Below are 72,089 nucleotides of genomic sequence, written 5' to 3'. Positions count from 1 at the left end.
TCGTATTTAAAATAAAAGATGGCTTATTTCCCTGAAGCTGCATTTTGGTCTGATGATCCTTCTCTCCTCTCCTCGTCCGAGGATGAGGAGAGCGACAGCCGTTACAGAATCACCCACCAAATTAGGACCAAGCGGCAAGGGAAAGCTCGACAGGGCAACAAGGACTTCTGGACTTGGGAGCAGATAATGAATGGAGAAGGTCCCTGGGCTAAGGCAGGAGAGAATCGCCGCTCTCAGGAAGAGAGGGAGGCAGCTAAAGCCCAGGAGCTGTGGTTTGAGGAAGCAGCAAGGAGACGTGGCTGGAAGCCCGAAAAGCCATGGGAACAGCTGGAGGCACTGAGGAGAGCAGAGGCTACCGGAGAGTGGAACCGGAGCTGTGAGGGAACGCGTCTGGCACGGAAGCCCAAAAAGCCCGTAAGTAATTCCCAAAAATTTCTTGGGGGGGGGGCTAGGAGGTAGTGGGCCAAGGGCAGGTAGGAGACCTGCGCCCACTTCCCAGGCTTACCGTGGAGAGCGGGAGTACGGGCAGGCGCCGTGTTACGCAGTAGAGCGCACGGTGTCTCCTGTACGGGTTATTCCACCTCCCCGCACTGGTAGGGCTAGATTGGGTATTGAGCCAGGTGTCATGAGGCCGGCTCAACGCGTCTGGTCTCCAGTGCGTCTCCTCGGGCCGGCATACATGGCACCTGCCTTACGCATGGTTTCCCCGGTTCGCCTACATAGCCCGGTGCGGGTTATTCCACCTCCCCGCACTGGTCGGGCAACCGGGAGCATTCAACCAGGTAAGGTTGGGCAGGCTCAATGCTCAAGAGTGCCAGTACGTCTCCACGGTCCGGTATTTCCGGCACCACCTCCCCGCCCCAGCCTAGTACCTACAGTGCCTACACTACGCACTAGGCTACCAGTGCGTATCCTGAGCCCTGTTCCTCCTCCACGCACTCTCTCTGTAGTGCGTGTATCTAGCCCGGTGCCTCCAGTTCCGGCACCACGCACTAAGCCACCTGTGCGTATCCAGAGCCCTGAACACACTGTATCTTCTCCCCCTACTAATCCTGATGTGCTTGTCCTCAGCCCGGTGTCACCAGTGCCGGTACCTCGCATCAGGTATAGAGTGGGCTTTGAGAATACAGTGTGCCCTGTTCCTGCTCCCCGCACTAGCCCTGAGATGCGTGTCCTCAGCCCGGTGCCACCAGTCCCGGCACCACGCACCAGGCCTACAGTGCGCCTCAGCCGGCATGAGTCTGCCGTCTGCACAGCGATGCCTGAACTGCCCATCTGCCAAGCGCCATCTGAGCCATCCGTCTCCCCAGCGCCATCTGAGCCATCCGTCTCCCCAGCGCCATCTGAGCCATCCGTCTCCCCAGCGCCGTCTGAGCCATCCGTCTGCCATGAGCCTGCAAAGCCGCCCGTCTGCCATTGAGCCTGCAAAGCCGCCCGTCTGCCATGAGCCTACAGAGCCATCCGCCAGACAGGAGCCGCTAGAGCCGTCAGCCAGACAGGAGCCGCTAGAGCTGCCCGCCAGACAGGATCTGCCAGAGCCGCCCGCCAGACAGGATCTGCCAGAGCCGCCCGCCAGACAGGATCTGCCAGAGCCGCCAACCAGACAGGATCTGCCAGAGCCGCCAGCGAGCCTTGAGCAGCCAGAGCCGTCAGAGAGCCATGAGCAGCCAGAGCCGTCAGAGAGCCATGAGCTGCCAGAGCCGTCAGAGAGCCATGAGCAGCCAGAGCCGTCAGAGAGCCATGAGCGTCGAGAGCCGTCAGAGCGCCATGAGCGTCGAGAGCCGTCAGCCTGCCATGAGCGTCGAGAGCCGTCAGCCTGCCATGAGCGTCGAGAGCCGTCAGCCTGCCATGAGCGTCGAGAGCCGTCAGCCTGCCATGAGCGTCGAGAGCCGTCAGCCTGCCATGAGCGTCGAGAGCCGTCAGCCTGCCATGAGCGTCGAGAGCCGTAAGCCTGCCATGAGCGTCGAGAGCCGTCAGCCTGCATAGACCTGCCAGAGTCCCTCAGCCAGGATCTGCCAGAGTATATCAGCCGGGACCTGCCCCTTGTCCCGGTGTTGCCCCTTGTCCCGGTGTTGCCCCTTGTCCCGGTGTTGCCCCTTGTCCCGGTGCTGCCCCTTGTCCCGGTGCTGCCCCTTGTCCCGGTGCTGCCCCTTGTCCCGGTGCTGCCCCTTGTCCCGGTGCTGCCCCTTGTCCCGGTGCTGGTCTTTATCCCGGTGCTGCCCCTTGTCCCGGTGCTGCCCCTTGTCCCGGTGCTGCCCCTTGTCCCGGTGCTGCCCCTTGTCCCGGTGCTGCCCCTTGTCCCGGTGCTGCCCCTTGTCCCGGTGCTGCCCCTTGTCCCGGTGCTGCCCCTTGTCCCGGTGCTGCCCCTTCTCCTGGTGCTGGCCGTTTATTTAGGGGATGTGAGTTTTAGGGTGGTCATTGGGAGGGGTAGACAGAAGCGTTGGGTGACTATGGTGGTGTGGGGACAGCGTCCAGAGCCGGAGCCACCACCGTGGTCAACTGCCCACCCAGACCCTCTCCTGGACTTTGTGCTGGTGCGCCCGGCGTTCGCACCTTGAGGGGGGGGTTCTGTAACGGTCCTGACCTGTTTTATGTTGTTTTTGTATGTGTTTAGGTCAGGGCATGTGTTTTGGGTGGGCAGTCTATGTTATCTGTTTCTATGTTGGTTTTGGGTTGCCTGGTATGGCTCTTAATTAGAGGCAGGTGGTTTGCGTTTTCCTCTAATTAAGAGTCATATTTAGGTAGGGTGTTCTCACTGTTTGTTTGTGGGTGATTGTCTCCTGTGTCGTGTAATGTATGTACCATACGGGACTGTTTGGCTGTTCGTTTCGTTTCGATGTCGTCTGTTTCCTGTCCGTGAGTTTATGTTTAGTTATGTAAGTTTATGTTCAGGTTTCGTCAACGTCGTTTTCTTGTTTTGTAAATTTGAAAGTGTTTTGTGTTTCGTGTTGCCATCGTCGTATTTAAAATAAAAGATGGCTTATTTCCCTGAAGCTGCATTTTGGTCTGATGATCCTTCTCTCCTCTCCTCGTCCGAGGATGAGGAGAGTGACAGCCGTTACACGACTAGGTGAAAAAATCTGTCGATGTGCCCTTGAACAAGGCACTTAACCCTAATTGCTCTGGATAAAAGTGTCTGCAAATGACAAAAAATGTCAAATATAAATTGGATTTACAGTACCAGTCAAAAGTTTGGACACACCTACTCATTCCAGGGTTTTTATTTATTTTTGCTATTTTCTACATTGTAGAATAATAGTGAAGACATCTTAACTATAAAATAACACATATGGAATTATGTAGTAAGCAAAAAAGTGTTAAACAATATATTTTATATTTGAGATTCTTCAAAGTGGCCACCCTTTGCCTTGCTGACAGTTTTACACACTCTTGGCATTCTCTCAAACAGCTTCCTGAGGTATTCACCTGAAATTCATTTTAATTAACAGGTGTGCCTTGTTAGTTAGTTTATGGATTTTTTTTCCTTCTTAATGCATTTGAGCCAATCAGTTCTGTTGTGACAAGGTAGGGGTGGAATACAGAAGATAGTCCTATTTGGTAAAATACCAAGTCCATATAATCGCAAGAACAGCTCAAATAAGCAAAGAGAAACGACAGTCCATCATCGCTTTAAGACATGAAGGTCAGTTAATAACAATATGGAACATTTTCTAAGACTTTGAAAGTTTCTACAACTGCTGTATCAAAAACCATCAAGTGCTATGAGGAAACTGGCTCTCATGAGGACCGGCAGAGGAAAGGACGACCCAGAGGGACCTCTGCTGCATAGGATAAGTTCATTAGAGTTAACTGCACCTCAGATTGCAGCCCAAATAAATTATTCACAGAGTTCAAGTAACAGACACATCTCAACATCAACTGTTCAGAGGAGACTGTGTGAATCAGGCATTCATGGTCGAATTGCTGCAAAGAAATCACTACTAAAGGACACCAATAATAAGAAGATAATTTATTGGGCCAGGAAACATGAGCAATGGACATTATACCAGTGGAAATATGTGCTTTGGTTTGATGAGACCAAATTTTAGATTTTTTGTTCTACCGGCGTGTCTTTATGAGACGCAGAGGTGAACAGATGATCACCGCATGTGTGGTTCCCACCGTGAAGCATGGAGGAGGATGTGTGATGGTGTGTGCGTGCTTTGATGGTGACACTGTCAGTCATTTATTTAGAATTCAAGGCACACTTAACCTGCATACCTACCACAACATTCTGCAGCGATACTTCGTCCTATCTGGTTTGCGTTTAGTGGTTGAGAAAATGCCAAGAGCAAAGCTATCATCAGGGCGAAGGGTGGCTACTTTGAAGATTCTAAAATCCTAAATATTTTGGGATTTGTTTAACACTTTTTTGTTTACTACATGATTCCATATGTGTAATTTCATAGTGTTGATGTCTTCACAATTATTCTACAATGTAGAAAAAAAGTAAAGTAAAAATAAAAATAAAATTCCTTGAATGAGTAGGTGTGTCCAAACTTTTGACTATTACTGTAGTCTGTTTGGTCACTCTGAGCTGCTGTTGACCTGCCGATGGATAAGCACAGGTCCGTCTCCAGACTTCCAGCAAGCAATAACCTCCATGAATAGACCTAGGTAGCGTTGACATGCTATACCCAACTAGGAGATCATTCCTTACCCACTTCCCTACCCTCGGTGAGCAACAAAACGATTGTTTTGGCTGCAGTGAATTGGACTCTGGTTGTAGTAGACCTATTTTTAATGCAACTCTTTTTAGGCCAACTGAGAGGAGCTAACACTGGTGTAAGGAGTCTGTCTGAGATGAGGTTCTGAGAATGGCCTAGGGTTAACAATATTTTGTGTTTAATTAAAATGTTAATTAGACAATATCCCTGAAGCCAGAGTATGAGTAAAAAAAAAAAAAAATGTAGGTCACACAGTCTTGTCTCTGTTGGACACTGCCAATGTGGAGAAACAGCAGGGAACCCAACTTTAATGTCCTACCATATCTTAGGATAATTCTATTACTGTAGGAGAGGGTGAAGCCTCTTGATAAGAGAGCAATGTTACTGTAGGCTACAGCATTTTAGAAGATTTAGAGAGTTTGGAGGCGTATTACCTTAAACAGTCATTAATTGATGAATATATGGTGGTATACAAATGCTTTTTTTTGGGGGGGGATTAATTTGTAGATTTTTTAAATGATTTGCATAATTATTCATTAGATACAATTTATCAATTTGATTTGCATTATTATTCATGAGATACAATTTATCAATTTGATTTGCACTTATAAAATCAAACACACAGGGTAATTTGTAGTATTTTCGAGCAAATGTATATGAAATAATAGGTTAATAAAATTAGCTATTGGGTTTTAATAAACATACAATCATTACATAATCGTTGCATAATGACTGTGCCAATGTCAATAACTGTCATTTCATAATTACGCTCAGAGGTTAGTCATTTCATTTGACTGATTTGCACATTGTTCATTTTCTGCAGTTGATGGCTTCATGTGCTGTATATTATATCGGGAAAGCTAACTAGAGCTAACTAGAGGAGGCCTGACTAAATGGCTTCATAATACATGTTATAACTCAGCCCTGCAGAGGAATGTGAATGAACCGCCAACAATATATTACTCTCTATCAGCTCTTATTACTTGGGCTGTGCCCCGTCTTGGCACATGCCATATAACTACAATGCAAGGCTGGGAAGATTGAGCAGAATACAATGAAAAGTCCTTAGCAATCATATCTTTAAAATAAATGAATGATCAAAAGAGAAGACTAGGCCATATGTGTGACTGAAAAAGAAGAAGCTTTGACATGAATTAATTTGCTTCGTAACCAGGAAGTGAACCCTTAGTTATGTCTAGGCATTGTGTAGTCTCATTGTATTCCATTTATAATGAAGTACACTAGGCAGTACGTCAGGATCAAAACGAATTCACTTGCAACATTGACCATATACTGTATCCTTTAATTGGCCTTTGTAACGGGTGACGCTCTCCTCATCCTCGGACGAAGTGAGGAGAGAGGGATCTGAAGACCAAAACGCAGGCTTTGGGAAATAAGCCATCTTTATTAACACAACGATAAAGATGGCAACACGAAACGAAACAAACACTTGCAAAACTACAAAATAACAAAACGACGTTGACGAGACCTGAACATAAACTTACATAACTAAACATAAACTTACGTACAGGTAACAGACGACATCGAAACGAAAACGAAACAAACAAACGCTACAGTCCTATGTGGTACGAACATAACATACGGACACAGGAGACAATCACCCACAAACAAACAGTGAGAATGCCCTACCTAAATATGACTCTTAATTAGAGGCAAACGCAAACCACCTGCCTCCAATCAAGAGCCATACCAGGCAAACCGAAACCAACATAGAAACAGATAACATAGAATGCCCACCCAACCTCACGTCCTGACCAACTAACACACAAAAACTAACATAAATAGGTCAGGAACGTGACAGTACCCCCCCCACAAGGTGCGAACTCCGGACGCACCAGCACAAAGTCTAGGGGAGGGTCTGGGTGGGCATCTAACCACGGTGGTGGCTCAGGCTCCGGGCGCGGTTCCCACCCCACCATAATCCATCCTAGCCCCCTCCCTTCAAGAATGTCCACCCTCTTACTTCCCCCACAAAATCCTCCTAATAACATATCTAATAATGACAATACCGGGACAGAGAGATAAACCAAGACAGAGGGATAGATAAGACTATAGAGGGAGATCAGGATAGAGGGGCAACTCCGGACTGAAAGGCAGCTCCGGACAGAGAGACAGCTCTGGACTGATGGGCAGTTCTGGGTATCTAGCCTTTTCAGGCTTAAGGGCAGCTCATGGCTGACTGACGACTCTCGATGCTCATGGCTGGCTGACGGCTCTCGACGCTCATGGCAGGCTGACGGCTCTCGACGCTCATGGCAGGCTGACGGCTCTCGACGCTCATGGCAGGCTGACGGCTCTCGACGCTCATGGCAGGCTGACGGCTCTCGACGCTCATGGCAGGCTGACGGCTCTCGACGCTCATGGCAGGCTGACGGCTCTCGACGCTCATGGCAGGCTGACGGCTCTCGACGCTCATGGCGCTCTGACGGCTCTGGCTGCTCATGGCGCTCTGACGGCTCTGGCTGCTCATGGCTCTCTGACGGCTCTGGCTGCTCATGGCTCTCTGACGGCTCTGGCTGCTCATGGCTCTCTGACGGCTCTGGCTGCTCATGGCTCTCTGACGGCTCTGGCTGCTCATGGCTCTCTGACGGCTCTGGCAGATCCTGTCTGGTTGGCGGCTCTGGCAGATCCTGTCTGGTTGGCGGCTCTGGCAGATCCTGTCTGGTTGGCGGCTCTGGCAGATCCTGTCTGGTTGGCGGCTCTGGCAGATCCTGTCTGGTTGGCGGCTCTGGCAGATCCTGTCTGGCTGACGGCTCTAGCGGCTCCTGTCTGGCTGATGGCTCTAGCGGCTCCTGTCTGGCTGACGGCTCTGTAGGCTCATGGCAGACGGGCGGCTTTGCAGGCTCATGGCAGACGGGCGGCTTTGCAGGCTCCTGGCAGACGGATGGCTCAGACGGCGCTGGGGAGAGGGATGGCTCAGATGGCGCTGGGGAGACGGATGGCTCAGATGGCGCTGGGGAGACGGATGGCTCAGATGGCGCTGGGGAGACGGATGGCTCAGATGGCGCTGGGGAGACGGATGGCTCAGATGGCGCTGGTGAGACGGATGGCTCTGGCCGGATACGGCGCACTGTAGACCTGGTGCGTGGTGCCGGAACTGGAGGCACCGTGCTAATGATAAGCACCTTCCTACTAGTGCGGGGAGCAGGGACAGGGCACACTGTATTCTCAAAGCCTACTCTATCCCTGATGCGTGGTACCGGCACTGATGACACCGGGCTGAGGACAAGCACATCAGGATTAGTAGGGGGAGAAGATACAGTGGGTTCAGGGCTCTGGAGACGCACAGGTAGCTTAGTGCGTGGACCCGGAACTGGAGGCACCGGGCTAGATACACGCACTACAGGGAGAGTGCGTGGAGGAGGAACAGGGCTCAGGATACGCACTGGTAGCCTAGTGCGTAGTGTATACACTGTAGGTACTAGGCTGGGGCGGGGAGGTGGTGCCGGAAATACCGGACCGTGGAGGCGTACTGGCACTCTTGAGCATTGAACCTGCCCAACCTTACCTGGTTGAATGCTCCCGGTTGCCCGACCAGTGCGAGGAGGTGGAATAACCCGCACTGGGCTATGCACTCGTACAGGAGACACCGTGCGCTCTACTGCGTAACACGGCGCCTGCCCGTACTCCCGCTCTCCACGGTAAGCCTGGGAAGTGGGCGCAGGTCTCCTACCTGCCCTTGGCCCACTATCTCCTAGCCCCCCCCCAAGAAATTTTTGGGAATTACTTACGGGCTTTTTCGGCTTCCGTGCCAGACGCGTTCCCTCATAGCTCCGGTTCCTCTCCCAGGTAGCCTCTGCTCTCCTCAATGCCTCCACCTGTTCCCATGGGAGGCGATCCCTCCCAGCCAGGATCTCCTCCCAAGTGTAGCAACCCTTTCCATCCAAAACATCGTCCCATGTCCATTGCTCCTTTCTCTCCTGTCCCTTACTCCGTTTCGTTTTCCCTTGCCGCTTGGTCTTAGCGTGTTGGTGGGTGATTCTGTAACGGGTGACGCTCTCCTCATCCTCGGACGAGGTGAGGAGAGAGGGATCTGAAGACCAAAACGCAGGCTTTGGGAAATAAGCCATCTTTATTAACACAACGATAAAGATGGCAACACGAAACGAAACAAACACTTGCAAAACTACAAAATAACAAAACGACGTTGACGAGACCTGAACATAAACTTACATAACTAAACATAAACTTACGTACAGGTAACAGACGACATCGAAACGAAAACGAAACAAACAAACGCTACAGTCCTATGTGGTACGAACATAACATACGGACACAGGAGACAATCACCCACAAACAAACAGTGAGAATGCCCTACCTAAATATGACTCTTAATTAGAGGCAAACGCAAACCACCTGCCTCCAATCAAGAGCCATACCAGGCAAACCGAAACCAACATAGAAACAGATAACATAGAATGCCCACCCAACCTCACGTCCTGACCAACTAACACACAAAAACTAACATAAATAGGTCAGGAACGTGACAGCCTTCAATGGATTTCACATATTTTACCAGATTTATCGCTAAACATCGATGCAAATATAGATTCCGTTTCTAATGACGACCAGACTAAAAGGAATGAAGAAAAGCTATGTTTATTTTTTCATCTCACGAAATCACATTGAAAAGTTGCAGTCGTATCTAGATTCTAAGTAACCTTTTTCAGAGCCCTGTAGCCCAACTTTGACTTGAAAGTCATTGTACAGTATGTGCTGTCAGGGTTACATGTTTTACCATTCTGAATTCATGCCACTGATTCATTCCAGGGACAAAGATGCCCTAAAACAACTTGAACTAATTTGACGGGAGCCTGTCACTCTCACGTCCTCTGGTCTGTGTGCTTGATTCTTCCTTGACTATGTCCCCATGGCAGCCAGGGATCATTTGAATGCAGTCGTGCTTAGAGGTAATTCCATAATACATGCCTCTGGTTTCACTGGGCAATAGTTCATTTCTCTGCATCAGGCAAACAATACATTTAGCTGTAATGTGCTAATCCCCCCCCCCCCCCCAAAAAAATACATTTCAGAAATGTTTTGAAATGTATGATGGTTTTGCTGCTGGTATTGGTTCATTACAAAAAGAATTGCAACTAATGTGTTTATTTACAATTATCTGGAAGCATTTGAACAATTACCCCTCATTCCATATTTGAACAAAGCAGGCCGACATATCCACTGTTAAACACTCTATATTATTGGCTCCATTTAGTAATTTTCACCCACTCACTCACAGCAATATAATTCCCTATCCACCTACCTCTTGCATCTGACACCATATTAGTTAGTGTGATGTCCTTAATCGTTTATCTAACCCCCATTATTTACAGAAGGAAGTGTACATGGTTGCCATATGTTCCATGATTTGTAGTGCTTTAAGTATTTTCTCTCACTGTCCTTGTGGTAGAGATGACAATACATTTTCCCTGAAAAGCCAGAGAGCCAGATATAACAAGACGCTTTCCCTGAAAAGCCTGAGGGTTCTTACATCCCAAGGGTTGCTTAGTATGGACTGATTCATTTGAACCCCCCCCCCCCCCCCCCCCCTCTCTCTCCTGCCGAGACTCTTAGAGAATATAATAATCAAACAAGGTAAAAGAACCATAGTACATTAAAGTAAAGAATTTCTGCAAGTGCCATTAAAGAGCTGTACATCAATGCCAGTATCAATTGATTGTTTAATGAGAACTAATAAATAATGTAAGTCCCCCTCTCTCTCTGTGCCTGTGTGCACATGCCTGTGCATGTGAAAAAGATTGATAGGAACAGAGATTTCGGAGAGTGCAATGTCCTTGAATTGCATTGTATTGTCTTTTTAGCATTTCTTCCAACAGCTTCTAACAAGGCATTAAATGGCTTTTTCTTGCATGACCCCAAGTCATGGGGCCAAACGGCAGGGCAGGAGGGTTGCATATACGTCTTGATACTCTCAACATGCCACAGGGGGGGTTGTTATTGGACGCCGCTTTGAACTAGCTAACATTAGAGAAGGAAAGGGAGGACCGTCCTCCTCATTCAATTTCAGAAAAAAAGTAATTGTGGAACGTTACATTTGTTTTCCTTTTTAGATAAAACTACACTTTTAGATAAAACTATATAAAACTATGTCATGTCACCAAATCATTTGTTAAAACAGATTGTTTTGCAATGAAGGTCACAGTAGCCTCAACAGCACTCTGTAGGGTAGCGCCATGGTGTAGCCGGAGGACAGCTAGCTTCCGTCCTCCTCTGTGTACATTGAGTTCAATACAAAACCTAGAAGGTTCATGGTTCTTACCCCGTTTCGTAGACTTACACAGTAAATATGACAACTTCCGGAGGACGTCCTCCAACCTATCAGAGCTCTTGCAGCATGAACTGACATGTTGTCCATCCAATCAAAGGATCCGAGAATGAATCTAGTGTTGAAAACATAAGCTACAGCTAGCTAGTACTGCAGTGCATAAAATGTGGTGAGTAGTTGACTCAAAGAGAGAGAAAGACAATAGTTGAACAGATTTGAACCAATTAATTTCTTCAAAAATGAAGGAGAAGCAAGGGTGAGAGAGAGAGACAGCAAGAGCTAGCTATATTTGGTGTATTTTTCAATTTCACTTACTTAGCTAGCAAATGCAGCTAGCTAGTTTAGCTCACTCAAACACCCGGCTCAAACAAAGCAATGCTATGTTACCTAGCTGGCTATGGCTATCCAACACTGGAAGTCTTCCAAGTCAAGGTAAACGTTTTATTAATGTATTGCCATTAGGGCCCGCCAGTGTAACTGCTAAATACTAACTGTACACTGTACTGCATGATTGTATCGTGTTTACTAACGCGTTAGCTACTAGAACTATGTTGACTTGACGTTAGCTAATATGGTGACAATGATGTAGGCTGTGTGTAGCGGTTAGCGGTTATGATACGAAGGTTTGACTTGGAAATGTGATTTTGCCTGGTCACATGACAAATGATATGTTGTGCACTGAAGTCCACAAGCGAAGGGAAAAGGTGAGCGGAGACGAGCGGGGATAAACAGACTTTAATTTGTCCAATAGAAACTCTTGTTTGCAACGGGTGGACTAATGACTACACCCTGGATCAGCTAAATGCAGGCAATATTGTGCAAGGCGATATTGAATTTGTCAAAGTCTGTCACCTTGATTACTCTAATGTCTCTCGACCTGTGGACCTAGATTGTAAATGTTTATTCGTAGGCTAGGTTGTAGCAACCTCCTGATGGTTATAGGGAAAATTAGAAATTTGAATATCATGTTGTAGCCGAAACCTATTGATGTTACACTGAGCTGGGTGATTGGAATATGAATGACAGTTATCCAACATGCTGTTATAGAAATAAGGCCATGCTCATAAAAAAAAGAATCGTCGTCCCTCATCTTAAACGGCACCAACCTCCACTGACCTAGCACTAACTTACTTGTTTCAGTGTCATTGCTTAGCCTCCTTCACATGATTGGAAGGAATTGATGCAAAGAAACATGAATGCATTGAGGACACTAAATGGTCGAAATCCTGACCAATGAAAAGCATGCGTACTGTATAGCACGCAAGTTCCACATGCATCCATTTATTGTTGTCAATTGGAAATGTAAACATTTGATTTACAGGCACACCTCAAGATAGGTTTTGGACCCTGAGTATCTTCTTTCAGTGGGAGAAGATATGAAATTCCGTTCCCATATCACCCTAATATGGAACAGACAGACAGAAACAATGGGCTTCTGCAATACATGTGGAATGATCACGTCTCTGTAATATAGCATATTTGTTATCAGATTAATACACTTTGGAATCCAGTGGCTGGATTGGGAATGTGCTGTCTATGATTTATTCATATAATAATATCCCAGCCATATATCCCTATGGAGATGTAGCCTGAACCAACGTGCTGGAGGCTGGGTTGTGCTCATTTCCACATATATAACAGACTTGGTGCTGACCAAATTAACAAACACAATCCAGGCATCATTTTACAATGTTGCTCATCTGGCGTTCCAACCTGTGCTTCCTAAATGTCCTTCTTTTCCCATTCCGAATCTTCTGATTAAACAAACCTGATTAGATCCATAGTTGTACATTTCAAATTTGAATTTAAAAGAGTTTTTTTTTTTTATCTCGCCACTCAAAATAATGATTGGATGAAATGTGACAAGCAAATATTTCCGGCAGTGAAGTTGTGATTAGAGTAGTTTCCTGCGACAAACAGTGTACTGAGGCGGAGACCGACTTCAAATCAACACGTACGGTTACAGCCCTCCAGTAATACCAAGTTGTTACACTGCATCTCTGCTTGCCCAGTTATGCAATCAACAACAAATCACACAAATACCTGTGTCTTCTCTAGCTAGGTGCCATATATCCACCATTGTCAAATTCAAATTTAAGTAAAATTTTAACACCAAGTAACATATAGGATCTTTATTTTCTAACTAAATACATAATAAACAGGTTCTTTATCATGTTTTTAATGCCTGATCCCTCAGAGTGTCAGAAACGGAATTGGATATTAGTATTTGATAACAACCTGACATGAGTTTTCAAAATATAAACCCGGCTTAGGTATCCAGAATTCAGATAGCGGCTCGTCATATTTGCATGTCAAAGTGTCAAGCGGTGTCATTAGCTGCGACCAGGAATCTATGCTTGATCACCCCCTCATACAGTATCTCTGATAACTATTATTTTAACTAAATTACCTTCCTACGATACAGGGGTGAACACAAACTATTAACTCAATTACCTTCCTACAATAGAAAAGTGAACGCAAACTTGCAAACAACAACTACTGATAGATATTAACATATCAAAACAATGTCAGAAAGAAAGTTCATCTACATGCTAGTTTTATAAGTATGGTGTCTATATTAAGACATATCAAGTCACAGTATATTACAGACTTAACAAATGGACTCATCAAAGGAAGCAGTGTTTGAATCCAGTCTGTGAAAATGATTTATTTAAATAGTATTCTGATATCATCATTACAATACAAACTGTGTCAACGTTCCAGTACAGAAGCTTCACACACACTACCAAATCAAAATAAAATTACAGTTCATAACATTTGACGGCTCAACAAACAGACAAGACTGCATGGAGATGAATCATGATAAGGAGACAATACATCTATGTGGACCTGAAACAATGGATCAGAAAAAAAGAACAGAAACTGATCGTGCTACTCAATTGTCATTGCATTGTACGGAAAATTCCCCGGTAACGGAATGACACTGAGTTTTTTTTTTACTTAAAAAATGTATGCCAAACAAAATCCAATTGATTTCAAAGTTTAACACACCATACGACTCCCAAAGTGGGCTCCAGAGTGGAGCAACGGTGCTAGAATCGTCACTACAGACCCTGGTTCGATCCCGGGCTTTATCACAACCGGCTGTGATCGGGAGTGCCATAGGGCGGTGCACAATTAGGGGAGGGTTTGACCGGGGTAGGCCGTCATTGAAAATTAGAATTTGTTCTTAACTGACTTGCCTATTAAAATAAACACAACTCTGTGCACAATGACTTCTTTTACACAGAAATTTCACAAAAACACATTTACTTGAAGAACAGTGCAGATGCAACGTTTGGTTACAGAATGACGGCACCAACAGAACAAACCGTCATTCAGTTACCATACTTTGCATCAGCACTGTTCTTCAAGTAAATGTATTAAGGTCAAGTTTTCAATGTACATTTTTAAAAGTAGTCATTGTGGATTCTTAAACTTTGATATCAATTGGATTTTGTTTGGCAAACATTTTAAAGTAAAAAATCTGAGTCTCAGCCTAATTCCTTCATGTGGAATTGCCAATAGCTTGTTTGATGGCTGAGACTTTTGTTGCTTGTAAGCCACCACAATTGTCAGACTTTACAATTACCTTAATAAATGACTGTTGTCAATCCTTCAAATTATATATATTCACTTTGCTTGACCCATGATACTCTGAAATGGTTCCATTTCTTGTTGACAAAATCCAGTGAGTTGAAGTACTGTAGGCCGTGCAACAGGTAAGTTGCCATTGGAAGAGGTCCTCCGTAACTGATGGTGAATCAAACTGTCAATAAAGTTTTTTTTTAAAGAATTGCGTAATTCCATTTCCTGTTGTTAGCAAATGAATAAATGACAACATTGTTACAAATACAGAACATCACTTGTCTCTGCTTTTAGACATTTTGATTAAAAAAGGTTACATGCTGATTATTTAATTTACAAGTTTTACAGATTTTTTTTATTTAAATTTTATACAGGAATTTGACAAACTGAAGGCATTCATTTAAAGATGCAGTTCGGGATCTTAAGCACGTACAAATTCATAACATATCATCTGAATTGCAAAACAAAATTAAATATTTTTGCACAGCGTAACATCATACGAAATGGATGACATAGTACACAACTGCGTACAGTTTTCGGGGACCCGTTTTGGCTTGTGAACACTACTTTCAAAAACGACTGGCTGAAATTATACAAAAGCTCTGGAGCATCACTTTATAACTGTGCACACAAATATGCTATTCATTTCACCAGTCCCTGGCTAGAGAACTTGTACAGTATAAACATTCTACTAGCAGATGTCAACTCTTCTTTTTAAAAACTGAACATTTAGGATTAATTTAAATAGTTATGATGTTACTTTACTCAATGGAATTTAGCCTAGTATTGATTTGAGGTTGAGTGGCATGACACAGCCTTGCTAGACTGAGTTTTGTCATCCTGGGCACCACTGGAACAGTGCAGATTAAATATTTGGCCTACACATCTTGTACTCTGACAATAGTTGCTGATCAGGATATGTCTCTAGGTGGATCCTCCGGTATGCTCTGTCAGCTAACTCCAATTGCTGAATCAACAGGTTTAGATCAGCCTTTCCCAAACGCTTTCCTCGGGACCCCAAGTGGTGCACCCCCCCCCACACAGTTTCGGAAACCCTAGTTTAGATCCTCTCACTGATCTGTACAGCAGACTGGACTATCTTAACTGTGGAAAAAGCCTATTGAGACTTTCAGCAAAATGGTGCTTCTTTGTGGCCCCTAAAATGTGTAGGCACTTCCAATACCTTGAATAATTCCATCCCAGTAAGTACAAAATGATATTATTTTAAACAGGATTTGAAGAAATGGACAGATGTTGCGTTGTGAATCTGGGTAAGACCAGATTGGAAATAAATTGGAACAATATGTGAGAGCACTAGGCTACAGTATGAGCAAAGAGATCGATGTTGGTGAACGCCATATTTTATGGACATATAGCCAATGTCTTTGGTTGCATGATACATTTTTACAATGGAGACTCTCTTCAGTCTTTGGCTTCCCTCTTCAACTCAACTGAATGGCAGATCTGAAGCACTGTTACTGCATCAATGAACAATTCCACCCATTCAAACAGTACAGATGTATGATCTTTAATGTGATCACCCTGTAGCAGGGGAACTTACTACGTGTAGTGTATTTGAGGTTTTAAAAAGATTTCTATTTTACACTTTGAAAATGTCCATTAACTATAAACCATATAATAAATCAAATGTCCTGCTGCTGAAGGATTAGTTTCCTGCTGTAGCAAACTGTCTCAAATTAAGATCCGTAATCTGTATTTATGGGGGAATATGTCCAGTGGTCACTTTACGTAACAATAATGCAACATAGCATCGATGCATCCATTTAGTTAATGGTAATTATTCAAAGTGGTGAATGTTTATGGAACAATGAAGAGATACTTAGAAAGCTCCTACTTCTATTAACAGTTAAAATAACGGTAAAATCCATGACGTCTGCTAACGGGTTCTGAATCAAGAGGTCAGATTGTCAAAGCATTGTGTCAATCGAACATTGTGAAGGGATAAGAGCGAGAGCAATTTTAAAACCCGTTTCCTTTAATCACAAGACCTATAGAGTCTTTCCTCATCCTTACGTTTGTGTCATAGATAAGAAACCTATCTTCTAGGTATCATTGGGGGAATCATTGCACCATCAAAACGGTATAAGATGTCTTCTTGGCTAATGTAAGATTCTTTACATAAAGATAGTGTCCCTGAACAATAGACTACAGCAGTACCTTGATACTCAGTCCTTTTTTCCTCTGTGATGGTAGAACATTTAAATAGGAGAGCTGTACTGTACGTGAAGCATGACTATGAATGCCTTTGTACAATATTAGTGCAGGCCAATTTAAATGAATAGTCTGCTGGCATGGTCACATAATGGACATTGACATGTTCATGAATCATAATATAGGAAATGAGAAGGGACGGAAAATAAGTATAATTGTAAACAGAAGAAATACCATTGTAAAAAGTAAAGAAGGTGAGCATTAATGAGAAGTGATCTGTAATAACAACGTTCGAGAACTGTATTTGCAAGTTACACACAATACGGATGATAAAATAATTCATTGTCGAGTTGCCTTCATTTAGCAATCCGACTAGGCCTCTACATCATGTTGTTGTATTTGACTAGCTCTTTTGTTCTAAGAGGACTATGAATAGCCTTGCGTGACGTAGTTACATAATAGTGAAAACATAGCGAATGTAAGCTATACACAGTTCCAGGTGTTTGAAATAAAACAATTATATATACTGATATTATATATACACAAATATAGATATTTTTTTTTACTTTAAGCAATGACACAATAGATTCACTGCAGGAATCTCAAAATAAAGGTCTGTGAAAGATATTCCAAGGAGCCAATGTCAGTTTCCATTTTGTTTCGATTGTTGGGTGCATTGAAGAAACGTCGGCACAACAGGTAATCCCGCCGCTGGCCTTTGAGAAGGTGCCTCTTGTGGTACAACGGGTAATAAGAATGTATTGGGTGCAGAGTAGTGGAAAATTAGGGCCAACTGTGTCGTCCGCTTGGTGGTAATAACAGGCCATTTTCTCCTTCGCTTCGAGAAGAGGGAGTGATACTCGGAGGAAAAAGTCAGTCCTTGAAACTATAGCAAGGTATCCCTCACGAAGCCACAGGCAAGAATCAGGATGGCAAGTCCACAGCTTGTAGCTATCCTCGTGCCTGTGAAAGAAGAAATATGGTCAACACATATACAGCACTTATCTTGCATTTATTTTTTATCACTGACAAAAACACTTATTGTTGTAATGTATGTATTTTGTTCTTATAAAGCTGTACATTGGGTGTGATGCGGGTATTCATCCGTTGTTATATAGAATATGCATTAATTTCACACAAAATATGTCCGCAGTTGTTTTCGTTAACAATTATGAACTGCTGAGGAGAAATGTATGCAAAAGCTATTACGGCACTAGTCTGAAACATTATATACATTATGCACATATAGAATGATCTGCTTCTGAAATTAAATATGAAGGCTGGATAAGTCCACTAGCTTCCAAATGTGAGTCAATTCAATTAAATATATTCAAATGAACACTCACTACACCAAACACCCACAACAACAAAAAAATTAGGATAGAATCTTTACCCTAAAGTACAGGAAGTACAAACGGTCTTGTGAAAGGATTTACATGGACAGCTACCATTTGCTGAACTTGTCAAGCTGCTGTCTGTTCTGAAGTCAGCTTCCACTGCATTTTGACCAACCCACACTGTCTGACAACTGTGTGATATTGAATAGCCTAGGCAGTCTTATGCAAATTTGGTTCATTTGTATCTCGGGGACATTGTCCTTGAATTGATAAGAGCAAGAGCAAGAGCACAGAAAAAAAGGCATCGAGGCATTTCTGTACTAAGGATAATGATGCAGAACTTATAGTACAGAAGGGAGAGATGGGAAGATATTCTGAATGGCAATGGTACATGCTCTAGTGTATATTAAGCTTTTATTCTGTTAAATCACCCTGGAACACACAAACTAAAACTGGATCCAAGGTCCAAAAAGCATAAAAAGAAACAAGATGAACTTGTTCTTGTACCTGCAGAGACTGAAAAAGTGTCCTGGAGGGAAAAGAGCAAGAATGTAATCCTCCCGAAACAAGGCAGCATTCAGGAAATGGAAAATGAAATATTCCCTAAATCATGATGACATTTACTGGATTTGTCTGTCAGACCAAGCACAGCAATGTTCTAAGAGGAGAATTGTCAGGGGACATTTTGGTTCGGCTCAATATCAGGAGGAGGAAAAAGACGGAGGCCTGTGACCCGCTGTTCTTCCCTGCCAGATTTAATTTGGCCCGGGGTGATCAAGTGGACAGGAGTGCCACAGAGGAGCTAGGCCAAAACATCCTCCGCATGGAGAATCATTAATCAGTTCACAGCCTGGGAGGGTGGGCTACGCTGCACTGCCGATGGAGACTGCACTGATGATGTGCAGTGAATATCTCACACCACGCTAGCCCCACCTGAAAACATACTCACGCCACGGAATACAGCCTAAATGTCATTCTTAGATAAACAATAGAAAGTGCATCACAGGAAAAGCTTAAAAAAAACATGAATTGTCGCAACCAAACTCTTGATTTAATAAATAAGGCTAAAACAGGAGTGAGCACGAGTAAAATACTACACCCAAGGACTGTTCATTTTACTATAACAGGACTCAAATGGCTTTAGGTTGCACAAAGTAAAGTCACCTGGTCCACTAGCAATCATTACAGTCTAACTGAGTCTCTAGTTTAATCAATATTTTGTCTAATGGAATGCAGGGCAGAGTGACCTCCCCACTGAGGGAGAGTGCGTCACCCTGAGGGAGAGTGCATCACCCTGGCTTTATGCTGCTACCATAGGGAGAGAGCTAATCTCCCTTGGGCAGATTCTGCATGTAGACCGAAGAATCTGAACGGGACTGAATAGGATGCGTGAGACAAGGAGCAGCATTAGCTCCGGTCTTTGGGTTTTCGTCACTGATTATGTGGACGTATCGGGATTGGGAGGAGGTAGTATTTTAACTGTCTTATTTCGGGGGGGGGGGGGGGGGGACTTTGGCTGAGAGTTTCCTTTTGCGAGGGTGGAGAGTCCGCAAACCGATAGAAAATCTAAATTTCTTAAAAAGTATAGACCTTGAAGTTAATTGCAAAACTGTTCAAATTCCCAGAGATTAATATTCTGGGTTAACTGAGATCAGGAAAGAGCTGGCCTTGCGCCATCTATCTGCCTACATGATGGCACTAGCTGTGGATGTGGCCTCCTGAAAAAAAAATGCAATAACAGTCTGATTTGTCTAGTAAATCCCTGCTGGGATTTGGTGATACCAGATGGCACTGCATCTAGGTGTCATTCACTCATTTCACAAATGTTCCCAGTTCTCAGTATAGTTCAACGCTCAGCCATGTTGGATAGTACACAGGGGTATTCGATCTTATGAAAGTATACTGAACAAATATATGAACGCATGCTTTTCCCCTTTTTAATGAGCTGAAATATAAGATCCCAGAAATTGTCCATGTGCACAAAAAGCTTGTTTCTCTGAAATGTGTTTACATCCCTATTAGTGAGCATTTCTCCTTGTGCTGGGGACAATAAAACTCCACTCTAAAATGTGCAGATTTGTCACACAATGCCACAAACGTCTCAAGTTGAGGGAGAGTGCAATTGGAATGCTGACTGCAGGAATATCCACCAGAGCGGTTGCCAAAAAATTGAATGTTCATTTATTTTCCACAAGCCGCCTCCTATGTAATTTTAGAGAATTTGACAGAACATCTTACTGGCCTCACAAGCACGGTCCACGTGTAACCGCGCCAGCCCAGGACCTCCACATCCAGTATGTCTGTCTGTAATAAAGCCCACTCTGATTGGCTGGGCCTAGCTCCCCAGTGGGTGGACCTATCTCCTTAGTGGATGGGTCTATGCCCTCCCAGGCCCACCCATGGCTGCGCCCCTGCCCAGTCATTTGAAATACATAAATTAGGGCCTAATGAATTTATTTCAATTGACTGATTTCTTTCTATGAACTGTATCTCTGGAAAATATTTGAAATTGTTGCATGTTGCATTTATATTTTTGTTCAGCGTTGTTCTTTTCCCACAACGGGTTGGCGACTTGCCACATAGTTTGAACAAAGTTGTGAAGGCCTTTTGGTACATCTCACTTCTGGGACATTCTTTGTATTTTAATTAAGTGATCCAAGAGCTTTGAAAAAGCAACAATGCCAAAACAAATGTATGCAAACTGTGAGGTAACTAGACCTGACACATTAGCCTTCTCTGCACAGGCATGTAAACGCAGACAACACCATGCACTGAATTCCTACTCGGCTAACAATTGCCATGGTTTACAGGTCGGACAATGTGTAAAATCTTCGCAGCCTGGACTGAAAGGCATACAGACAAGAAGACAAGCTGATGGACAGGTAGACAAACAGACAGACTGACATACAGACAGAAAAAAAGGATTAAAAAAAAGATTGGCTAATGATCAAGTCCCTTGAAATTCCATGAAACATGAAACAGCCAGTACCGAAACCTGACGTAGCGGAACCCGACGAGTCTCTGGCGGCGTTACCTGAACTCTGTTTGATTATCTCACCTGAACTCTGTTTGATTATCTCACCTGAACTCTGTTTGATTATCTCACCTGAACTCTGTTTGATTATCTCACCTGAACTCTGTTTGATTATCTTACCTGAACTCTGTTTGATTATCTCACCTGAACTCTGTTTGATTATCTCACCTGCTCTGTTTGATTATCTCACCTGCTCTGTTTGATTATCTCACCTGAACTCTGTTTGATTATCTCACCTGAACTCTGTTTGATTGTCTCACCTGAACTCTGTTTGATTATCTCACCTGAACTCTGTTTGATTATCTCACCTGAACTCTGTTTGATTATCTCACCTGAACTCTGTTTGATTATCTTACCTGAACTCTGTTTGATTATCTCACCTGAACTCTGTTTAAATGTCTCACCTGAACTCTGTTTGATTGTCCTGGCTGATGATGTCTGAGAGCTGGAGGTAGAGCGAACCCTCAGGTCGGGGCTCATGCTGTCCTGTGCTGCTGTGGCGCCTGTCTTGCGTGGCTTCTTATCAGCTGTCAGGTGTGACAAGGGGGATGTCTTCTTGGCCAGCCTGATGCGGGGCCGGGTGCTGTTCACCTTCAGGTAGGCCTGGACCTTGTACTCCAGCAGCTCTCCGTAGTTGGCGTTGGTGACTCTGCACTCGTACAGGCCCTCGTCACTCTTTCCCACCCGGGAAATCTGCAGTTTGTGGGAGATGTCGTTTCCCTGTACCTTCACCGTCTGTAGGGAGATATAGAGATGTTCAACGAAAAATGCAGGAGCAACCTACATCACAAATCCACATGACTAGTGGTGCAGTACAGAGAACCATGTAATGACACAACAGTAACACATAGTGATGGTTTTATGTGTCCATACTTATGGAGTCACATACACATGGTGTCCATATTCTACATCTGCATTGCTTGCTGTTTGGGGTTTTGGACTGGGTTTCTGTTTACGCACTTTGTGACATCTGCTAATGTAAATACATTTCATTTAATTTGATGTCTTAATCTGGACACCATACACATTCTGTACATGCAGTAACTTACACTTATTTTAGTCCCTTCATTGTCTGGATCCGGCTCTGGTATCATTTCCATCTAAGAAAACGGATAAAACAAGAATACTCCTAAAAAATCAGGAACAAAGCTGAAAAGACATTCGAAAAGTGGACAGCAATGGATTATTGGTCTCTAAGAGTGTGTCACTCTAACAAATGTTCGAGGAGATATATTTTATACCAGTTTAGTCTTCGCAGACACTCAAATATAACTAGTCAGAAAGCCTCTGGCATTCCTTTAGTACGGTGCACTCAAAAGTATAGTTTGGGTGTAAATGCAGCATCGTCGTCGTCCATGAACAACTATAAATGTTTGATAGCTACATCGATAAGTAGTTAATCACACATGGAAGCAGCAAAAACATACCAATATCACCACAAAAGATCAGCTAAAATGAAGGAAACCCTTTCCCCCTCCGTTCTAAATGTACAGAATGGGGAAAGAAAAAAGGGTTTCCTTCATTTTAGCTTTATGAAAAGCTTTATGAAAAGCTTTATGAAAAGAATCAATGAAATACAGTTACTTCGATATTCAGTCAAAAGAAACAGTATGAAATTTTTACTCAGAAATGACATTGAACTGGCAAATAACTCTACATTATCATCATCTAAGAAAAGCCAATGTTTTCTCTACATGCTGATGAGACATAATGGACTGTCTGGTGTCTTTATAACCACAACAAACCTTCCAATAGGAGACTCTCAAATGAAGTGAGAACACAGAGATATCAAAAAAAAGGGACACAGCTTCAGGATGAACATTCTGGCTCTGGTGGCTGTATTCTGGCACCACAGCAAACACTCAGCCCAAAGCCTACATCATGGTCTGGGCATTGATTTTAGAGGGTATCATTTATTTAATCTTCCATCGAAGGCCAAATGGACTTATTTCTGGGAAAGTGTGTTGATGACAGGCTTGAGCAGAGCAGCAGAGCCTCTTTCTAACCAGTCCATGAAAGAAACACCTTCAGGGGTTGAAATATGTCAGCTCCACGAGGTCGAAAAGGTACAGGAGCTACATAAGAAAATCTGAACTAGCGAGTTTTCTGTCAAGTATATAATGACTTTCGAGAAGCCACTGCTTACAATAGAATACTTTCTGTCAACTGTGATCAAAACTATTAACAATAGACAATTTGCGGGACGTTGATGTCAAGAGAATTGGTGAGGCTTCGACATAGATTTGACCAAAGTCACCTGTCTCAATATTTTCTTTACAAACTGTCCCTTGATTAATAAACTATAGACTCCATGTAGGGTCCATATAAGTCACCTAGGATGGATAATCTTCTAAAAGATATACATCCACTCACATCTGTCTTCCTGGTTTTCCCTCTACATTCAGAAAAATGTTGTAGAGTGGACGTACTGTAGAATGTGAACTAGTCTAACGGTCATCTAACAATCAATGACCAAAGACTAGGTCCAGCAGAAAGAGATTCGAGCCTCTCTCTCTAGTTCAGTCCTGGATCACAGTTTTATAGGGTACTTTATTCCAATTGGGTCTAGTCAATTTACAGTGGCTTTGCGAACCATAAAAAAATGTTTGGCATTTCATTGTGGAACTCCATTAGTCATTTAGCCTTGTACAAATGCAATTAACTTAATTGTGACATAATGTATTTTTCGATATTCATTCAGAATCCAGGGATTTATCATGAAGCGTAATAGACATTTATAGGCCACTTGCAGACTGGCGTTGTGTCATAAGACATTTAACTGTCACGGAAATGTGTTGATTTCATGATGAGAGAAATCTATTAAAATGTACACAAGCGTTAGCCTATCCGTAACTCGAGCGTAACAGAACAGCTTGTTTCCTCAAATGGGAAATAGACTCCTAGTCTTAGAATGCCTGTTTTTATCAATAATGATTCCCTTTTGTCTACAAATGTGTTCTGTTTAATTTACAAGTGTTCTTTAGAGTGAATTAACGTCTTTTGACTGTGATGCAAAAAGTTTGCAGTGACACTAAGAAACAAAAGCTACATTATTTTCTCATTTATATTTCATTTTGTCTCCGCCTGGCTGCCTCTGAGCTCCACACACTCTCAGTTTCAATCTCTTGTCTCTTTATTACAAAAAAACCTTCCACCGTCACACACTGCCATTCTTCATGCGAACTGAAATTGACTTCTTGTAAAATGTGTCCCGCAATTACTGTGCATAAAGCAAGGGGCCGCCCAGGTCCCTGCAACCAAATGAATGTCAAAAGAGAAGAATGGAATCATTTACATTGAGATATAGACCTAACTGTACTGCACTTCCACCCTTTATTACGATCGTCTGACATATTTCATTATAATGAACTAGAGGCTGTTATAATTCTTAGGTTGTCTATAGGCCCCCTGTGTTACATTTCATTAATTAGAGGCAATCAATAAGCAGCCTTGATTTAAAAACCAATCAAATCATAAGATCAGCTGTAACAACAAGACTCACTCTCATCCTTCAAGAGATGGGCTAAGGCTCTTGAGCTCAACACATTCTTCCCCTCTCACTGTCTGGAGAAGTGAGGAACAATACAATACACTTCCATTACTAAAGGCTGCCCAAGCCAACAAACAGATGAACAACAGTCAACTTGGATGTAGATTCACTCTCGGTAACACTTGACTTAAAGTCAACCGGTTAGGGTTTAATAATAGCAGCCATTTGGTAACACATGACTTAAAGGCCAGTAAGCATTTTACTATAGCATTTACAGCTGCTTTATCCTGTGCACGTGACAGATTAATTTAGATTTGATTTGAAAAGTAGAAGCCCTATGCACGGTAGTACGTCTTCTTCAAGTTGGGGAGGAACGACTTGGAATCCAAATCACATCCAAAAACCACCCACTTGGAAAGACAACAGTTGATCTTGATGTATTGTCTGAGGCTGTCCTTAATATGAGAGTGTGCCAGTTTTACATTTGTTTTGGGATCTGCAAGTGAACTTTCTCTACAAAATCTCTGCCCCTTTAACAAGTCCTTCGTCATTCCATCAAGTACCCAATAATAACGTTTGAGTGTGTTAAGCTGGAGTACATAAAATGCCATGCAGCCTTGTAAGTGCTCGCTAATTACAAAGCTCACTGACTCTTGAGTGGGCGCTCAAGACGTTATGGCGCGAGATCTGTTGTTAATGTTAATTATGGCCACTGCAATCATGTTCTTGAGTTCTTCTCAAATGGAAAAAGCTGGAAAGGCTCCACTGTCATTGGTCAAGTGTCTGATGCTGCGATGGTAATTACATGTACAATAGATGAACTGCAGCATCTCCCAATATGAGAGAGAGTGTAGGACTCGGCTTCAGTCGAAAAAACAGCCCTCCAAGTGTACATTGGTTTTAACTGACAGAATTTTTTACAATTTAAAATTAGTTTTGGAAAATACTGCTGTACGTGATCGCATTTCATACATTTTTGGTGTACTGTTTGCATTAAATCTGTATAAGTTATCAACTCTTTCCATTTGAAAAGAACTCAAGGGGCGGCCTAGTGGTTAGAGTGTAGAGGTGGCAGGTAGCCTAGTGGTTAGAGTGTAGAGGTGGCAGGTAGCCTAGTGGTTAGAGTGTAGAGGTGGCAGGTAGCCTAGTGGTTAGAGTGTGGAGGTGGCAGGTAGCCTAGTGGTTAGAGTGTAGAGGTGGCAGGCAGCCTAGTGGTTAGAGTGTAGAGGTGGCAGGTAGCCTAGTGGTTAGAGTGTGGAGGTGGCAGGTAGCCTAGTGGTTAGAGTGTAGAGGTGGCAGGTAGCCTAGTGGTTAGAGTGTAGAGGTGGCAGGTAGCGTAGTGGTTAGAGTGTAGAGGTGGCAGGTAGCCTAGTGGTTAGAGTGTAGAGGTGGCAGGTAGCCTAGTGGTTGGAGTGTAGAGGTGGCAGGTAGCCTAGTGGTTAGAGAGTTGGGCCAGTAACCAAAAGGTTGCTGAATCAAATCCCCGAGCTGGCAAGGTAAAAAATATGTTGTTCCTCCCCTGAACAAGGCAATTAACCCACTGTTCCCCGGTAGGCTGTCATTGTAAATAATAATTTGTTCTTATCTGACTTGCCTAGTTAAATCAAATACCACTGCACAGGACTTGTTAAATGAGTGACTTTGAGATAAATAGTGTAAAGTAACAATCTGAGCATTTCAGGGCTGTTTAGAGGGCACACAAGTAAATGTGATTTTTTTTTTAAACAAGAGGAGGAAACTCCTACTCAGCCCTTCAGACGTTCCCAGTGTGGAAACAGGAGACAAGATTCCATATAAAGAGCTTCTAAAAATGGCTTCAAAGCCACTTGTGGCTCCCTAGTCTCCTCTAGCTACCCACCACCTTGGCGACTATATAAGTGAAGCCTGAGACCATGGTGGTTTTTCAAGTATATCATCAAACCTCGCAGTCCAATCAGCAATGCCATCATATAGACATCCAATCAGTTCCCATACAAGTGGAGGTACAGAAGAATTTCTCCCATCTTTGATGATCCCCACAGATGTTGAGTTATCCTCTTGTTAGTGCCATATTGATCCCCCCACACACACACTCAACACACAACACACAACAAACTACTGACAAGGAACATGTCAACGTATGAACAGAGAATGTGACACAATGTCTCAAACAAGAGGTAGCTGTAGGTTAATGTAAACAAATGTTTACTGGAGAATATTGAAAGTCAATTGATTGGGCAGTTTTATTTTCAGGCTGGCAGTCATATCCCTCTCTGACACATAGGAAAGGAAGAGCTGGCATGTTACACATGAGGAGACTGAGACAGAGGCAGACGATATGAAATGTCAATGTAAAGTAGGCTATTATGAAAAATGTTGAAGTGCTGTGGTAAACAACTGAAGCATGTTGAATACAGTAGAATCATTATGAGAATTGAATGACAAAGTACCATGGGAATACATGAATTAATCAAGGTTCATGAAGGGGGTTTGACAATCACATCTGATGCACAAGCACGTCCTATTTTCAACGTGAAACTGGTTCACGGTAAATTAAATATTTCAAATCCCTTTCCGTCTCTCTGTTTTTTTTTTTTTTGCATTCTTGCGCTGAATCAATAGATTAAGTGTGACGTCCTTCCTCTCTTCTCCTCTTCTTGTTCATCAGAGATATTCTGAGAAACAAGGTGTTGGTGAGACACAACAGTTCCAAGGACGCCGCAACAACATCCTCTGCCATCAATGCCATCTCTGTTAAAATGTCTTGGGAAAGAATGCATGTTGTAGAAAAGCATTGGCCTTTCAGAATCGGCAGAGGCTGTGTGTTATGACTCACTGTGGAGTAAAAGCAATGAAAGTAAGCAAAACAGAAAGATTGTTCAAGGAACTAATATCAGGAAGACCAAACAACTTACAAAACAACTTACAGAACACCTCCATATTTCCATGGAGAGATGTTGAAAGAAAACTTTTCCTACCTTTTCTATATACTATAGATCTCTTCACTGATGTTGTTAATGTCTCTGGGCAAGAAGTGGCTACGCATGGAAACACACTTAGTGTTTATAGAACAAAACAATACATTATTCACACTCATGTTGAATAATCACTGCAATTATGAAGCTAACTTTAATATGCACAGTCTAATAAGAGTCACTTTATGCTATTATCCAATTTGATGGAAGTAAATTAGCACATCAATCAACCACTAAAAACATCTTGAGGTATTTAAGTCAAAATCATTGGCGGATGACAGATCTTGTGATAACATAATATCATTATTTTTTTCCCCCATTTTTTTTTAGGATTAATTTGATTCTCAATGCAACAGACCCCTTTTAGGCAATGGAAAGTTGAGAGAGAGAGAGAGAATCCCAGCAGCATTACAGTTCTTTACACACTCAAAGTGGTGCAGGTGTACCTATTGTTTTGAATCAGTGAATACATGGTCACCACATAGCAGTAATAAAAGGTTGTTTCCTCAAACATCCAATAATAACAGAGCCTTACCAATGATGAGAAACAAGCAATCCAATATAATAAAAGTACACTAATTACTAAAGTATATTTCCTGGACTGATACTAATCATTTTGATTACAAACTCCCCTTGAAGGGGATTGATAAAAATCATATTGAATGGAATCAAATTGAAGAGATTCCAGCTGGAAACAAATACACCCATTTCCCTCAACGATACCAATAACACATGCTGTATCCTGTCACTTCCACTGTTTTGTTTCATGTAAATGAGTGGGGCATATCCACATATAAACTCAGCAAAAAAATAAACATCCCTTTTTCAGGACCCTGTCTTTCAAAGATAATTTGTAAAAATCCAAATAACTTCACAGATCTTAATTGTACAGGGTTTAAACACTGTTTACCATGCTTGTTCAATGAACCATAAACAATGAATGAACATGCACCTGTGGAATGGTCGTTAAGACACTAACAGCTTACAGATGATAGGCAATTAAGGTCACAGTTATGAAAACTTAGGACACTAAAGAGGCCTTTCTACTGACTCTGAAAAACACCAAAAGAAAGATGCCCAGGGTCCCTGCTCATCTGCATGAACGTGCCTTAGGCATGCTGCAAGGAGGCATGAGGACTGCAAATGTGGCCACGGCAATAAATTGCAATGTCCGTACTGTGAGACGCCTAAGACAGCGCTACAGGGAGAAAGGATGGACAGCTGATCGTCCTCGTAGTGGCAGACCACGTGTAAGAACACCTGCACAGGATCGGACATCCAAACATCAAATCCAGGATACAGGATGGCAACAACAACTGCCCGAGTTACACCAGGAACACATAATCCCTCCATCAATGCTCAGACTGTCCGCAATATGCTGAGAGATGCTGGACTGAGGGCTTGTAGGCCTGTTGTAAGGCAGGTCCTCACCAGACATCACTGGCAACAACGTCGCCTATGGGCACAAACCCACCGTCGCTGGACCAGACAGGACTGGCAAAAATTGCTCTTCACTGACGAGTTGCGCTTTTGTCTCACCAGGGTTGATGGTCGGATTCACGTTTATCGTCGAAGGAATGAGCGTTACACCGAGGCCTATACTCTGGAGCGGGATCGATTTGGAGGTGGAGGGTCCATCTTGGTCTGGGGTGGTGTGTAACAGCATCATCGGACTGAGCTTGTTGTCATTGCAGGCAATCTCAACTCATTTCAACTGTGCGTTACAGGGAAGACATCCTCCTCCCTCATGTGGTACCCTTCATGCAGGCTCATCCTGCCATGACCCTCCAGCATGACAATTCCACCAGCCAAACTGCTCGTTTTGTGTGTGATTTCCTGCAAGACAGGAATGTCAGTGTTCTGCCATGGCCAGCGAAGAGCCCGGATCTCAATCCCATTGAGCACGTCTGGAACCTGTTGGATCGGAGGGTGAGGGCTAGGGCCATTCCCCCCCAGAAATGTCCGGGAACTTGCAGGTGCCTTGGTGGAAGAGTGGGGTAACATCTCACAGCAAGAACTGGTAAATCTGGTCCAGTCCATGAGGAGGAAATGCACTGCAGTACTTAATGCAGCTGGTGGCCACACCAGATACTGACTGTTACTTTTGATTTTTACCCAAACCTTTGTTCAGGATCGAATTATTCCATTTCTATTAGTCACATGTCTGTGGAACTTGTTCAGTTTTTGTCTCAGTTGTTGAATCTTGTTATGTTCATAGAAATATGAATAATTTTCCTGAAAATAAACACAGTTGACGGTGAGAGGACATTTCTTTTTTTGCTGAGTTTAGAATGTGTAAAAATCCATTACACAACAACATGCCATAACCTGTCACCATATCTCTCAATGTAATGGTGTTGAGGCAACATATTGTCAGTAAGAGCAGCAGGGGTGCATGGATGATTGATAGCTCTAGCCCTCAAATATATAGATAGCTGGTCTGCTCTATGATAGACAGCCTGAAATTACTTGTTTCAGTCACCGAAAGTGGTTTCTCTCTTCTCCCACCTGAGAGCAAGGAAACCCAAGATTTCTTCTCCAAAGTAGATATTTATATTGCTCTGACTTTGACCCTGCATTTCAGACAGCTAAGAAAACCCCAACTGTGTCATTGTGAACAGATACAGTATGGTCGTGATGTATGTCTGTTGAGCAAACAAAAACCCCACAACTTTCCAAGGCAGAGAAAATTTAAGTGACGAAGCAGCAGGGGTGGAAATTAGGCTAGCACATGGCCGACGTGAGTAAGACATTTAAGAGTGTTAACCCTCGCAAGGCTGCCGGCCCAGACTGCATCCCAAGTCGCATCCTCAGAGCATGCGCAGACCAGCTGATTGGAGTGTTTGAGCACCCGAGCCACTGCCTGTTCACCCCGCTATCAAATCAAATCATCCAGAAGGTGAGGTCAGTACAGGTACATCAAAGCTGGGACCGAGAGACTGAAAAACAGCTTCTATCTCAAGGCCATCAGACTGTTAAATAGCCATCACTTGCTGGCTACCACCCGGTTACTCAACCCTGCACCTTAGAGGCTACTGCCCTATATACATAGACATGGAATCACTGGCCACTTTAATAATGTTACTCAACCCTGCATCTTAGAGGCTGCTGCCCTATATACATAGACATGGAATCACTGGCCACTTTAATAATGGAACACTAGTCACTTTAATAATGTTTACATAATGCTTTACTCATCTCATATGTATATACTGTATTCTATTCTACTGTATTTTAGTCAATGCCACTCTGACATTACTCGTCGTCATATTTATATATTTCTTAATTCCATTGTTATACTTTTAGACTTGTGTGTATTGTTGTGAATTGTTAGATACTACTGCAATGTTGGAGCTAGGAACACAAGCATTTAACATCTGCTAAAAAATGTGTGTGTGACCAATAACATTTGATTTGATGTTAAAAATTGGTAAAGTTCGATTTTTATATCAAACAAATAACCTTCAATTCATTGCATTTTCATCTTTTATGAAAGTTAAAAGAAACCAATAAATACACTTAATGAATAACATTTAATTTTTCTAATTATCTTTCTCAAAAACGTTTGTATATTATCCAATACCAAAATCATTACTCTTCGTTGTTTGTTCCCAATATTTTACAGTTACTCTGTGACCCCACAAGGGGTCGTGACCCCGACTTTGAATACCACTGCACTAGTCCAAGGATAGTCATTTTCAGACAGAGTTACTAAAAAATGTGCCAAACTAGCCCGAGATGCCTTTTACATTTTCGTGTAGCAGACCCGGCCTAGTAGAAATTGTAGTCTACTAGCCCGGATGGCCAGTGTCAAAAATAATTTAAAGTACTACATTAACTCGTTTTTTGGAGTATCTGTACTTTAGTTTAATATTTATATTTTAGAAAATGTTTACTTTTACTTCACTACATTCCTAAAGAAAATAATATAAGTTTGACTCCATACATTTTCCCTGACACCCAAAGTACTTGTAACATTTTGAATGCTAGGCAGGACAGGAAAATGGTCCAATTCACACACTTATCAACAGAACATCCCTGGTCCTCCCTACTGCCTCTGATCTGGAGGACTCAGGAAACAGAGAACATCCCTGGTCATCCCTACTGCCTCTGATCTGGAGGACTCACTAAACAGATAACATCCCTGGTCATCCCTACTGCCTCTGATCTGGAGGACTCACTAGAACAGAGAACATCCCTGGTCATCCCTACTGCCTCTGATCTGGAGGACTCACTAGAACAGAGAACATCCCTGGTCATCCCTACTGCCTCTGATCTGGAGGACTCACTAGAACAGAGAACATCCCTGGTCATCCCTACTGCCTCTGATCTGGTGGACTCACTAGAACAGAGAACATCCCTGGTCATCTCTACGGCCTCTGATCTGGAGGACTCACTAAACAGATAACATCCCTGGTCATCCCTACTGCCTCTGATCTGGTGGACTCACTAAACAGATAACATCTCTGGTCATCCCTACTGCCTCTGATCTGGAGGACTCACTAGAACAGAGAACATCCCTGGTCATCCCTAGTGCCTCTGATCTGGAGGACTCACTAAACAGAGAACATCTCTGGTCATCCCTACTGCCTCTGATCTGGAGGATTCACTAAACAGAGAACATCCCTGCTCATCCCTCTGCCTCTGATCTGGTGGACTCACTAAACAGAGAACATCCCTGGTCATCCCTACTGCCTCTGATCTGGAGGACTCACTAAACAGAAAACATCCCTGGTCATCCCTACTGCCTCTGATCTGGAGGACTCACTAAACAGAGAACATCCCTGGTCATCCCTGCCGCCTCTGATCTGGAGGACTCACTAAACAGAGAACATCCCTGGTCATCCCTACTGCCTCTGATCTGGTGGACTCACTAAACAGAGAACATCCCTGGTCATCCCTACTGCCTCTGATCTGGAGGACTCACTAAACAGAGAACATCCCTGGTCATCCCTACTGCCTCTGATCTGGTGGACTCACTAAACAGATAACATCCCTGGTCATCCCTACTGCCTCTGATCTGGTGGACTCACTAAACAGATAACATCCCTGGTCATCCCTCCTGCCTCTGATCTGGTGGATTCACTAAACAGATAACATCCCTGGTCATCCCTACTGCCTCTGATCTGGAGGACTCACTAAACAGAGAACATCCCTGGTCATCCCTGCCGCCTCTGATCTGGAGGATTCACTAAACACAAATGCTTCGTTTGTAAATGATGTCTGTGTGTTGGAGTGTGCCTCTGGCTATCTGTAAAAAAACTAAAAAACAAGAACAATCGTGCCCTCTGGTTTGCTTAATATAAGGAATATTAAATTATTAATACTATTACTTTTGATACTCAAGTATATTTTAGCAATTAAATTTACTTTTAATAATTAAAGAAAAATGTGTCTATTGTTGACGCAGTCCTAAAATGTTTTGCTTGTCAGCAATCAACTTTTCAAGATATGTAACTTTCAAAATACAGAAATCCTCCCCTACGATGCATTTTACGTCATATGATGCAAAAAGCATCATAAACGGATGATTTAAAAAAAAATGTAAGTTACATATCTTGAAATCTTGATTGTCAATAATGGACGAATGAAACAAACACTAAAAGATGTGGTGAAATTTTTCATTAAGTATAATTAAAACCAAATACTTTTAGAGTTTTACTCAAGTAGTATTTTACTGGGTGACTTTATACTTGAGTAATTTTCTATTACGGTATCTTTACTTTTACTCAAGTATGACATTGGGTACTTTATCCACCCCTGTTACGTTCCATCACTGAGAAACTTTTTCTGCTGAATACGTCCTTTGCCTTTTTCTCTGTCAGACTTAAAATGCGTGTCACAAAACGAGGCCGCGTACCCTTGAAATGCTTGATATCAAAAATTGGTGTCTCGGTCATAATCCGTCAGTAAATACATTTTCCCTGGGAGTCCTAATTAGGCGCTTAATTCCAAACTCTTGTTGCTCGCTCATCTCCAAAGGCACCATGGGAAAATTGCACTCAATATGAGTCCAACTGTTAAGCAGGAAGCTCTAAACAACTAACTGATGTTTCATCTAGGCGATTTCTGACTACATTTACCATGGTAACCTGGTTGGCATCGTGGACACAGGTGCCTAGCAACACAGTACAGTCTGGTGTGAGTGTGTCAAGGTGGAGGGACTGTCAACACAGTACAGTCTGGTGTGAGTGTGTCAAGGTGGAGGGACTGTCAACACAGTACAGTCTGGTGTGAGTGTGTCAAGGTGGAGGGACTGTCAACACAGTACAGTCTGGTGTGAGTGTGTCAAGGTGGAGGGACTGTCAACACAGTACAGTCTGGTGTGAGTGTGTCAAGGTGGAGGGACTGTCAACACAGTACAGTCTGGTGTGAGTGTGTCAAGGTGGAGGGACTGTCAACACAGTACAGTCTGGTGTGAGTGTGTCAAGGTGGAGGGACTGTCAGAGGGGATGTGAATTGAGTGTTGACCTGTGTAACCCTCCAGTCTTAGCTCAGCTAAGTATTTATTCTCTTGGACGTTTCCTGTTCATCACAAAGGACACAATGGTCCATCCGCTGATAGCTGTTATGTTCAGCTTGTGCCCTGCACCCTGTCCATTAGAGTTAAGTCAGTACAGGTGTGAGTCATACGCATTAACAAAGTATACCAAGGAAGTCAGGAAATGGGCGTTTGATGAGACCTGACCTTAACAATTGAGGGCACAACTGATACGAGGATTATTGGCAGCGACAATATATGATTACATATCACAGTGTGATCAGTGCCATACTGTTCCGCTAGACCATACATTACTGTGATATCCCCCAAACCAATATCCACTAAGCAATTAAAGGATGAATCAATGCCCTGAATCAGGATCTCTCTCTCTCTCTCTCTCTCTCTCTCTCTCTCTCTCTCTCTCTCGTTCTCTCTCTCTCTCGTTCTCTCTCTCTCTCGTTCTCTCTCTCTCTTGTTCTCTCTCTCTCTCGTTCTCTCTCTCTCTCTCTCTCTCTCTGCTCCTTCCCTTCCTCCAGGTTCATTTGAAGCTGATAGGGGGGTAAGACTAAGAGAGACAGAGTGAGAGAGAGAGCGGGATATATATATATAGAGAGAGATAGGTCTGGGAGTTTTGCAGAGGGAGGCTGGCATAGTGGCAAGGTCAATGTCATCTCACACATCAAGGGGATTGGTCATGTTTAATCTAATCAACCACTTTCATATGCAGACACTCACCTATTTTACGCTTCTGTCAGACGTCCACGAGATTCATCTTGAAAACTCCACAATGGGCTCTTCATTTATCTCATTACAGTTGTGTAGCAGCCAGCCTGATACCACTGGACCGCAGTGGGTCACACCTTGAAGTGGAGATATCACTACAATCTCTCGGTAGGGGGAGAACTGCTGGGCCGTATTCCTGAAGCATCTCAGAGTAGGAGGGCTGATCTAGGATCAGGTCCCTCTTGTGAATGTTATAGGACTCATTATAATCTAAAAAGACAAAGTGATCTTAGAACAGCCCTCAAAGGGCTACTTACGCCTACGATCTCCTATTGTAGAAAGGCCTCATGATTAATAACTTACCCCAAATAATGTCATTACAATAAAAATGTTCTTCGTAAAATTGGACTAATCCCTTTAGATTTTCCACTCGGCACGAGGTAACAAATACATTTAGGTCAGGTGCCTGCAACACTTACCTCAAGTGAGGAGACCGCTGGTTGTTGTAGGCCACTGCTCAATGTGTAATCTACATAATTCAATTGAATACGATTCTTAGAAGTGTTCCAACCAGACTTTTAATATATTACTCCAGCAATATTGTTATTTCCTAACTTAGTTTGGTGTGTGTGGATTGCATAAGTTACTTGGTTCAATGTATTAAGGCCTACAACCTACATATCATATCATCAGTACAATAATAAGAATAAATATGATTAAAAGTTACAATAAAGACCAGCGGAAGGGCACTTAGGAACACCTGCCCTTTCCATGACAGAATGCCCAGGTGAATCCAGGTAAAAACTATGATCCCTTATTGATGTCACTTTGTTCAATCCACTTCAATCAGTGTAGATGAAGGGGGAGGAGACAGGTTAAAGAAGGATTTTTTTAACCTTCAGCCAATTGAGACATGGATTCTGTATGTGTACCATTCAGTGAATGTATGGGCAAGATTTAAGTTCTATTGAACAGGGTATGGTAGTAGGTGCCAGGCACACCCGGTTTGTGTCAAGAACTGCAACGCTGCTGGGTTTTCACTCTCAGTTTCCCGTATGTGTCAAGAATGGTCCACCACACCAAAGGACATCCAGTCAACTTGACACAACTGTGGGAAGCGTTGAAGTCAACATGGGTCAGCATCCCTGTGGAACGCTTTCGACACCTTGCAGAGTCCATGCCGCCTTAGTGTTTTGTACACTCAGTGTATATCAAGATGTCCTTTCGAAGCAGACTTATGACTGACATCTTAAAGCCATATGAATGTACAGAACTAGCCATTTGAAAAAGCATGTCATATCAGAAGGATACTTGCTTTAATATTGATCTATGCAGTGGACAAAAAAACACACACACATCTACCCGCGCATCGATTCTATTTGTGATTCTGTCACACTGCAGTTCTGGAACCTATACAACTTTTAACCTCCATCTTTGCCTTCTCCCTGTAATCCTCCCTGGAACCCAGCATCCTGGGCAGCCAATCATCTAAATCCGTGTTTAATTTCCTGTCCCTATGCGATACATATAAGCCCTTTCCTGCCTGTGCTTTCTATCATTGTAGACAATCTGGATATGATTGAGAAACATCGTGTGTTGCTGATGTTTCAAAATGGCCATAAGGGGGTCACGAGCAAAAATGTCACATAACTGCAGGGGTTCTTGTCTTTGTCGGATTAAATCATCTCTGGATCTCAAAAGGATACGGTGTTTGTGTTGTCCCTTGAACAATATGTGTTGTAGTGATGCTTGCAACTTTTTGTCACTTGTCATGTCAGATGCAACGGCTCAACAACATCAGTTAGTCACGTATGAGTGTACACACACAAACACACACACACACACAGCATACACACATGAATACACCTGCAGCCAATGTTTCCCCCCTTCCTTTCGTCTCCCGTTGAGTTGGTGGATCAATTGCTAGTCATTCTCTGACTGTGCCCAATCTCTGACTGTGCCCAAAAAGTGAGCCTGTGTTTTGATCCAGTAGATAGAATTGGAGGATGCTGGCTGTGCATGCCAGACAACGCCTTCTCTCTCGAGCTCATGTTTAGTCGGAGCTGCCTCGTGTTTGTAGAATTTTCTTTCTCATTTCTGACCAAATATGTCCGTAAAGCCAGAGACATCCCTCTCTATGCTGCTCTACAAGACTGTCTTAGTTATATTTCTTCCTACAAATCACCTCTGTTTGGCGTCTTTGGACCAAAGCCCCTTGGACACTGCTCAGAGCCATGCAACCAATGGATATAGCACTCAATAAGCATACCCATTGATATGAGCACTGAGTTTCTGCAGGGAATTCTCTGAATTGATGTTGAAAACAAGATGGCTGTTAAATCTTTTAACTTGCCCAATGGCACCTCTAGGTGGTCTAATTAATCTGGCCTAACACATGGCAGGTTTACACAGGAGACATCCTCACACTCTTGGACTTTCTGACACACTAGTTAGTTACTGTGATCCCCCCAGTGGCTCACAAGGCCCGCCCGAGGGGCCCTGAGTGAAAGATGAAATTGTGTCACGTTGACAAAAAAAGTACTGAGAGGAAATGATTACAGTACAATAGTTGTAGCAAAGTATTTTTAAAGTATCCGTTAGCTTCGCAACACCAATTGGGACCACACCAGCCATGAGGATAAGTATCTAATGGAACTCTGTGTTGAAAGCCTCTGTTTCAATTAATCTTTTGGAAGACATTTTGCAATGATTACCTGCAACCCCCCCCCCCCCCCCCCATCATTGACTGATTGGTCCAATAATGATAATACTTAGCAAGAACCATCCCACAGCGTGTGGCTCTTGTTATTTCCCAGGAGCCCTTGCAAACGTATCGCTCCATAACTTCTCCATGTTCTCTCACCCATCTCTTTATCAAGCTTCCCTTCAAATTAATTGACTCCTACCAAAGTCACTCATGGCCCAATAATTGAGTCATTCCAAATGAGAAATCAGTAATGTTATTGACACACTGTAATACGGGCTCTCCATTAGGTTGAAGTAGCAGAGGGAAAAGACAAGCGGATGGAATACAGGACATTATGTTGAAGTAGCAGGGGAAAAGACAAGCGGATAGAAAGCAGGACATTAGGTTGAAGTAGCAGAGGGAAAAGACAAGCGGATGGAATACAGGACATTATGTTGAAGTAGCAGGGAAAAGACAAGCGGATAGAAAGCAGGACATTATGTTGAAGTAGCAGAGGGAACAGACAAGCGGATAGAAAGCAGGACATAACCTACATGCACTATGGCCAGGCAGGAAGCCTAGCGGTCATTGGGCCAGTAACCCGAAAGCTGCTAGTTTGAATCGCCGAGCCGACAAAGTGAAAAGTCTGTCGTGGTGCCCTTAAAGCAAAGCACTTCCTCCTAATTGCTTCACAGTCACAACTGATAACGTCTGGCCATGACCCCATTCTCAGTGGGAGTTGGGATATGGAAAGAAGCACATTTTCAAACAGGACAAATATAAAAACTCACCAAATGATTACTTTATTATACTACAAGTTCCCCACCACTGACACCTTGGTCATGTGATCCTGGAAACATTCTATCCATTAGAGCTGTGTGTCTGTCTCAAAATGAGACCGGAGTCGATGGGAGGCTGTGCATTGTATTGGCTATGCATGTTATCACACTACGTGGACAACCCTTCAAACTACTGGATTCAGCTATTTCAGCCACAACTTTTGCTGACAGGTGTATAAAATCAAGCACACAGCCATGTAATCTCCATAGACACACATTGGCAGTAGAATTACCTTAATGAAATGCTCAGTGACATTCATTGTGGCACCATCATAGGATGCCACCTTTCCAACAATTCAGTTCGTAAAATGTCTGCCCTGCTAATGCTGTCCCAGTCAACTGTAAGTGCTGTTATTGTGAAATGGAAATGTCTAGGAGCAACAACGGCTCAGCCGCTAAGTGGTAGGCCACACAAGATCACAGAAATGGAGTGTTGAAGCGAATTTCTCATAAAAATCATCGGTCCTCGGTTGCAACACACTACCGAGTTCCAAACTGCCTCTGGAAGCAACGTCCACACAAGAACTGTTCGTCGGGAGCTTCATGAAATGGGTTTCCATGGCCAAACAGCAGCACACAAGCCAAAGATCAGCATGCGCAATGCCAAGCAGTAAAACTCGCCGCCATTGGACTCTGGAGCAGTGAAAATGCGTTCTTTGGAGTGATGAATCGCGCTTCACCATCTGGCAGTCCGACGGACAAATCTGGGTTTGGAGAACGCTACTTGCCCGGATGCATCAAGTTTGGCGGAGAAGGAATAATGGTCTCAGGCACTTTTTCATGGTTCGGGCCCCTTATTTCCAGTGAAAGGAAATTGTAACGCTTCAGCATACAATGATAATCTCTCCTCACTAATGCTCTTCTGGCTGAATGGTAGCACGTTTCCACAGCAGTGTGGAGGCTAATAAAACACCAAAGGGGGGACCAACTCCATATTAATGCCCATGATTTTGGAATGAGATGTTCGACAAGCAGGTGTCCAAATAATTTGTGTATTTAGGACAGAGGGCCAGACAGGGTACAAGGCTTATGGGGCAGTAGGACAGAGGGCCAGACAGGGTACAAGGCTTATGGGGCAGTAGGACAGAGGGCCAGACAGGGTACAAGGCTTATGGGGCAGTAGGGCAGAGGGCCAGACAGGGTACAAGGCTTATGGGGCAGTAGGGCAGAGGGCCAGACAGGGTACAAGGCTTATGGGGCAGTAGGACAGAGGGCCAGACAGGGTACAAGGCTTATGGGGCAGTAGGGCAGAGGGCCAGACAGGGTACAAGGCTTATGGGGCAGTAGGGCAGAGGGCCAGACAGGGTACAAGGTTCATGGGGCAGTAGGGCAGAGGGCCAGACAGGGTACAAGGTTCATGGGGCAGTAGGGCAGAGGGCCAGACAGGATACAAGGCTTATGGGGCAGTAGGGCAGAGGGCTAGACAGGGTACAAGGTTCATGGGGCAGTAGGGCAGAGGGCCAGACAGGGTACAAGGTTCGTAGGGCAGAGGGCCAGACAGGGTACAAGGTTCATGGGGCAGTAGGACAGAGGGCCAGACAGGGTACAAGGCTTATGGGGCAGTAGGGCAGAGGGCCAGACAGGGTACAAGGCTTATGGGGCAGTAGGGCAGAGGGCTAGACAGGGTACAAGGCTTATGGGGCAGTAGGACAGAGGGTCAGACAGGGTACAAGGCTTATGGGGCAGTAGGGCAGAGGGTCAGACAGGGTACAAGGCTTATGGGGCAGTAGGGCAGAGGGCCAGACAGGGTACAAGGCTTATGGGGCAGTAGGACAGAGGGCTAGACAGGGTACAAGGTTCATGGGGCAGTAGGGCAGAGGGCCAGACAGGGTACAAGGTTCGTAGGGCAGAGGGCCAGACAGGGTACAAGGTTCATGGGGCAGTAGGACAGAGGGCCAGACAGGGTACAAGGCTTATGGGGCAGTAGGGCAGAGGGCCAGACAGGGTACAAGGCTTATGGGGCAGTAGGGCAGAGGGCTAGACAGGGTACAAGGCTTATGGGGCAGTAGGACAGAGGGTCAGACAGGGTACAAGGCTTATGGGGCAGTAGGGCAGAGGGTCAGACAGGGTACAAGGCTTATGGGGCAGTAGGGCAGAGGGCCAGACAGGGTACAAGGCTTATGGGGCAGTAGGGCAGAGGGCTAGACAGGGTACAAGGCTTATGGGGCAGTAGGGCAGAGGACCAGACAGGGTACAAGGCTTATGGGGCAGTAGGGCAGAGGGCCAGACAGGGTACAAGGCTTATGGGGCAGTAGGGCAGAGGGTCAGACAGGGTACAAGGCTTATGGGGCAGTAGGGCAGAGGGTCAGACAGGGTACAAGGCTTATGGGGCAGTAGGGCAGAGGGCCAGACAGGGTACAAGGCTTATGGGGCAGTAGGGCAGAGGGCTAGACAGGGTACAAGGCTTATGGGGCAGTAGGGCAGAGGGCCAGACAGGGCACAAGGTTTATGGGGCAGTAGGGCAGAGGGCCAGACAGGGTACAAGGCTTATGGGGCAGTAGGGCAGAGGGCCAGACAGGGTACAAGGCTTATGGGGCAGTAGGGCAGAGGGCCAGACAGGGTACAAGGCTTATGGGGCAGTAGGGCAGAGGGCCAGACAGGGTACAAGGCTTATGGGGCAGTAGGGCAGAGGGCCAGACAGGGTACAAGGCTTATGGGGCAGTAGGGCAGAGGGCCAGACAGGGTACAAGGCTTATGGGGCAGTAGGACAGAGGGTCAGAGGGTCAGACAGGATACAAGGCTTATGGGGCAGTAGGACAGAGGGCTAGACAGGGTACAAGGTTTATGGGGCAGTAGGGCAGAGGGCCAGACAGGGTACAAGGCTTATGGGGCAGTAGGGCAGAGGGCCAGACAGGGTACAAGGCTTATGGGGCAGTAGGAGCGAGGGCCAGACAGGGTACAAGGCTTATGGGGCAGTAGGGCAGAGGGCCAGACAGGGTACAAGGCTTATGGGGCAGTAGGGCAGAGGGCCAGACAGGGTACAAGGTTTATGGGGCAGTAGGGCAGAGGGCCAGACAGGGTACAAGGCTTATGGGGCAGTAGGGCAGAGGGCCAGACAGGGTACAAGGCTTATGGGGCAGTAGGAGCGAGGGCCAGACAGGGTACAAGGCTTATGGGGCAGTAGGGCAGAGGGCCAGACAGGGTACAAGGCTTATGGGGCAGTAGGGCAGAGGGCCAGACAGGGTACAAGGCTATTGGGGCAGTAGGGCAGGGGAACAGACAGGGTACAAGGCTTATGGGGCAGTAGGGCAGAGGGCCAGACAGGGTACAAGGCTTATGGGGCAGTAGGACAGAGGGCCAGACAGGGTACAAGGCTTATGGGGCAGGAGGACAGAGGGCCAGACAGGGTACAAGGCTTATGGGGCAGTAGGACAGAGGGCCAGACAGGGTACAAGGCTTATGGGGCAGTAGGGCAGAGGGCCAGACAGGGTACAAGGCTTATGGGGCAGTAGGACAGAGGGCCAGACAGGATACAAGGCTTATGGGGCAGTAGGACAGAGGGTCAGACAGGGTACAAGGCTTATGGGGCAGTAGGACAGAGGGCCAGACAGGGTACAAGGCTTATGGGGCAGTAGGAGCGATGGCCAGACAGGATACAAGGCTTATGGGGCAGTAGGACAGAGGGTCAGACAGGGTACAAGGCTTATGGGGCAGTAGGAGCGATGGCCAGACAGGGTACAAGGCTTATGGGGCAGTAGGAGCGATGGCCAGACAGGATACAAGGCTTATGGGGCAGTAGGACAGAGGGTCAGACAGGGTACAAGGCTTATGGGGCAGTAGGACAGAGGGCCAGACCGGATACAAGGCTTATGGGGCAGTAGGAGCGATGGCCAGACAGGGTACAAGGCTTATGGGGCAGTAGGAGCGATGGCTAGACAGGGTACAAGGCTTATGGGGCAGTAGGAGCGATGGCTAGACAGGGTACAAGGCTTATGGGGCAGTAGGACAGAGGGCCAGACAGGGTACAAGGCTTATGGGGCAGTAGGACAGAGGGCCAGACAGGGTACAAGGCTTATGGGGCAGTAGGGCAGAGGGCCAGACAGGATACAAGGCTTATGGGGCAGTAGGGCAGAGGGCCAGACAGGGTACAAGGCTTATGGGGCAGTAGGGCAGAGGGCCAGACAGGATACAAGGCTTATGGGGCAGTAGGACAGAGGGCCAGACAGGGTACAAGGCTTATGGGGCAGTAGGACAGTAGGACAGAGGGCCAGACAGGGTACAAGGCTTATGGGGCAGTAGGGCAGTAGGGCAGAGGGCCAGACAGGGTACAAGGCTTATGGGGCAGTAGGAGCGATGGCCAGACAGGGTACAAGGCTTATGGGGCAGTAGGGCAGAGGGTCAGAGGGCCAGACAGGGTACAAGGCTTATGGGGCAGTAGGACAGAGGGCCAGACAGGGTACAAGGCTTATGGGGCAGTAGGACAGAGGGCCAGACAGGGTACAAGGCTTATGGGGCAGTAGGAGCGATGGCCAGACAGGGTACAAGGCTTATGGGGCAGTAGGGCAGAGGGTCAGACAGGGTACAAGGCTTATGGGGCAGTAGGACAGAGGGTCAGACAGGGTACAAGGCTTATGGGGCAGTAGGAGCGATGGCCAGACAGGATACAAGGCTTATGGGGCAGTAGGACAGAGGGTCAGACAGGGTACAAGGCTTATGGGGCAGTAGGACAGAGGGCCAGACAGGGTACAAGGCTTATGGGGCAGTAGGAGCGATGGCCAGACAGGATACAAGGCTTATGGGGCAGTAGGACAGAGGGTCAGACAGGGTACAAGGCTTATGGGGCAGTAGGGGCGATGGCCAGACAGGGTACAAGGCTTATGGGGCAGTAGGAGCGATGGCCAGACAGGATACAAGGCTTATGGGGCAGTAGGACAGAGGGTCAGACAGGGTACAAGGCTTATGGGGCAGTAGGACAGAGGGCCAGACCGGATACAAGGCTTATGGGGCAGTAGGAGCGATGGCCAGACAGGGTACAAGGCTTATGGGGCAGTAGGAGCGATGGCTAGACAGGGTACAAGGCTTATGGGGCAGTAGGAGCGATGGCTAGACAGGGTACAAGGCTTATGGGGCAGTAGGACAGAGGGCCAGACAGGGTACAAGGCTTATGGGGCAGTAGGACAGAGGGCCAGACAGGGTACAAGGCTTATGGGGCAGTAGGGCAGAGGGCCAGACAGGGTACAAGGCTTATGGGGCAGTAGGACAGAGGGCCAGACAGGGTACAAGGCTTATGGGGCAGTAGGACAGAGGGCCAGACAGGGTACAAGGCTTATGGGGCAGTAGGGCAGAGGGCCAGACAGGGTACAAGGCTTATGGGGCAGTAGGACAGAGGGCCAGACAGGGTACAAGGCTTATGGGGCAGTAGGACAGAGGGCCAGACAGGGTACAAGGCTTATGGGGCAGTAGGACAGAGGGCCAGACAGGGTACAAGGCTTATGGGGCAGTAGGAGCGATGGCCGGTGAAGGAGATAGTAACTCCAGGTGCAAGAGGCTGGAGTACAGCTATGGATTGTATGTTTCCTGCTGAAACAGGAAATAAGTGCTTTCATTCTTTGATCCACGCCTGACAAGTTTACAGGTCTCACTGAGGACACGTTCTGTATGTCTGTGACTTTCACACTTTGTCTTTAACAGAGAGGAAAACAGAAAAGCAACTTATCTCGTTGACAGAGGCCGTGGCACACAATTGCAATCAATGGGTTTAGGCTTTTTCAATGACCCAGGAAGACACAACTGTTCCCTTGAGAGAGACATCACATTTTCCTTTGCTTATATCAACCCTTAATCCCACACCAAATAGAATTACTAGCGAAGAGGATTGTAAAGATTTATTCTGCGGCCGTGTGGATTAAACAGATAGCGACAGATCCAGCCTTGAGGAGAGATGAATCCTCTCTTCAGCATGAGTAGAGGGATAGACCACCATTTTAGCCCAGTCAAACAAAGCAGAGAGCTTCCAACAATGTCAACCACGACACGTGATAGTGTCACTGGGACTATATCTCACAGACAGCTACAGAACGAACACTGTGATGCCACTGTGATATAGTGGACGTGCTCGCCCTTTAAAGCAGGATTCAGTTATTGTGTTGTTGTCATGGACTGGCCCCTGCAGCACCCTGTGCATGTCTGTTTCACTTTGAATCCTATTTCACTCTTTTTCTCAGCTCTACTTTTTTTCCGTAGCATCTTTTTATAGTCCTCCTCACGACTCCTTGGCTTGTTTTTTTGTCGAAACCCTTTCCTCTCAGGACAAAAACCACTGCTTGTCATTTCAAACAAATACCATGAAAAGAACTAGATCATATGAGCTGCAATGGCGTGGTGAGCATCAATAGCTCCTTCAGCCGACATCTAAGAGTGATAGATCAAACGGATCAAAGCCTTGGCAACGCCAGCATGATGGGTGACAACAATGGACAAGTAATAACTGTTTTAAAGCCATGTGGATATCCAAGAACAGCCTCTCGCTCTCTGCATTGTGGTTTCACTGCGAGGAAGACGAGCATTTAACAAAGGAAACATTTCCTTGTTTGATGTCTGTGATGACAAACTGACAAACTCCCCTAAAATGTACCAGCCATTTCAATAGAGGGAGCAAAATAATACACAAACGCAAAGTAACTGATCATTATTTGCAAGGAAAATCTGTCAAAAGTAGCTCTCCAGTGTAGAAATACATTACAAATGCCAGTCGAGGAGGGTCTCGGTACACTGTTCAGGCTTTAACGAGCCAATTTGCAAGAATGTGTCAGCAAAGTTTTTTCCTGTATGGCCTCTGAGGGTCCTACAATGATAAATGACTATCAGTTCTCTTAACTCTGGCAGAATGGCACTACACACCTCAGACTACATATGCAAGTCACTTAAATTAGCCCTGGGTTAAATCAACTTGGTAAAGACAGGCTGAGATTAAACAGACCAGTATTATTTTACCACTGCATGTTGTGGCAATCTGTTATCAACGTTTATTACAGTAAGTTTTACAGGATAATCTAGGGATTTTAAAAGGCTATGCTCTTGGTAATGATAATCCAATCATGCGAGAATTCACTGAGGTTTCTGTGAGGAATGGGATTATACTAAAACTGCATCACTACGCAGTCATGATTGCAATGTGCAGGGCCAAGACATGTCGTATTTTATAGAAAGTCCCTCTGGAAAAAAAATCCTTTGCTTCTCCCCCCTTTTATTTAGAACAAGTGAAGTGCATACCTCTTCCTCATCATCCTCCTCCTCCTCGCTGCTGGGTTCTTCTGGTGCTCTTATAAACCACCATTGAATCTCTAAGTAAACTGACGTGGTTCCACTCTGGAAGGCGCACGCCATTTCAATGTTTTGACCTTCTTTTACCGTTAGATTGGAGGGGATATCCGTAAACTTTCCTGAAAGATAGAGAAAAACAATCAGTATAATCGCTGTCTGTCCATCTCTCCACAACTACAGCCTACATATAACAAACCTGTCATAGTGTAAGGTACTTCTTTCAACACACGGTAGTTGAGTAAATAAACCCTTACAACAACAACAACAACAACAAATAAACATGAAAGAAAATCCGATCAAGAGAACACATGAAAAACCTGTGTGAAGAAACACGTGAAAGATTTCAAAAAGGAAAGGAAATATATATATTTTCACAGAGTTAGACACGTGGTTTTCGTAGGTGTGACGTTTCACACACGTTTCACATGTGAACAAATCAAGTGGGGAGAAAAGTCACATGGGAAAAACAGACACGTGTGGTTTTTGGACAGGTGAAGTTTCATATGGATTTTTTCACGACTAAGACACGTGGTTTCCCAACATTTCTCATATTATGTTTCACATGCGTGCTTTTGTAACTGGCAGGATTAGAAGCCAGGTCTCCCACTGGAAAATCTGACGTCTTGACCATTAGACCAAACACAAACTTTGACGTTGCATGCAGGGCTACATCATCACATGACCGTGAGCAACTCATGTCCGCTACACTTTTACATGTGAATTTTCACATTTTAATGTCAACCAGGGCTGTCAAACAATTTTAAAAATGCTGTCCAATTCATGGCAGGATTTCCTCCTGTGATTAATCACGATTTATCGCAATTTCCTAATTTGCTTAAATTGAGCTGCAATTTACACATTGTTTTTATACAAAAGCATTACGAGAGTGATTGACGTCTTGATTTTGTTCAAAGTAAAAGTTAGCCTAATCAGATAAATTGACAAACACACTTTAACCTCAAAGTCAACTTGTTCTGATATGGCATTGTTGCAGCAGTATAGCTGTATTGATCATGTATTTAGGATGTTTTCAGTGTATTAACTGGAGTTAACTGATTAACTCTGAGAGCACTAACTCTAACATGTTAAACAGGATGAATAAGGAGATACGGAACTCTAGCTTCTCTGTTCTTTTCATTGGGCTTCTTTTCACGGGGCTTCTTTTCATTGGGCTTCTTTTCACGGGGCTTCTTTTCATTGGGCTTCTTTTCACTGGGCTTCTTTTCATTGGGCTTCTTTTCACTGGGCTTCTTTTCACTGGGCTTCTTTTCACGGGGCTTCTTTTCACGGGGCTTCTTTTCATTGGGCTTCTTTTCACTGGGCTTCTTTTCATTGGGCTTCTTTTCACTGGGCTTCTTTTCATTGGGCTTCTTTTCACGGGGCTTCTTTTCATTGGGCTTCTTTTCACTGGGCTTCTTTTCATTGGGCTTCTTTTCACTGGGCTTCTTTTCACTGGGCTTCTTTTCATTGGGCTTCTTTTCACAGGGCTTCTTTTCACTGGGCTTCTTTTCACTGGGCTTCTTTTCACTGGGCTTCTTTTCACTGGGCTTCTTTTCATTGGGCTTCTTTTCACGGGGCTTCTTTTCATTGGGCTTCTTTTCACTGGGCTTCTTTTCATTGGGCTTCTTTTCACTGGGCTTCTTTTCATTGGGCTTCTTTTCACTGGGCTTCTTTTCACTGGGCTTCTTTTCACGGGGCTTCTTTTCACGGGGCTTCTTTTCACGGGGCTTCTTTTCACGGGGCTTCTTTTCACGGGGCTTCTTTTCATTGGGCTTCTTTTCACTGGGCTTCTTTTCACTGGGCTTCTTTTCACGGGGCTTCTTTTCACGGGGCTTCTTTTCATTGGGCTTCTTTTCACTGGGCTTCTTTTCATTGGGCTTCTTTTCATTGGGCTTCTTTTCACGGGGCTTCTTTTCATTGGGCTTCTTTTCACTGGGCTTCTTTTCACTGGGCTTCTTTTCATTGGGCTTCTTTTCACAGGGCTTCTTTTCACTGGGCTTCTTTTCACTGGGCTTCTTTTCACTGGGCTTCTTTTCACTGGGCTTCTTTTCATTGGGCTTCTTTTCACGGGGCTTCTTTTCATTGGGCTTCTTTTCACTGGGCTTCTTTTCACTGGGCTTCTTTTCAATAGGCTTCTTTTCACTGGGCTTCTTTTCACTGGGCTTCTTTTCACTGGTCACTGACCAGCATATGAGGCATGCACCTGCAGCAGTAGAACTCTGAGATGGATGGCTCAGAAATACTGTAAGAAATTGTATTTTTCAATGCACTTGAATTATTATACTCAGGTAGGCTAAGTGACCTTTTTACAGAATGGCATTACAGAATTTGCAATTCCATATGTTCAAACATTGCTACTGCAACATGCAACAACGTGTGAGAGGAATAACACTATATTTCACCACCACAATTTCACATGTGAAAGTTAAGATTTTCCCGTGAATGTTTCCTTACATGTGAAACTGGAAATGTTACTTTGAAATGTGTTCTCGTGATTGATTTTCACATGTGAAATTGCAATTGAACATGTGAAAGTGACATTTTCACATGAGAAAGTTTTTCACATGTGAAACTGCATATCCGATTTTCATGTGAACCTTTTTAACATCTGTGGAACTGCAAATGTCACATGTGCAACTGTAATTCACATGAGGTGAAAACGTTTTTTTCCCCTCAAATGTGAAAAATGTGGTTTAATTTAATACATGTGAAAGTATGGTTTCACGTGAAATTTAAGCTCAACACGTGCAAACAGTTATTTCACATATGTAAATGCGATTTTGTAAGGGAAGTGTAGGTTAATCGAATTAGTGAAATATATCATGTTAAATGAAGGGGCGTCCTATGTGTCTAGAACTGTCACTGCGATGGGTATCATACCTTGATCATAACATAATCCCTTATAACATATATCAGCCCCTTCTCAAAGAACGGACATATGAGATAAACGTGATTTAACCTTAACACATTTGCCAGATTCACTCTCCAATAACTACAATTCAAATGAATGTGCATAGTGTAATTCAAATAAGACCAGCATAGTATAGCCTAGAGTGCATAGCCTATCTGAATATATATTTAAATGTGAAACATGTTACACTGGTTTAATCCATGAAAACACTCTAAGCATCACAATAACTGTCGTTCAATGTAGCCTACAGTTTTCCCCCCGCAACACTCACTGCGCTTAAAAAAAATAAAACATTTTCTGATCATTTTCAAGGGATAGAGGCTAGGGAGGCAGTGGAAATACCAAGGCATCCAAAGGTAGAGAGAAACCACGAAGGATAGATGCAAACTCTCACTGATATGTCAACAGGGTAACCGTCCAGGTGCTGAAAAATAACTACTGCCCGCTCTACGCCATTCCAACACTGTTTCTGCATATCCGTTACTTTAAATGCATGTCGCGCTCTGTGTCTCTTCAAAGTTATTCTTACAACGATATTAATCTGTGCCTGATAGTCCAACATCTACGTTCTACTAATTATAATAATATTATAAACTACAAAATTATATCCAGGTGTCATTTTAAGCAATCAACAGTTGCGTTTTGTTCATTTGGACAACATTGGATCAAAACTAGGTACTTTTTCTGCATTTATTTTACAGCCCAGAAGTATGTTGCATTTGTTACGTCAATCGTAATATATTCATTATTTAATATCTGCGTCTTGAAGTTATATGCACTTTTAACATGAATTCAAATGCGATGTATATTGTTTTTAACCCAGACGAAGCCCAGAGAGATTAGAATTTATGGAAGTGTTGAAGGGCGATATGTCTCAGCTTACCTTCAAAGCAGAATCCAAATTGTATACATAAACTAGACAATACAACGAATCCAATAAAGTCCTGAGAGGTCCACATCATTACAGATGGATAATGTCACATCAGCCGAGAGAAAAAAAAACGATCTTCCAAAACTGCTCAGCAAATTAAACTGTTGCCAGGCCGATATGCTTGGACACAGAATGGCGAATATGTAACATGCTGGAACAATAGCAAGGCTCCTGAAGTTGTTAGCTTTGCAGAGAGAGAGAGAGCGAGACTGGTGACTGCGCGCTCTGCACAAGGTGTTGTAAAAAATAATAGCCTCTGTTCTCTGCTCTCGGTACAGTACGTGGCTATTCATGCAACGTCAGTGTGCAGTTTCCCTATCGTGTGCTTGGTGTACACACCTCTACACTTTTTCAAAGCCCGTTTTCCACATAATTTCAAATTGCACTAGTCTAGACTTAAAAATATGTAATATAGTAAAGTCATTATCAAACATAGCAGCGGGAGTAGCCTACAAACGATTTTGAAAGCTAGTAATAATTTTAGCATTCATGACAAGATTTGTGTGAGAGATTTGTGTGAGGAGAGCAAAATAGCTCCTCACTTTTCTCCACAACCAAAACATGCCAAATCATTTAAGAGACTGGGTGGGTTGTCACTCAAAACCACATCAAAATGGTATCTGATTCTCAAGTGGTATGTGGCATGAAGAATTTACATATGGAATGTAGGTGTGTCCATCTCATTGAGGGTCGGCTCTAGCCTTTTGAGGGCCCTAAGCGAGATTTGGTTGGGCCCCCCCCCCTCCCTGCAGGCAAAACATTTTTAGTGGCCCCCTCTGATGAAGGCAGAGAAATAAATGTACATTATACAGCTCCTTTCCTGGAATTCTACCCATTTTACCATGAGGTGCAGATACATTTTTTTTTGCAGATTTAAAGCTAATTTCCTGAAAATCTACAAATGTTGCCATGACATATCATGTTAATGATTTCTGAGTGAGAGTGACTAACAACATCAATGGGTAGGCACTTGCCCTGTGTGCTCGGTCAGTATTCAGCCATGATTACTACAAGTTTAGATAGCTGGCTAGACTAACTCACCAATCTAAAAAAAAATGTTAGGTGACGTGAGCTAATTGAGTGACTGTCAATGACTGACATAATAAGAAAAAAAAACTGCTGATGCACAACATATGTTGGACTTGCACCTATTCTAACTCGACCCAGACTCTTTTTTTATAAGTGGCTGGGGGCCCTAAGCGATCGCTTATGTCGCTTACGTTTGGAGCAGGCCCTGCTCATGTTTATTAATAGCTATGCAGTCAGATCTCTGAAACAGGCACAGATCAGACCCACTGGTACAGAGGCTATAAAACAATATTGTAGCCATTGAGGGGGGAGACAGCTGAGACAGGGTTTGAACCAGAGACCCTGCAAGTACAGGTCAATCACAAAAGGCTAATTCCTATGCCATTATAAACTTCTAGGGATAGCACCCTTTTTTTTCAATGTTTGCCTAAAATGACATACCCAAATCTAACTGCCTGTATTTCAGGCCCTGAAGCCTGAGAGATGATCATATTGCTGCCACCATGTAGTGATTGTAGTGATTGAGAGGGAACCCGCCAGAGAAGTGCTTTCCTTGTAACCACAAGGTCAGTGGTTCAAGCTTTACTCCGGCTGTTCTGCCTTAACAATATAGAATCGAAGTTACATAAAATCAGGCTAAATCCAGTTATGTATCATACTGTTGCTGTTGTTGATGATCAGCCACTTTGAGTGAAGCAGAGTGCATCTGAAAATTAAACACTTTTCCAGGGCGATGATGTTTGCAATAATGAACGACATTCACATCCAGCCACGTTCATAAGTGCGCGCTCAACAACAATAATACTTTCTCCCTACTCCTATATTATGTCTATATACAGTTTTGTAAACAATGTACAAATGGTTAAAGTACACAAGGGAAAATAAATAAGCATAAATATGGGTTGTATTTACAATGGTGTTTGTTCTTCACTGGTTGCCCTTGTGGCAACAGGTCACACATCTTGCTGCTGTGATGGCGCACTGTGGAATTTCACCCACTAGATATGGGATTTTATCAACATCGGGTTTGTTTTCGAATTCTTTGTGGATCTGTGTAATCTGAGGGAAATATGTGTCTAATATGGTCATACATTGGGCAGGAGGTTAGGAAGTGCAGCTCAGTTTCCACCTCATTTTGATGGCAGTGTGCACATAGCCTGTCTTCTCTTGAGAGCCAGGTCTGCCTAAAGCTGCCTTCTCAATAGCAAGGCTATTGACTACGTACAGACTCAGTGAGTGACTGAACACCATAGATATTGGTAATGTTGGTGACTGAACACCATAGATACTGGTATTGTTGGTGACTGAGCACCATAGATACTGGTATTGTTGGTGACTGAGCCCATAAATACTGGTAATGTTGGTGACTGAACACCATAAATACTGATAATGTTGGTGATTGAGCACCATAGATACTGGTAATGTTGGTGACTGAGCACCATAGATACTGGTAATGTTGGTGACTGAGCACCATAGATACTGGTAATGTTGGTGATTGAGCACCATAGAGACTGGTAATGTTGGTGACTGAGCACCATAGATACTGGTAATGTTGGTGACTGAGCACCATAGATATGGGTAATGTTGTTGACTGAGCACCATAGATACTCGTGATGTTGGTGACTGAGCACCATAGACACTAGTAATGTTGGTGACTGAGCACCACAGATACTGGTAATGTTGGTGACTGAGCACCATAGATATTGGTAATGTTGGTGATTGAGCACCATAGATACTGGTAATGTTTGTGACTGAGCACCATAGATACTGGTAATGTTGGTGACTAAGCACCATAGATACTGGTAATGTTGGTGACTGAGCACCATCAACACTGATAATGTTGGTGACTGAACACAATATATACTGGTAATGTTGGTGACTGAGCACCATATATACTGGTAATGTTTGTGACTGAGCACCATATATACTGGTAATGTTGGTGATTGAGCAACATAGATACTGGTGATTCTGGTGACTGAGCACCATAGATACTGGTAATGTTGGTGACTGAGCACCATAGATACTGGTAATGTTGGTGACTGAACACCATAGAGACTGGTAATGTTGATGACTGAGCACCATAGATACTGGTAATGTTGGTGACTGAGCACCATAGATACTGGTAATGTTGGTGACTGAGCACCATAGAGACTGGTAATGTTGGTGACTGAGCACCATAGATACTGGTAATATTGGTGACTGAGCACCATAGATACTGGTAATGTTGGTGACTGAGCACCATAGATACTGGTAATGTTGGTGACTGAGAACCATAGCTACTGGTATTGTTGGTGACTGAGCACCATAGAGACTGGTAATGTTGGTGACTGAGCACCATAGATACTGGTGATGTTTGTGACTGAGCACTATCAACACTGATAATGTTGGTGACTGAGCACCATAGATACTGGTAATGTTGGTGACTGAGCACCATAGATACTGGTAATGTTGGTGACTGAGCACCATAGATACTGGTAATGTTGGTGACTGAACACCGTAGAGACTGGTAATGTTGGTGACTGAGCACCATAGATACTGGTAATGTTGGTGACTGAGCACCATAGATACTGGTAATGTTGGTGACTGAGCACCATAGATACTGGTAATGTTGGTGACTGAGAACCATAGATACTGGTATTGTTGGTGACTGAGCACCATAGAGACTGGTAATGTTGGTGACTGAGCACCATAGATACTGGTGATGATTGTGACTGAGCACCATCAACACTGATAATGTTGGTGACTGAGCACCATAGATACTGGTAATGTTGGTGACTGAGCACCATATATACTAGTAATGTTTGTGACTGAGCACCATCAACACTGATAATGTTGGTGACTGAGCACCATAGATACTGGTAATGTTGGTGATTGAGCACCATAGATACTGGTAATGTTGGTGACTGAGCACCATCAACACTGATCATGTTTGTGGGAGTCTATGACAAAGGGTTTGCTGTTTCACCATCATGATCAAGAATAACAGAGTGTGCCCTGAGCACTGTGTCTGCACACAAAGACCACCTCTATTCACGAGTAAATGGGCTGGTCAGACGTGGTGTGTCATACTGAAATAGCATGTTGGTAGACTTGATCTTATTTTCCTTTTTCCCTAAGGGACAACTTTCATTAAAGATGGGAGATCTGTTTATCTCTGTAAATCAATGTCTAGGTGTTTATTTCTTTATGTTTACTGGCCCATCCAGCCTCTTCGAAGGACAACATTGACTTTGTGTCACGTTGTTGTTTCTTGCAGCAGTTTGGATACATATTTCATGTGTTTGACACACATGATACTTCTGTATAGTTTGATTTCCTCAGACATGTACAGTATACGTGATATATGGTGTTTTTTTGGTCCTAACTATTACAGATCATGAGGTTTAAACCCCACCCCTCAGCTACTCTCAGCCAATCCCAGCTATCTCCGTAGATCAACCCGCTCTAGATTTCAATTTGCCATATATATCTTTCTACTGTGCTGTGACGTCTCGCATAAATTTCGAACTGTTCTAATCTCATAGTACCCACAGATTGTAAATTAAAGATGCCATTTTTTACGAAGAGTATTATTATACTGTTAACTGATTGACTATGGCTTTCCAAAGCTCCCAACAGTGCGATTTGTAGGGTTAGTTTTAGGTGAATGTTGTGATTTTTCAGCCACTCCTGAACCTGTTACCAGAAATACCAGAATAAATGATCTAATGATTCTGTCTCTTCACAGCAAAATCTGCAGAGCTGAGATGGTTGTATGTCTAGGGGTTTGTGTCAAGAGAAATGGCAGGAGGAAATACATCATTTTATTTGGATAGAAACTCTTCATTACGGAACCCTGTGAAATTACAATGAGTCAAGAGAGGAAGAGGTGCCAACTTGCTACTGGCATCCGGTGGATGGCATGGCGCCATCACCTGAGCAAAAGCAGATTGGCATTTATTGGAATGAATCTTGTCCTGGAGGCATCTCTGCAGGGTGGTCATTAGTTGGCCTAGCCTCAAAGTCATAACATGTTAAACCTAACCCTAACCATAACCACACTACTAACCTTTTGTCTAACCCTAAACTTAAACTGTTTTCGTGACTTTTTTACGATATAGACAAATTTGACTGTGCGTCTGTCCCATCTAGCGGAAACCTAACAGCTCTGCCTCCATAACAAGATTCATCCCAATAAATGTCAACCTGCTGGGTAAAATGCTGAGAGAACTGAAAAGCTAATGCTTCCTCTGGCCAAGACATTCAACTGAATGCAAAAAACAACTTCCTGAATCAAAGTAAAGGAGAGATTGACTGCATCACTAGGGGTCTTTGAAAGTACCAAACTGGCTGTGCAATCACACAGCTCAGACACCCATACATTCCCCACAAGACATGCTACCTGGGGTCTCTTCACTGTCCCCGACGTACAATACAATATCGAGCTATGACTAGATGGAACTGTCTCCCACCTCAGGTATGGTTTGTTACGCACTCCCAGCACCCTACTTCCCTTGACTACACCTGTTGCACACAACACGGTTCCATTCCCCTGTCACAAGGGGATCTATTGTTGATTGACGATGAAATCCTAAACCCTTTTACTTTATTCGGCATTTCAAAGGTACTTACTATAAACATGTATTTTTATTTAACCTCGAGATGTGACAACGTGTTATTTTTTATTTTTATGAAGTTCAAAATGTGCTCTTTATGACAAAATGTTAAAATGTCAAAGTTTTTTGGACCAAGTTACACTTGGTAGAATGACCCCAACTATATTCCAAAACAGAGTTTTTTTGAGATTTATGTAACTGAGGTCGTCACGATTTACACTGAGGGTTGGATTTGGATTACAATAATGCCCACTTGTCCACTAACAGAACTGTCATGCAGGGACAAATAGCTGCACTGATTGTGCTCTATCCAATCAAAGCAGCAGAACCTCCAGACAGGGGGACAGACCTGCACATTATGCATCGCCTCCAACTCAGACTTGTTAAAAATAAGACAATAATACGTCACCAATGTGGAAAGAACACTTGGCACCTAAGCCCTTTATGGGACTTGTTGATGTGTTTCTATTTGATAGTGATCACTAGAGTATGAACACTGTTTTTGGGCAAAAATTCAAATTGAGATGATGCGCACTTGCATCCCAACTGCCACTTGTCAATATTCAAAAATTCAAAACCCATTCCTGCTGTGACCTGTTTAGTGAAATGATTCTCTATGAAACACTGCCAGACAGATGCACACTCTGGTTATAAATAGTTAGACAGTTGTCCAAACTAAACAGCAACGAAGCACCAGTGACTTAATAAGAAGATTTTTCTAATGTGGTCTGCCCGCTCAATGTGCCTGCTAGCTACTAGTACTAATCAAATCAAATCAAATGTATTTATATAACCCTTCTTACATCAGCTGATATCTCAAAGTGCTGTACAGAAACCCAGCCTAAAACCCCAAACAGCAAGCAATGCAGGTGTAGAAGCACTAGTAGAAGCACTAGTACTAGCCAGATCCATTGACAAAACACAGAGATGGAACTTAGCTTGCTAGCTAGTGATTTTGGGCACTGATAAACATTGTGTAGCAGCTTGTGCTTTATTTATGATAGTTTGACAGCTTGCTGATTATGAATGTGTAGACATGTTCTCATAAATCAGTTCTGAGCACAGCCAGCAGCAGCTGACTTGATACTGTCTACCGACTTGGTTTTCATGCAAATTTTTTAACTAAAGAAATACTGCACCAAACATAAAATTGCGCAACAAAAACCTTGGTAAAAATCTAAAAATGAATTACAAATTGCTTGATTTATCTTATATTAATATGGATTATTTTTGAGGAAGTGGCTATGTTGTTGCTACCGTGCCTCAAGAGGGACAAACAACAATAATTGCCATAACACACCCAGGACTCAAATCTTGATTTTCATAATGAGAAGCAGAAAAACGCGGTGAGTTCAGCCACTGTTTAAGACTACAGATAGTGTTCCACTGTAGTTTGCTATTTAAGACATGATTAGAGAGAAACAAACTTCTCTCCCCCTTTTTTTTTACATTCCCCATGTAATGTTAATGAGGTGCTAACATGGCCGCCATATAATGTTGTAGTGTAATGTTAATGAGGTGCTAACATGGCCGCCATATAATGTTGTAGTGTAATGTTAATGAGGTGCTAACATGGCCGCCATATAATGTTGTAGTGTCATGCAAATGCATCATAATGCAAAAACCTGTAAATACATTTATTTGGTATATTCTATGACAGAGCATCCCCAGGTTACATTAAAATATGTTGTGATGAATAAATGGCTGCCGTAAAGTTAAGGGAAGCATTAATGTGTTGTTTTACTCACGTTTGGTTCGGGTGACGCAGTAAATAATGTATAAATTGAAATTATTGCACAAATGGCTAATTAATGGTAATTACCTGTTTTACGGTGGGGATTAGCCCACTATGTTGTGTCTGGAGGAGAAAATAGATTTGCACCCAGATAAATGCAATTATGAAAACCCTAGGCACTGGATGTGTGCTTAAAATTAAATTAATATTACTTTTTGGAAAATAGAATGCCTGATAAGACATAATTACATCATATGTCTCAGCTTAAATTAAGCTAATTTAGTATTGCTTGTTTTGTGACTGGGGAGGCGGCTATGGAGAGAGGCCATGACCCGTGATTCTTTGCGTGAACGAGAATGGCCACTGACCTTGTGATCCTGAGAATGGCCATTTCATTAGCGCCATAAACCCAGTTTGCTGTAAGGACAGAGCTGCTGTGGAAGCACATACAGTCTTTTATTTGCAAACAGTGTTATCTCTGTAGAGATGGGGAAACTAATTAGAGGGACCACAATAGGTGGGATTATCGCACGCTATCCATCAGTTTACACAACTGAATCGACCGCCATGCTACTGAATCCCAATACTGTACATACGGACCACAGTGATGCTGTTGAACAGCAAGTTCCTCTCTTTTAAAGTGTCTTGTATTGTAACTGTAGTGACTGTGCTAATATGGACACCATATGAAAAAATCAGCAATCAGCAATCAGCAATCATTACTGTAATGACACAGGTTCTGTCAGTATTATGATGCAGTGCAGGCCGAGATTAATAGTTCAAGTTTTTCACAGCTATTATAGATTATATATATTATTTTTTATGTATCCGTGAATAATCCTAATATGTTTACAGATCGATAATCAATGTCGCGGGCTCCAGATCTGCAGGCTATTTGGACATGATTGTTTATCGGGTGCTGATAATTACCCCTGGTGATACAGTCGTAAAGCCCAATCATTTGTCACAGCTTCAACATTGCCGATTGAGGCTTTACTTGGTGTTTGAATGCTGGCACATCTTAAAGCAAAATGCCTGGCAAGGTAACACAATAATATGCACATGGGGGACGAAAGTGGGCATTTCAAAAACTTGGCTTTGCTCTTAAAGGAATTGTGTAAATAAGCATAGGAGTATACTTTAAAGTCCACATCAGTAGGAAAAGATGAACATTTATTCAGATCTGCAAAAGGAGAGTACTGCACTGCCCAATTAACAGTAACTTAGTAACAAATTGCCAATAACTTACAATCTATTATTTGGGGGCCAGAAACCACACACATTGACAATAGTATAATTACGTAATATAGTTTTGAATCCTTATATTGTAACTTGGTCTAAAAGTAAACCATCTTCCATTGTCAATTAGTCTGTGTAGTTTATATAATTAGCTAGTTATACCTGGAATCTGTCTCACAAAAGCCTACTTACACTTTCAAACTGCACGTACCAAACCAATCTTCCATCAATCTACCATTCAAATCAAATCAAACTTTATTTGTCACATGGGCCGAATACAAGTGTAGACCTGACCCGTGAAATGCTTACTTACAAGCCCTTAACCAAGTAAGCATTTCACGGTAAGGTCTACACTTGTTGTATTCGGGACACATGTGACAAATGAATTTTGATTTGATTTGATTTGAACGGTATGAAATCATCTATTACTTTGGTTTGTTATTTGGCAGACATCAACAAACCAAGCCCAGTAACACAGGTCCGACTCTACACTTCATTATTGCTACGATGTGGCTACACTCGTGTGAAATAAAACATAATTTTTCTACTCTTCCCGTGGTCTAGTATTTACGTCTAATTTACAGACAGGTATAATTCAGTCCTATTTCAATTGGCCCAAATAATAATTTCCCAATTTTACTGCGGTAATATTTGCAGTTCTATTATGCGACCACATTGCTTTAGTACCGCAAGGTGAACCTTGAATAATTAATGGCTTTAGCCTCTGAAAAAGGTATAGCCATCAAGCATTTTTACATTTAATAGAATCATAAAGAGTGTCAGAATTTGAGGCTGTTTTTTATTAGACGTGAAGGGCGTTTATTTTTAGTAGACCCAATTTACGTTTGGACGGACTGTGAAACGTCATTTAGAGCACATGGACCAAAGGCATCAATTAAAATGCTCTCTTGACCAATTACAACTGAATTATATGTTGCTCTCAGCACGATAAAATTCATTACCACAATTCAATGTGCTTTTTGCTGAGTTAAAAGGATAAACCCGGAAGTGTCAAGGTAAAATCAGACACGGTATAGAAAGTTAGACATATCATAGGCTTGTTTTTTTTTCTGGTTTGGGCAGGGCAGGCAGCGTTGAGAGGGAGGGGAAGAACAAAGTAGACCAGATCCAGCTGCTATTGCATTGGTGTCTATGGGAGAGGCACAGGATTTGGCAGAATGTTGCAGATTTTCCCCACACACGGTAATTGGAGTATATTTTGGGTGATTTTGTGAGCGTTCTGAGCCCAAATCGACATCTGAGGAGCTTAGAAGAAAAACAACTTTGTTTGAGGTCTGAAGCAGTCGTCTGGCTGGTTGCTAGGCAGGAGGGATTGGGGGGAGCTTAGCAACCACCCTTTCCACAGACTGGAACAGTGATAATAGATTTTTATATGGAAAGGGAAAGGGGGATACCTAGTCAGTTGTACAACTGAATGCCTTCAACTGAATTATTATTTTTTATTTTTTATTTATTGAAACTTTATTTAACTAGGGCAAGTCAGTTAAGAACAAGTTCTTATTTACAATGACGGCCTACCGGGGAACAGTGAGTTAACAGCATTGTTCAGGGACAGAACGACAGATTTTTACCTTGTCACCTCGGGGATTCGATCCAGCAACCTTTCGCTTACCGGCCCAACCCTCTAACCACTAGTCTTCCGCATTTATCCCAACCCCTCTGAATCAGAGAGGTGCAGGGTGCTGCCTTAATCGACATCCGCGTCTTCATCGCCCAGGGAACAGTGGGTTAACTTCCTTGCGACGTCTTCATTCTAAACCATATTTGGTAAAGTATCCCAATTAACGTACATCTCTGCACCCCTTTGTATACTTGGAATTGGCTTGTATTGACACATCACACACATGCAGGCACACACACACACAGGTACACACACACAGGCACACACACACACACACACACACACACACACACACACACACACACACACACACACACACACACACACACACACACACACACACACACACACACACACACACACACACACACACACACACACACACAAAGGGCTGACACCACCGACAGAGCTGAGTTACAGTTATGTAATGGAACATTTGTGTTTCACTCTGGAGAATGTCATTGATATATCACTGATAAAATATATCAATACAAGTGCAGGCCAAGAGGAAATGTTTCCCCCTGGACCACACGGCAGACGTGTTTAATAATATATAGTTTTATATCCACTGGCTAGAACCTGGTCTTCAAGTCAAAAGGCTAGACCAGAGGGGAACAGCAAGTAAGAATGTTTTTTTTTTTTTTGGAAAGATACAATTGGAATGGGAATTGATCCAACAACACATATCTACTGTATGGTCTAATTGATCCAACAACACATATCTACTGTATGGTCTAATTGATCCAACAACACATATCTACTGTATGGTCTAATTGATCCAACAACACATATCTACTGTATGGTCTAACTGATCCAACAACACATATCTACTGTATGGTCTAATTGATCCAACAACACACATATCTACTGTATGGTCTAATTGATCCAACAACACATATCTACTGTATGGTCTAACTGATCCAACAACACACATATCTACTGTATGGTCTAATTGATCCAACAACACATATCTACTGTATGGTCTAATTGATCCAACAACACATATCTACTGTATGGTCTAATTGATCCAACAACACATATCTACTGTATGGTCTAATTGATCCAACAACACATATCTACTGTATGGTCTAATTGATCCAACAACACATATCTACTGTATGGTCTAATTGATCCAACAACACATATCTACTGTATGGTCTAATTGATCCAACAACACACATATCTACTGTATGGTCTAATTGATCCAACAACACACATATCTACTGTATGGTCTAATTGATCCAACAACACACATATCTACTGTATGGTCTAATTGATCCAACAACACACATATCTACTGTATGGTCTAATTGATCCAACAACACACATATCTACTGTATGGTCTAATTGATCCAACAACACATATCTACTGTATGGTCTAACTGATCCAACAACACATATCTACTGTATGGTCTAATTGATCCAACAACACATATCTACTGTATGGTCTAATTGATCCAACAACAACACATATCTACTGTATGGTCTAATTGATCCAACAACAACACATATCTACTGTATGGTCTAATTGATCCAACAACACATATCTACTGTATGGTCTAACTGATCCAACAACATATATCTACTGTATGATCTAACTGATCCAACAACACATATCTACTGTATGATCTAACTGATCCAACAACACATATCTACTGTATGTTTAGATTTCCTAATAAACCAGAAAAGCAGTAGTTGTTTTGGGTTATTAACAAAGTTAGCTTGATAACACAGTACGTTTACATGCACACTAATAATTTGATATTGAACTTATTATATTGTAAATAACCTAATGTACAGCACCAGTCAAAAGTTTGGACACACCTACTCATTATGGAGTTTTTCTTTATTTTTACGTTTTTCCATATTGTAGAATAATAGGGAAGACATCAAAACTATGAAATAACACATATGGAATCATGTAGTATTCAAAAAAGAGTTGTGGTCAACTGCACTGACCTTCATGTCTTAAAGTAATGATGGACTGTCGTTTCTCTTTGCTTATCTGAGCTGTTCTTGCCATAATCAGGACTTGGTCTTTTACCAAATAGGGCTATCTTCTGTATACCACCCCTACCTTGTGACAACAGAACTGATTGGTTCAAACTCATTATTTAAGAAGGAAAGCAATTCCACAAATGAACATTTAACAAGACACACATTTTAATTTAAATGCATTCCAGGTGACTAGCTCATGAAGTTGGTTGAGAGAATGCCAAGAGTGTGCAAAGCTGTCATTTAGGCAAAGGGAGGCTAATTTGAAGAATCTAAAATATATTTAGATTTATTTAACACTTTTTGGTTACGAGATGATTACACCTGTGTTATTTCATAGTTTTGATGTCTTCACTATTATTCGACAATGTAGAAAATAGTACAACTAAGGAAAAACCCTTGAATGAGTAGCTGTGTCCAAACTTTTGCTGGTACTTTTGACTGTCCATCTTACTGCCCGAAATGCCTCTGCTGATTCTACAGCTATTGTATGCAGTAATCATATGCCTATGAACTAGAGTTATACTGTTAGTACTGAGGTGGTGTGGGAAGTCCACAGTGGGAAGTCCACTGTGTGCAGCTCACCCTGCACTAATAAACATGTTTACCTCTGCTAAGCTTCCCAGTAAGGCAAGAAAAATAATCAAGCATCCCAGAAAAGTGTTAAAACTAGCCCACTTTATCATAAGTAGCTTAAGAAACAAGGTTCACGAAATCAATAATTTGCTAGTAACAGATGACATTCAAATTCTGACGACTTCTGAAACTCACTTAGATAATACATTTGACGATACAGTGGTAGCAATACATGGTTATAAAATCTCCAGAAAAGACAGAAATGCAAAAAGTGGAGGTGTGGCTGTTTATATTCAGAACCACATTCCTGTAAAGCTTAGAGAGGATCTCATGTCAAATACTGTTGAAGTAATATGGCTACAGGTTCATCTGCCTCACCTAAAGCCCATTCTGGTGGGAAGCTGCTATAGACCACCAAGCGCTAACAGTCAGTATCTGAATAATATGTGTGAAATGCTTGATCATTTATGTGATATCAACAGAGAGGTATATATTCTGGGAGATGTAAATATTGACTGGCTTTCATCAGGCTGTCCACTCAAGAGAAAGCTTCAAACTGTAACTAGTGCCTGCAACCTGGTTTAGGTTATCAATCAACCTACCAGGGTAGTTACACACAGTACGGTAATGAAATCATCAATATGTATTGATCATATTTATTTATCTATTTTTATTTTATTTCACCTTTATTTAACCAGGTAGGCAAGTTGAGAACAAGTTCTCATTTACAATTGCGACCTGGCCAAGATAAAGCAAAGCAGTTCGACACATACAACAACACAGAGTTACACATGGAGTAAAACAAACATACAGTCAATAATACAGTAGAAAAATAAGTCTATATACAATGTGAGCAAGTGAGGTGAGATAAGGGAGGTGAAGGCAAAAAAGGCCATGGTGGCAAAGTAAATACAATATAGCAAGTAAAAGACTGGAATGGTAGATTTGACCTGGAAGAATGTGCAAAGTAGAAAAATAAATAATGGGGTGCAAAGGAGCATAATAAATAAATAAATACAATAAGGGGAGAGGTAGTTGTTTGGGCTAAATTATAGATGGGCTATGTACAGGTGTAGTAATCTGTGAGCTGCTCTGACAGCTGGTGCTTAAAGCTAGTGAGGGAGATAAGTGTTTCCAGTTTCAGAGATGTTTGTAGTTCGTTCCAGTCATTGGCAGCAGAGAACTGGAAGGAGAGGCGGCCAAAGGAAGAATTGGTTTTGGGGGTGACCAGAGAGATATACCTGCTGGAGCGCGTGCTACAGGTGGGTGCTGCTATGTTGACCAGCGAGCTGAGATAAGGGGGGACTTTACCTAGCAGGGTCTTGTAGATGACCTGGAGTCAGTGGGTTTGGCGACGAGTATGAAGCGAGGGCCAGCCAACAAGAGCGTACAGGTCGCATTGGTGGGTAGTATATGGGGCTTTAGTGACAAAACGGATGGCGCTGTGATAGACTGCATTCAATTTATTGAGTAGGGTATTGGAGGATATTTTGTAAATGACATCGCCGAAGTCGAGGATCAGTAGGACTGTCAGTTTTACAAGGGTATGTTTGGCAGCATGAGTGAAGGATGCTTTTTTGTGAAATAGGAAGCCAATTCTAGATTTAACTTTGGATTGGAGATGTTTGATGTGAGTCTGGAAGGAGAGTTTACAGTCCTACCAGACACCTAGGTATTTGTAGTTGTCCACATATTCTAAGTCAGAACCGTCCAGAGTAGTGATGTTGGACGAGCGGGCAGGTGCAGGCTGTTGAAGAGAATGCATTTAGTTTTACTTGTATTTAAGAGCAGTTGGAGGCCACGGAAGGAGAGTTGTATGGCATTGAAGCTCGCCTGGAGGGTTGTTAACACAGTGTCCAAAGAAGGGCCACAAGTATACAGAATGGTGTCGTCTGCGTAGAGGTGGATCAGAGATCTACCAGCAGCAAGAGGGATATCATTGATGTATACAGAGAAGAGAGTCGGTCCAAGAATTGAACCCTGTGGCACCCCCATAGAGACTGCAAGCGGCCCGGACAACAGGCCCTCCGATTTGACACGCTGAACTCTATCAGAGAAGTAGTTGGTGAACCAGGCGAGGCAGTCATTTGAGAAACCAAGGCTATCGAGTCTGCCGATGAGGATGTGGTGATTGACAGAGTCGAAAGCCTTGGCCAGGTCAATGAATACGGCTGCACAGTATTGTTTCTTATCGATGGCGGTTAGGGTATCGTTTAGGACCTTGAGAGTGGCTGAGGTGCACCCATGACCAGCTCTGAAACCAGATTGCATAGCGGAGAAGGTATGGTGGGATTCGAAATGGTCGGTAATCTGTTTGTTGACTTGGCTTTCGAAGACCTTAGAAAGGCAGGGTAGGATAGATATATATAGCAGTTTGGGTCAAGAGTGTGTCCCCCTTTGAAGAGGGGGATGACCGCAGCTGCTTTTCAATCTTTGGGAATCTCAGACGATACGAAAGAGAGGTTGAACAGGTAGTAATAGGGGTTGCAACAATTTCGGTAGATAATTTTAGAAAGAAAGGGTCCAGATTGTCTAGCCCGGCTGATTTGTAGGGGTCCAGATTTTGCAGCTCTTTCAGAACATCAGCTGACTGGATTTGGGAGAAGGAGAAATGGGGAAGGCTTGGGCGAATTGCTGTGGGGGGTGCAGTGCTGTTGACCGGGATAGGGGTAGCCAGGTGGAAAGCATGGTCAGCGGTAGAAAAATGCTTATTGAGATTCTCAATTATAGTGGATTTATCGGTGGTGACAGTGTTCCCTGTCCTCAGCGTAGTGGGCAGCTGGGAGGAGGTGTTCTCATTCTCCATGGACTTTACAGTGTCCTAGAACTTTTTTTAGTTTGTGTTGCAGGAAGCAAATTTCTGCTTGAAAAAGCTAGCCCTGGCTTTTCTAACTGCCTGTGTATATTGGTTTCTTGCTTCCATGAAAAGTTGCATATCACGGGGGCTGTTCGAGGCTAATGCAGAACGCCATAGGATGTTTTTGTGTTGGTTAAGGGCAGTCAGGTCAGGAGAGAACCAAGGACTATATCTGTTCCTGGTTCTACATTTCTTGAATGGGGCATGCTTATTTAAGATGGTGAGGAAGGCATTTTTTTAAAATAACCAGGCATCCTCTACTGACGGGATGAGGTCAATGTCATTCCAGGATACCCCGGCCAGGTCGATTAGAAAGGCCTGCTCGCTGAAGTGTTTTAGGGAGCGTTTGACAGTGATGAGTGGAGGTCGTTTGACCGCTGACCCATTACGGATGCAGGCAATGAGGTAGTAATCGCTGAGATCTTGGTTGAAAACAGCAGAGGTGTATTTAGAGGACAAGTTGGTTAGAATGATATCTATGAGGGTGTTTATATCTTTAATAATGCTTCAGAAATTAGTTTGAAAGCAGTATCCAAATCCATTGGATGTAGTGATCACAATATAGTAGCCATATCTAGGAAAACCAAAGTTCCAAAGGCTGTACCTAATATAGAGTACAAGAGGTAATACAATACAATTTGTAGTGATTCCTATGTTGTTGATGTAAAGCTTATTTGTTAATCTGTGGTGTGTAATGAGGAGCAACCAGACGCTGCAATTGACACATTTATGAAATTGCTTATCCCAGTTACTAATAAGAAAATAATTGTAAAAACTGTTCGATCCCTGTGGATTGATGAGGAATTGTATGGTTGAAATGGATGGGACAAAAGAGATGGCAAATATGTCTGGCTGTACAACCAATTGGCAAATGGTACTGCAAATTGATAAATCATGTGACTGAACTGAATAAAAAAGAAGAAGAAACTACACTATGAAACCAAGTTAAATGACATAAAGAAAGATAGTAAAAAGCTGTGGAGCACCTAAAATGTAATTTTGGGGAAAAAAACTCTCATAACCCCCAAGATCCACTGATATTGCCAACTACTTTAATTACTTTTTTCATTGGCAAGATTAGCAAAATTAGGCATGAGATGCCAGCATTAAATGCTGAAACTACATATCCAAGTATATCTGACCAAAGTATGAAAGATAAGCATTGTCATTTTTTATTCCTTAAAGTAAGTGTGGACGAGGTGAAAAAAGTATTGTTGTCTATCAACAATGACAAGCCACCGGGGTCTGACAACTTGAATGGAAAATTACTGAGGATGATAGCGAACGATATTGCCACTGCTATTTGCCATATCTTCAATTTAAGTCTACTAGAAAGTGTGTTCCCTCAGGCCTGGAGGAAAGCATAAGTTATAGTCGATCAGTATGTGTTACCAACCCCCTAGTAAACTTTTGGGAAAAATGTGTTTGACCAGATACAATACTATTTTACAGACTTTCTGTATGCTTATAGGGAAGGACATTCAACATGCACAGCACTTACACAAATGACTGATGATTGGCTGAGAGAAATGGATGATAAAAATATTGTGGGGTCTGTTTTGTTAGACTTCAGTGCGACCTTTGACATTATCAATCATAGTCTGACGCTGGAAAAACATATGTATTATGGCTTTACACCTCCTGCTACATTGTGGATAAAGAGTTACTTGTCTAACAGAACACAGAGTGTGTTCTTTAATGGAAGCCTCTTCAACATAATCCAGGTAGAATCAGGAATTCCCCAGGGCAGCTGTCTAGGCCCCTTACTTTTTTCAATCTTTACTAACGACATGCCGCTGGCTTTGAGTAAAGCCAGTATGTCTATGTATGCGGATGACTCAACACTATACACGTCAGCTACTACAGTGACTGAAATGACTGATACACTTAACAAAGACTTGCAGTTAATTTCAGAATGGGTGGCATGAAATAAAAGCATTGAATTTTGGACCAGAAATCATTCACTAAACCCTGCTAAAACTTCTTATTAATAATGTGTAAATTGAGCAAGTTGAGGAGACTAAACTTCTTGGAGTAACTATCATGGTCAAAACATGTTGATTCAACAGTAGCTAAAATGGGGAGAAGTCTGTCTATAATAAAGCACTGCTGTCAATTCTTAATAGCACAATCAACAAGGCAGGTCCAACTAGTTTTGTCACACCTGGACTACTGTTCAGTCGTGTGGTCAGGTGTCACAAAAAGGGACTTAGGAAAATTGCAATTGGCTCAGAACAAGGCAACACGGCTGGCCCTTGGATGTACACAGAGAACTAACATTAATAATATGTATGTACATCTCTCCTGGCTCAAAGTGGAGGAGAGATTGACTTCATTACTACTTGTATTTGTGAGAGGTGTGAACGACTGGCACACAGCTCAACACCCATGCATACCCCACAAGACATGCCACCAGAGGTCTCTGCCCAGTCCCCAAGTCCAGAACAGACTATGGGAGGTGCACAGTACTACATAGAGCCATGAATACATGGAACTCTGTTCCACATCAAGTAACTGATGCAGGCAGCAGAATCAGATTTAAAAAACAGATATGGAACACCAAGGACTGTGAAGCAACACATGCATACAAACACACGATAACATACGCACTATACACACATGTACACATGAATTTTGTGTTGTAGATATGTGGTAGTACTGTAGACTAGAGGCCTGAGGGCACACACTTAATATGTTGTGAAATCTTTTATGAATGTATTTTAATGTTTTTAAATTGTATAACTACCTTAATATTGCTGGAACACAGGAAGAGTTGCTGCTGCCTTGACAGCAGCTAATGGGGATCCATAATAAATACAAATACAAATTATAGCTGAAGGCAGAGTATGGCATTAGTCATGTAAACACCATACTCTGCTTATCTTAATTGGCGAAAGGTCCAGGGGTGTAGTGCTGCTGGAGTGCCGGGGAAGCGGTGCTCACTAACTTTTTTCATTTTGAGAATACACTAAGCTGGTAAAACTATTTCTGGTAATTTTATTCTGATAAATTCTAAATAAAATACATTTAATTACCACTAAAATTCCATGAAAGATGATAGAATGACAAGCCTAATAAATATGTATAGCAGCCTAGAGGTAAATGGTGGTTTCTTCCCTGTCTTCTCTGTGACGGTGACCAGCATGAACAACTGTAGGCTATGTGTCTGTATATGTATAGCAGCCTAGAGGTAAATGGTGGTTTCTTCCCTGTCTTCTCTGTGACGGTGACCAGCATGAACATCTGTAGGCTACGTGTCTGCATATGTATAGCAGCCTAGAGGTAAATGGTGGTTTCCTCCCTGTCTTCTCTGTGACGGTGACCAGCATGAACATCTGTAGGCTATGTGTCTGCACTGCGGAGGCCTGTCGGAGGCTTGACCACTTTGGCCAATCAGAACGTTGAACATACATATCTAATTTCCTGCAGCTCGGCAGAGTGCGAGATGGGGTTAGCCACATGAACCTTATCATCACACCAATGAGACGGCCTCACCGTGTGTCTGCCCTGACTTATCATCACACCAATGAGATCTAGGATCCGAGTTCACCGTGTGTCTGCCTTATCATCACACCAACGAGATCTAGGATCCGAGTTCACCGTGTGTCTGCCTTATCATCACACCAACGAGATCTAGGATCCAAGTTCACCGTGTGTCTGCCTTATCATCACACCAATAAGATCTAGGATCCGAGTTCACAGTGTGTCTGCCTTGTCTTATCATCATACCAACAAGATCTAGGATCCAAGTTCACCGTGTGTCTGCCTTGACTTATCATCACACCAACGAGATCTAGGATCTAAGTTCACCGTGTGTCTGCCTTGATTTATCATCACACCAACGAGATCTAGGATCCAAGTTCACCGTGTGTCTGCCTTGACTTATCGTCACACCAATGAGATCTAGGATCCAAGTTCACCGTGTGTCTGCCTTGACTTATCGTCACACCAACGAGATCTAGGAACCAAGTTCACCGTGTGTCTGCCTTGATGTTCATAAACCTCCACAGACCACCTCTTGCCAGTGGAACCCAGAACGATATGTAACCTCTTGGTTATGGCAACACCGTTCTGCCGAGGACACCCAAAGCCCAAGACCCTGACCCTCTCTGGAAGTTCCTGCAGCCCTGTCTGGGATATATAGCCTATATTGGCTATTGGTTGAGACGCTGGGCCCATTCTAGCTAGGTATGTCAGGGTGGTCAATTGGAAATGTGAATTGGGCCAAGTTGGAGGTAATAATGCATTTAGGTTTGAGTTTATTGAGATGCATGAATACACCACACCAACATGTTGATTTTATGACTGTTTTAAAACTAATTTCCTGCAATTCTACATAGTAATGATTTATGTTTACAACTTGGTCAATTTATTGGATAGCATGTTTAATTATCAATGAATTGATAGTTCACCTCTATTTTATTTTACTCTGTAATAGGGTAGCCTGTATTATAACCATGTATTCATGCTTATCAACATGTATTTATGATACAGCGCAGTGTTAGCTACACAATACAACGAAATGTCTCACAACTAAAGCTCTCCTTGCAAACAGTGGAATGATATTAACCCTTGGCCTACAACGTCCTAAGCTATGTATATTTGTATTTACATTAGGCTATAGCCTACGAATAACTAAATCACATAGTCACAAACCTATTAGGCTATATTGCAAATGATTGTTGTTTGTTCCAGAACTGGCCGAATGGCAGAGCTATCCTACAGGACCACAAGTTGGTTCAACATCATTGAGCGATCCTGTCGCTGTCCTTTCAGCACCATAAAAGGGCGTTCCCCCCGCAGAAATCTAATTAATATAATCCAGAAATCTGAATCAATTCAGTCTGTTAAAGCTACAGTAAATGTATTTGTATTGACATTAGGCTAAAGCCTACGACTAGACTATTCAATAGGTCTGTCCTTGGTTCAGTAATACAAAGATGTTATCTGTAAGAGAAGCCAATATGTAAAGAGTTCAATGGAACGTAGACCGTGGGGGTTAGAAGAAAGACGGCGGATTGGTGCACATTCAACAAATCTGATCTAACAAATCTGATTGGTGCACATTCAACAAATCTGATCTAACAAATCTGATTGGTGCACATTCAAAAAATCTGATCTAACAAATCTGAATGGTTCACATTCAAAAAATCTGATCTAACAAATCTGGTTGGTGGACATTCAACAAATCTGATCTAACAAATCTGGTTGGTGGACATTCAACAAATCTGATCTAACAAATCTGATTGGTGCACATTCAACAAATCTGATCTAACAAATCTGGTTGGTGCACATTCAAGAAATCTGATCTAACAAAGTGGATATTCGTCAAATAGGACGTGATTGGTGTATTGTAGCAGGCCCACAATGTGGTAACTAAAGTCAGATTTGGAGATATATGTCTGTTTTCGCTGATTAATATTTAGAATCGGTGGTGCTAGTCCAAGTTGTTTTTAACTGTAATGCAGTTTATTGGTGACGATGACATGAACATGTATTGGGGTTGACATCCATATAAGCATTATACTCCGATTTTTACATCAACATCGTGACTTCATTTTCATAGTCCACTAACTATGTTTAGTTGTTACTCGATTAAATTATTCATGTAACAATTACCTCATTAGGATTTGGGGCACCACGAAACAAGTTGTGTTACCATCTCCTGAAATAAACTCTAAAGATACATAAGTTATATATTGATAACAGACACGTATTAATCATTACCTCATATCAGTCTCATTCTGAACAGTCGTAACCTTCTTGGATCTGCAAGAACCCCAAACCTTGGGCCTTATTCAGTACTACACAAATTGGTTTAACAATTTATTTACAAACTAAATAATAACACAGAATACACATACACACTTACATGAGACAAAGGTCCCTAGTGAACTGATAAGATATGACGGCTTATTACACAGAGCTGGAGACGGGGGTGGGGAAAATAGAGAGAAACAGAAAAAGGGATGTTTATCATGGATGCAATCTATAACTATTCTCACATTAAGGAAAATGTTTTAATATACACTACCGTTCAAAAGTTTGTGTTCACTTAGAAATGTCCTTGTTTTTGAAAGAAAGCACATTTTTTGTACATTAAGGGATAGGGTCACTCAGGCCCAGAAGCCAGGATATGCATACATATTGGTAGCATTGGATAGAAAACACTTTGAACTGTTAAAATAATGTCTGAGACTATAACAGAATTAATATGGCAGGCAAAAATCAGAAGAAAATCCACACAGAATTTTTTTTTTTTAAGGTCCCAGGATCTGATTTTGGAAACCTATTGTTTCTATGTAAATCCATCTTCCAGATTGCAATTCCTCTGGCTTCCACTAGATATCAACAGTCTTTATTCAAGGTTTCAGGCTTATTTTATGAAAAACGAACAAGTATTTGGAGTTTTTGTTAGGAGACCACCTGGACAAAATCAGTCTTTCGGCCTGCGAGGGAGAGGGCGCGTGCTTACAAATTTTCCATTCCTATACTAATTTCCGTATGAAATATTATAGTTTATTTACATTTTAGAGTACCTGATGATTAAATAGAAACGTCTTTTGACTTGTTCAGACGAAGTTTAGTGGTAGACTTTTGGACTCCTTTGTTGAACGAGTGGATTACTGAAATCGATGGCGCAAACTAAACTGACTTTTTGGGAAATAAATAAATAAAGAAGGATTTTATCTAACAAAACAACCATTTATGTTGTAGCTGGGACCCTTCAAATTGGTCAGAAATACACTGTAGACATTGTTAATGTTATAAATGACTATTGCAGCTGGGAACGGCTGATTTTTAATGGAATATATTACAAAGGCCCATTCCAATGGCACGTTGTGTCAGATAATCTAAGTTGATCATTTATTAAAGGCTAATTGATCATTAGAAACCCTTGCAATTATGTTAGCACAGTTGAAAACTTTTGTTCTGATTAAAGAAGCAATTAAACTGTCCTTATTTAGACTAGCTGAGTATCTGGAACATCAGCATCAGTGGGTTCAATTACAGGCTCAAAATGACCAGAAACAAAGA

At 43.0% G+C, this 72,089-nt stretch overlaps 1 protein-coding gene across 1 annotated transcript; it reads right to left on the bottom strand.

The window, feature by feature from the left end:
* Positions 1-13,616: 13,616 nt before the first annotated feature.
* LOC129823001 (V-set and transmembrane domain-containing protein 2A-like) lies at positions 13,617-49,981 on the bottom strand. The gene is made up of 5 exons (XM_055881652.1): positions 49,336-49,981; positions 45,491-45,660; positions 22,155-22,205; positions 21,510-21,840; positions 13,617-17,697 (listed from the first exon to the last, which is right to left on the bottom strand). The coding sequence occupies exons 1-5, from the start codon at positions 49,412-49,414 to the stop codon at positions 17,621-17,623; spliced, it is 708 nt and encodes a 235-aa protein (XP_055737627.1). The 5' UTR covers positions 49,415-49,981; the 3' UTR covers positions 13,617-17,620.
* Between the last annotated feature and the right edge of the window lie 22,108 nt (positions 49,982-72,089).

Source organism: Salvelinus fontinalis, chromosome 25 (genome assembly GCF_029448725.1).
Source record: "Salvelinus fontinalis isolate EN_2023a chromosome 25, ASM2944872v1, whole genome shotgun sequence".
NCBI lineage: Eukaryota > Metazoa > Chordata > Actinopteri > Salmoniformes > Salmonidae > Salvelinus > Salvelinus fontinalis.
This window is presented reverse-complemented; position numbering and strand designations above follow the sequence as displayed.

What these genes read in the sequence shown, in the direction of transcription:
- LOC129823001 (XM_055881652.1), bottom strand. Translation starts at nt 49,414, where the DNA reads ATGATGTGGACCTCTCAGGACTTTATTGGATTCGTTGTATTGTCTAGT. An exon ending in ATTTGGATTCTGCTTTGAAG is followed by an intron (nt 45,661 to 49,335) that starts GTAAGCTGAGAC and finishes TCTATCTTTCAG; the next exon opens with GAAAGTTTACGGATATCCCC. An exon ending in AGGAGGATGATGAGGAAGAG is followed by an intron (nt 22,206 to 45,490) that starts GTATGCACTTCA and finishes CCGTTTTCTTAG; the next exon opens with ATGGAAATGATACCAGAGCC.